This window comes from Medicago sativa, chromosome 3 (assembly GCF_051527215.1).
Source record: "Medicago sativa cultivar Bolivia chromosome 3, Bolivia_mono, whole genome shotgun sequence".
Classification (NCBI taxonomy): Eukaryota; Viridiplantae; Streptophyta; class Magnoliopsida; order Fabales; family Fabaceae; genus Medicago; species Medicago sativa.
In genome coordinates, this window is record NC_140751.1 from 29705328 (window position 1) to 29777416 (window position 72089).

General features: G+C 35.6%; 1 protein-coding gene and 2 pseudogenes across 5 annotated transcripts; 2 read left to right on the forward strand and 1 right to left on the reverse strand.

Moving 5' to 3' along the window:
• Window positions 1-30919: 30919 nt before the first annotated feature.
• On the forward strand, window positions 30920-36533 carry LOC146937005 (putative disease resistance RPP13-like protein 1; annotated as a pseudogene). Its single transcript, XR_015030821.1, has 3 exons — window positions 30920-31210; window positions 32188-35622; window positions 36125-36533. The product of XR_015030821.1 is annotated as a putative disease resistance RPP13-like protein 1 (transcript).
• Window positions 36534-40222: 3689 nt separating this feature from the next.
• LOC146937006 (putative disease resistance RPP13-like protein 1 pseudogene) lies at window positions 40223-46261 on the forward strand (annotated as a pseudogene). 3 transcript variants are annotated; one of them, XR_015030818.1, is made up of 5 exons: window positions 40223-44124; window positions 44578-44691; window positions 44773-44877; window positions 45401-45477; window positions 45894-46261. The product of XR_015030818.1 is annotated as a putative disease resistance RPP13-like protein 1 pseudogene, transcript variant X1 (transcript). The 3 variants fall into 3 exon arrangements; XR_015030819.1 differs by having other exon boundaries at window positions 44773-44867; XR_015030820.1 differs by lacking the exon at window positions 44773-44877.
• Window positions 46262-49634: 3373 nt separating this feature from the next.
• Window positions 49635-56989, reverse strand: LOC146937007 (uncharacterized). Its single transcript, XM_085751523.1, has 10 exons — window positions 56845-56989; window positions 54430-54602; window positions 53509-53629; window positions 52812-52864; window positions 52115-52244; window positions 51521-51666; window positions 51022-51210; window positions 50604-50830; window positions 50275-50411; window positions 49635-49973 (listed from the first exon to the last, which is right to left on the reverse strand). Exons 1-10 carry the CDS (start codon window positions 56983-56985, stop codon window positions 49911-49913), a joined length of 1380 nt encoding a protein of 459 aa, XP_085607649.1. The 5' UTR covers window positions 56986-56989; the 3' UTR covers window positions 49635-49910.
• Between the last annotated feature and the right edge of the window lie 15100 nt (window positions 56990-72089).

Genomic DNA, 72089 nt, shown 5'->3' on the forward strand with positions numbered 1-72089 from the left:
TTCTCGTGGAAGGGCTTTTTGGAGGATTCAGCCGCAGGCTCATCCTTTCGGTATTTATTGAGGTGGTCTGCCTACAGCTCCTCCTCATAGGCGATGTAGATCTTGGCGATCGCTAGGAACTCATTGAGAGTCCTTGGGCGATCCAAGCGGACAGCCTTCTTGACGTTGGTGTCCTCGCGCAGACCCTTGGCGATGAGGTACAATTTCATTGTCTCATTGGCACCTCGTACCTGGACAGCTTCTTTGTTGAACCTCTCGATGTAGTCTCGAAGGGGTTTGCTCCTTCCTTGAAGCTGTGAAGTGGGATGTGAACTCGTTGCAGAGGTTGCTCCATGAGTCGATGAAGTTTCTCCTTAAGTTCTTAAACCATGTGACCGCTCCTCGTCTTAGAGTGGTGACGAAGAGTTTACATTTGACGGCGCCTCGCACCGACCTGTAAGTGAGAACCGTTTCGATGTTCTCAATGTGCTCGTCTGGATCAGTCGTTCCATCGTATGAGTTCATTTGCGGAGGTTTCTCCAATCCGCGAGGGATAGGAGCTTCTTGGATGCGTCGTGTGAACGGACCGTAAGCGTTACGGTCGTAGCGAGCATCGCGAGTGTCCTCGGACTCAGAGGGAGACCAAGAGCGCCCGTTTTGTCTAGGCGGGGATCTTCTCGGAGGAGATCTCCTCGAGGGAGATCGTCTAGATGGAGATCGCCTGGGAGGAGATCGTCTTGGCAACCTCCTTGATGACCTTCTGGTGTAGCTCGGAGATCTGATGCTGGTGGAAAGCCGAGGGGATCTAGAACGGGGTCTGTGAGGGCTCGTTCCCCTTCTGCTATTGGGGAAGGAGTTCGCCTGGTGGGGACGACATGACGCGCTTGCTCTAGATCCATCAAGCGTCGGTTCTGTTCCTCGATTAACGACATCTGTCGTTGAACTGTGCGGATCAGGTTGCCGACGAGGACACTGGTTGGTGTGGCATCCTTGGGTGTCTCCGTAGGTCGTGGGGGACCTTGTAGAGGCCTTTGTTGGAGAGGAATAATGTGAGTTGGTTCCTCCCTGTTTGTTTCCACATGTGAAGGTGTAGATGTCATGCCATCTTGTTGAAGGACGTGCACCTCACTTTGTGACTGGGAATGAGCACCGTTTGTAGTCATGGTAGTTTTTTATGGAAAGCTTTGGTTTTTAGGAGTATAAAAACGGGGGAGCGTATGTATTTCTCACAGACGGCGCCACTGATCGTATCTGACCAGAAGGTGACTACCGGCGCTTTGAATGCGGTGGTTGAATGTACTGGAATGCTTCTCGAAACGGATGGGGGGTGTGTACCTGCAGGCACTCCGACACTCAAGTCAGTAGAGATTTAGAGAGTGAGGGTTTGAGAGGAAGAGAAGAATTCTACCTTGGGGACTGCACTGAGTCCCCTATTTATAGAGGTGGAGGGCTACAGAGCCGTTGTGGTGGCACACCTGGCCCTGGCGGTTACGAAATCGTGGGAAGTGTAACCGTCAGGGAGTTTATTGCGGGAACGTGCAGAATGTGCAAAGAGACGTTGAGTTCTTTTGAACCGGTCTCCTTTGCTTCCTGCACCCCCCCCCCCCCCCCCCCCCCCCCCCCCCCCGCAGGGAGGAGGTATGTTGCAAGCAATGTTGCCAAACGTGGGGTTTGGGCTTCAGAAGATGTTGGGCCTAAGTTAATGGGCCAAAGATCCTTTGGGTCGGTCCAGAACAACTGGCATATGATGCTAAAAGATAAAAAGATAAAGAAATAACAAATAATTGAAGCAATTTATAAAAATTAGGGTTTAAAAATAAAAATAACAAAAACCTTTAAAAGAAGGAAAAAGATATAATATATGCAATTTGTTGAGACAATTATGTTACATAAAAAATAATAAATAAAAGATACAAAAAATTTGAAAAATAATAAAAAATAATAAATTTATTGAAATAAACCATGATAAAGTAAAATAAAACAACATTCAAAAAATGGAAATAAAAGAAAAGGAAACTAGATTTATAGTTAAAGTATGAATTGGAATATGATGCAAAAAGATAATTAAAAACAAGTAACAGATAATTTAAACAATTATAAAAATTAGGTTTTAAAAGATAAGATATAACAATAACAAAACAAAAATATATAATATATTTCGTTTGTTGAGATATTTATGCTACATAAAAATAATGAATAAAATATTTAGAAAATTCAAAAGATAACAAATTTATTTAAATAAAAAACATAATATTATAAAAACATTAAAAAATGTACATTGGTATATTTATATCAAATTAAAATAAATATCATTCAAAACAAATGTGAAAGCGATAAAAATATTGAAAATGAAAAAAATGAAAAAATAAATTATAAACTATTGAAATAAATTATGATAAGTTTAAATTATACTTTTAATAATTGTACGAAAAAATTATTATTTAATCAGATAATGAAGTAACATATTTATTAGCAAAATATCAATGTATAGTATCTTCTTTTATTGATAAATAAAAAGACATGATATCACTATAACGAAGTTCCTATTATTTATACCATAACTTTTATTATACAACGATATTAAACTCTCTTTAGCTAAAATGCATTAAAAAATTGATAATTTGTCACTAATAAAGTTAAATTTCATACATAAGAAAAGTTTTTTTAGGCGCAAATACGCTAGACAAATTCAACATAAAATTGGCCAATGACTTATTTACCAAGTTACTAATCAAATAACATGGTGATAACCATACTTTTTGCAAATATTAATTACTTCAAAAATATAGAATTTTTTTACGCAAACCATTATTTAATACAAATTAGAATTGTTGATACACTCCCAAATTAAATATGAACATTGGCAAAAACACATGCGCCAACGGCGCAACCCATGCGAACACACGGGTACAGCACTAGTGTATATAGTTTGTTGAGACAGAGAGAAATATATGCTAAATATTAAATAGAAAGAAGAAGAAAATCTTTTTGATGAAAAGAAAGAATTTGTTGAGATATCTATGCAAAATTAAATCTTCACGTAAAAATAGAAGGTTAATAAAAAATTTGAGAATAAACGTGGAGTCGAAACATGAAATAAAATACCTTAATTTATTTATATAATATTGATTGATTGAAGTTATCAACAGAGTTAAATTTTGTAGCCATAATTTTTGGCAAAGAAAAATAAAAAACAGAATGATGAAATTTATGATTTGGTTAGTTGGGAATCAAAATTGTATCAATGTATTGTGTCTAAACATCAGTAGATGTGTTTAAGATGTTTGAAAAGTTGTATTCAAAAATCAAAAAAATCAAAATAACAAAAAGATGAAAACATGCTATATTAAAAAGTAGCATTGGAAAGTGGTTGAACTATATATATCAAAGTAAATGTAAGAGAAATAGTAGAATTTGTGTTTGGCAAACCTGGAGAAGGAAAAAGGTTAGATGAAAAGAAGGTTTAGGGTTTTCCTTTGTGCTCAAAATATGTGAATATGTGATTAACAAAAATTTCTTTATTTAGATAGTTAACATTTGCATTAGAGTATGCTACTAAAAAATAACATAATAACTAATCGAACTTGTCCAAAAAAAAAAACTAATCGAAGTCTTTTTTTCCTTAAAAAGAAAACTAATTGAATGATACGGTGCTAAAAGATTAATTAATAACTAATTGAAACTTCTTTTCCTAAAAAAAAAACCAATTAGAGTCTTTTAATCATAAAATAAGATCATATATGTAAAGTATTATACGTAGTTTGTTGAGATATTTCAGCTACATAAAATGTTTGCGGAGATATTTTTGTCAAATAAAATATCGATTTTAAAAAATAGAAAAAATAATAAAATATTGAGAATGAAAGTGGAAGTGACACGTGACATAAAAAAACCTTACTATTGTTATACCCTAATTTTGGACCTAAAAATACTTGTTCAATTCTTCTTTTCCTGCATTATAAGTCATCTGATATATCTCTGATCAATTGCATCTTTCTCTGCATTTTATTTCAATGTTATTTGCAATGCAAGGGCATTTTAGTCTTTTCCTATGTCAAATTTTTCTCAGTCTTCCAAAATTTTGTTTGAGTCCCTTCAAATAGTCTGAATAAGTCCTTGCTTCCATCCTATGTCAAAACCCATCTTAAAAATTGCCTTTGAAGTCATTTTGAGTCAGTTTTGCCCCTAGGGGCATTTTAGTCTTTTCAAGTGACAAAGCTCTGTTTAAACTCTTAAAATTGTCTCTGAGTCTTTCAAGTTGGTTTAAATAAACTGTTGTTTCATTTCTCTGTTAAAAATCCATTTTAAAATTTGCATCTGAGTCATTTTCAGTCGTTTTAGCCCTAGGGGCATTTTGGTCATTTCACACGAAATTTCGGCAGAGAGAGGTTACTTTAAAGTACCTCATTTAGGCCATTGGTTCGTTTTAGTCCGTTTTGTCAATTTTAATCGTTTCACTTTACGTTTATTTCAAATTTACCTTTTTTATTCAATTTTTATTATTTTTGCATTTTGGTCCTTTGTGTTCTTTTCCTTTTCATTTTTGTCCTTATTTTTTTGTTATTTTGCAATTTAGTCCTCTTTTGTCCAAGTCATCTATTCTGTACACGTGTCAGAGTCTTAATGGTCCACATAAGTTTGTTACAAAGGCATGCCACATGTCAAAATTTCATTGGTCCAGTCCATACATGTGTCAGCCTATAAAAGGCCAACTCATCACAGATCCATTCACACTTTTACACATCATCAACAACACAATCACATTTTCTCTCTCTCCCTTCCACGAATCAAACACCACAAAAATCCAGAAAAAGCTCAAGAACATGATGAACAAATTCATCATCTTCAAACCCTAACCGAATTCAGTTATCACCAAATTCATCAATCCTCATCAAATTCAAGCCATAACCGAATCAAAAACATCACACAACACAGAATTCCTCATCAATTTCACAAAAAACCAGACGAATTCGCAAGGAAGAGAAAGAAGCTTTCAGAGATTCCAAAGAATCGTCATCACCATGCTTACCTTCGCAATTCCAACGAAGACTCATCAATAACGACGAAATCTTCGTGATCACGAAGGATTTGAAGAAGAAGAGGGAAAAAGTTCGAATTCGAAGCCGTAGCGGTGAAGGAGAAAGGATACGAAGTTCACCAGAAGAAGGACAATCGAAGAATTCACAATCTTCTTCGTTCGTCACATCACCAGTCCAAAATACAGGTATCAAACTCTCTTTCCTTTCCTCTTCACGTTTTCTTTCGAAAATCCTGAACATTAGCTTCGTACATGTGCTGTGGCTACGAATCAAAGTAGATCGGAGCATTTTAAGAGTTTTCTTGCAAGAACCTTTCGAATAAGAGAAGAAGAAGAAGAGTTAACAAAAAGAAGCATCAGAACCGTGAAATAAAAGTCCGATCTACTTTGATTCGAGAGTTTCTTTGAGAAACGAGCCTCAAAGTCGAAGAGAGGAGGTCATGAGCGTCAAGAGTATGTGTTCAGGTCTCCGTTTAGGGTTCCGACGCGGCGGCGCCACCGCCGGCCACTGCGTCGGAAAGTTGGAGAAGATGACCGGCGCTAGGTCGGAGAAGAGAGAGTCTGCAGACTCTCTCTCTCTAAGAACTTTGTAGAGAGAGAAGCATGTGAGAGATGTGAGGTTTCCCTTCACATTTTTGTTTATATGTGCCATGCCTGATCCTGTGTGTGTGTATGCTACGTTTACCATGCTCCTTTTCTGTGTGAGCCGTTAGATCTTTGATCTGACGGCTACTGTGAACTCTCCTTTAGCCTAATGTATGGATCTGTGTGTTGGCGCATGATTGAGCGTTGGATTTTGGATCCAATCCAATTGGATCAATCCAACGGTCCTTGTGCCTTCATCAGATCCGTCTCCTTTGGGCCTGGGTCAGTTTGGCCTGTGGATTTCATTTCCTGGCATTTTTCTTGCTATTTCAACTCTACTCCTTGCTATTTACACACCTTCATGCTCAAAAATTTAGTTAAAAATTCCAATTAATTTTTCATGTGCTAATTTCTTGACTTTCTTGTGATGTTGTTATGTGTTGAATTTGGAAAAAAATAAGTAGCATTTTTTTATGGTTTATTACATTTGTTAAAACTTGTGAAAATTTTCCATGTTCTTGTGATCAAAGATGCTTTAAAAAAATCCCAAAAGATTCGTGAATGTTTCTTGATAATCTTGTGACCTCTTAGTGGCAATTTTACATGATTAAAAATGATAAAAATAATGTGGTAATTTTCCTACTATTTTGTGATATTTTGTGCTAAAAATAAATGGAAATTTGTTTGATTTTAATCCCAATTGCTTGGTGAATATTGGTGACCTATACTACTTGATTCCATAGAGTTTAGCCACTGTTTGTATTTGATATTAATGCATGAGTATGAGTCTTGATTAGTTACTTAGCTTACAAGTTAGTTGTGAAGTTAAATAATGCAAATATGTTTAAAGTTTGTTTTAAAATGCCAAGCAAATCATGTTGCCTTAATTCCCATTCCAAGATTTGATTCTAAAACCTTTAAAGATGTATTGGGATGTGAGAATTATAGGTCACTTGGTTCTTGCATTCTATGAACAAATTTTAGCCATGTTTGCACTCATTTTGCCTTTATTTTGGTTTGTTTTCCATCCTTCATGTTATAGTGTCTTTCTTGCTTTATTTCTTTTGATATTGCCTTATGCTACTAACTTTTCATTTCATGTTTCATATTCTCCATAAGCATTCCCATTTCATTCCATATCTCATCCCTTTCTCCACTTTAATTTCTTGCACTTTAAGTTTCAATTTCATGCAAAATTAGAATGTAATAATTAGGAGCTCTTGTAATACTTTACTTTTATGCCACTTTTAATTTCTTGGCAAAGAGGCCATAGAATGTATCTAGGGTATGATGTAAAGGACAATGGACTCTAATAATGTACACCGACACAAGCACCGACACTTGCACACACATCACTTTAGGTATAGTTAGAATATGCATGTTTAGATGTATGTCTAGGATTGTATGTTTAGATGAATGCCTAGGGTTCATACTTAGAAAAAATCAATTTTCCAAACAAATATGAACAACATCACTCAAATCATTTTCAAAATAAACCTTGGGATCAAAATCCCATTGAATTTTCCTTTTTCATTTTCTTAATCAAATTTCAATGAAAAATAATCATGTTTAGACCATATTTTGCAAATAACTAATTCCACCTCACAATTTCATAATCTCATGCCCTTGAGGCCTCTCTCTCTTATTCTTCAAAATCCCATTTTCAAACTTAAAATCAACCAACAAAAACAAAAACATTTTTTGGAAGAGAACTACGGTGGATTTGATCCCTTAAACGGGTACGTAGGCAAGGAACAAAATTCCTTCAATTCAACTAAAATAAAAATCCAAAAACATTCTTCTCCCTCCAATTCTTCATTTAGCAAACTTTAGGTGTAAATAACATTTCAAAATAGCATTTAAAAATAAAGCGCGCGCGTAGAAATTAAAGACGGTTCCTATAGGATACTATAGTCGTTATGGGTGCCTAACACCTTCCCGTAGCGAAAACAACTCCCGGACCTCGATTCTCAAGGGTTTTGCTTACTTTTTCCCTTCCCAAGAAAAAATAAGATATCACTGTTAGTTCAGATTGTAACCTAAGAGGGGGGGTGAATTAGGTTTCTAGGAATATTGGTCAATTTTTCAGAGATTAACGTTCTTGATAATTTTTCCGGAAACTAAATATGAAGGTATGAGTGCGGAAAAATAAAAGAGTAAGGGAAGAAGAAAAGACACAAGAGAGTTTATAGTGGTTCCCCTCTAAACCTTAGGGTCAGTCCACTCCCTTCACACCCCGCGAAGGAATTCACTATGTTAGAATCTTTGTTACAAGCAATCTTACCCCAAGACCCCCTAACAATCTTTCTAACATAAACACAAGAAAGAAATCCTCTCTCTTGATTACAACACACACCAAACACTTTTGGTGGACTTTGAATCTCCCCGAATCAAAGAACCTTTTACAACAATCACAAGATAGCACCCCACTATCTTTAACAATAATTCCCACCAACAATTGATGAGAATGTTACAAATGAATTGAAGAATAAAATTGTATGACTGTATATCTTGATCAATATCACTTTAACAATATGGACTTAGTGCTCAGAAAACTTTATAATAAATGTTAAAGTGTATGCAAAGTTTTCTAAACAATTTGAATGAAAGTTTAAAGACAAGTGATATTGAAACATGCCAATTGAGATAATGAAAGTTGTTGTGTATAAATTGTTTTGATTCTCAATTGAATTTATAGAGGCTAAAAAGATGTTTATGAAGCAATGCTATTTTTTCAAAAAGAGTTATCAATGAATAGAAACATATTTGAATGGCACCTATTCATAAAAATGAGTATGAAATGCTTTTTGAAAAAATTGCCGTTGTACAATTAAAATGATCCGTTAAAAATCAATTATGCCATATTTACACTCTTTGGTTCATGATCAATTAGCATGTTAATTATTTGTATGTGAAAAGATCAGTTAGCATGTAAAAAGAAAATAGGGACGTTGCAAAAAGTGCCGTTGGCATTTGAACTTAATTTTGCCAAAATACATGCCACTATGAAATCATGTCAATACAATTTAAAATGCAAGATTCATAATTGATTTTTCAAAGAGAACATGCTGAAACAAATTTAGTGCAATATAACCATTATTCCAAATGAATACATGCGTGTAAGAACATTTATTTGAGGCATAATTGATTATATGATTTTTCAAAGTCAAAAATAATATTTCTAATCAAAATATTTTCATGCAAAAATATTTTAATGTAAAATCACATTTATATGAAAATCATTGTGAGTGTGTGATTTATTTTAATGAGAGCTTTAGCATTGCTTCATATGAGGACTTAGAAAAATGTTTGTATTTATTTTCTGAGCATTCTAAGTCTTGTTAAATGTTAAGAATGATAGTGTCAAAGATAAGAACCATACTTACAAAAATATAACAATGAAGCCTAAGTCCCATTATCTTCATTCTTCAACTTGAGCCTCCATATAGTTTTTCTTCTTTTGTGATGTGAGTTTGTTATCATCAAAACCCAGCCAAGTCTAAGAAGGAAATCTTCTTCACAATCTCCCCCTTTTTGATGATGACAAACCATATCCTTTTGACAATGTTTGCTCATTGAAACTCCCCCTATCTTGTATATCTCCCCCTTTGTTATGCAATTGGATAACCTTTATCCATCATCATCATGTATGAATGTCCATCTTTCTATCAAAGTTGTAGCATTATTTAACCACAAATAACTCATAAATCGAACTGTATCGTATGATCTTGTATCTTATAGAACCCAACCAAAATATGACAGTTTTAGCACATGGTCTTCAAGTACCTACAAAACAATTAATAGTACTTTCTAGGTAACCATTGTGATTTGGGTCCTTGTGGGTTAATACCTTTCTTTACCCAAATAAATTCACCATAAGAAACACCAAAGTTTCTTATGTAACAAGTATTTGGAGTATGACCTTTTATGTTACAATAGAAACATGCTAATTTATGAACATAATGATATGAATTAGAATTATTTCCATTGGAAGAATTATTTCTAACATTATAATTATTTTTCTTATAAAAATTGCTACTATAATTTCTTCCTTTAGAATTATTTCTATGATTCATACTTTTGGAAGAATTTACCACATGCATTTTCTTTGTTTCTATATTGTTGGAAATTGTGCTTGCTTTAACAAAGACCGTTTTATTTGTGTTTAGTTTATTAAAATTTGAAAAACCAAGTCCGGTTTTGTTATTTGAATATCTTTGTTTACTAAGCACTTCTTCCAAACCATTGTGACCTTTTTCAAAATTTCTGATCACTTGGTTTAATTCAAAAAATTTTGTTTCATTTTCTTTACATTTATTACATGAAGAACTTTTAACCTTTTCTAATTCAACTTGTGCATCAAAAGCTTTTCTTTCAAGAGATACAATTTGTTTCTTTTGCTTTGCACAAGTTTTAGAGAGATTAATGCATTCTTCATACAATTCATTAAATGCATTTTGCAATTCTTCAAAAGAATATTTATAATTTAATTCAGAATCACTAACCTCATTTTCTTCATCATCAGAATGATGAGACGCCATTAGTGTCAAGTTTTCACATTCTTCATTTTCTTCATGTGTTGTTTCCAAAGTGTCCCATATTTCTTTGGCCGTTTTGCATTTAGAAATTCTGAAAAACTCATTCATCCCAAGAGAGGATTGAAGAATGTTCTTCGCCTTTTTGTCAAATAGCACCTTTTTGCGGTCATCATCATTCCATGATGTTTGTAGTTTGACACCAGTCACACCATTCAAAATTGTAGCGGGAACATAAGGACCATTCTTGACAGCATCCCAAATTTCTTCACCTTGGGCTTCTAGATACGTTGTCATCCTAATTTTCCAGAAATCATAATGTTCGCCGGTGAAACTTGGTGGACGGTTGACATCGGAACCTTCTCCTAAAAATGTTTTAGCGGAAGCCATTTTCTGGATCAAAGAAGCAAGTTATCTTTACTCTTGCTCTGATACCAATTGTTAGTTCAGATTGTAACCTAAGAGGGGGGGTGAATTAGGTTTCTAGGAATATTGGTCAATTTTTCAGAGATTAACGTTCTTGATAATTTTTCCGGAAACTAAATATGAAGGTATGAGTGCGGAAAAATAAAAGAGTAAGGGAAGAAGAAAAGACACAAGAGAGTTTATAGTGGTTCCCCTCTAAACCTTAGGGTCAGTCCACTCCCTTCACACCCCGCGAAGGAATTCACTATGTTAGAATCTTTGTTACAAGCAATCTTACCCCAAGACCCCCTAACAATCTTTCTAACATAAACACAAGAAAGAAATCCTCTCTCTTGATTACAACACACACCAAACACTTTTGGTGGACTTTGAATCTCCCCGAATCAAAGAACCTTTTACAACAATCACAAGATAGCACCCCACTATCTTTAACAATAATTCCCACCAACAATTGATGAGAATGTTACAAATGAATTGAAGAATAAAATTGTATGACTGTATATCTTGATCAATATCACTTTAACAATATGGACTTAGTGCTCAGAAAACTTTATAATAAATGTTAAAGTGTATGCAAAGTTTTCTAAACAATTTGAATGAAAGTTTAAAGACAAGTGATATTGAAACATGCCAATTGAGATAATGAAAGTTGTTGTGTATAAATTGTTTTGATTCTCAATTGAATTTATAGAGGCTAAAAAGATGTTTATGAAGCAATGCTATTTTTTCAAAAAGAGTTATCAATGAATAGAAACATATTTGAATGGCACCTATTCATAAAAATGAGTATGAAATGCTTTTTGAAAAAATTGCCGTTGTACAATTAAAATGATCCGTTAAAAATCAATTATGCCATATTTACACTCTTTGGTTCATGATCAATTAGCATGTTAATTATTTGTATGTGAAAAGATCAGTTAGCATGTAAAAAGAAAATAGGGACGTTGCAAAAAGTGCCGTTGGCATTTGAACTTAATTTTGCCAAAATACATGCCACTATGAAATCATGTCAATACAATTTAAAATGCAAGATTCATAATTGATTTTTCAAAGAGAACATGCTGAAACAAATTTAGTGCAATATAACCATTATTCCAAATGAATACATGCGTGTAAGAACATTTATTTGAGGCATAATTGATTATATGATTTTTCAAAGTCAAAAATAATATTTCTAATCAAAATATTTTCATGCAAAAATATTTTAATGTAAAATCACATTTATATGAAAATCATTGTGAGTGTGTGATTTATTTTAATGAGAGCTTTAGCATTGCTTCATATGAGGACTTAGAAAAATGTTTGTATTTATTTTCTGAGCATTCTAAGTCTTGTTAAATGTTAAGAATGATAGTGTCAAAGATAAGAACCATACTTACAAAAATATAACAATGAAGCCTAAGTCCCATTATCTTCATTCTTCAACTTGAGCCTCCATATAGTTTTTCTTCTTTTGTGATGTGAGTTTGTTATCATCAAAACCCAGCCAAGTCTAAGAAGGAAATCTTCTTCACAATCACCGGTTAAAAAGGTTCAAACGTAATCAATGTTTGACACCCGAAAACCAAGATAAAACAGATGGCGACTTCACTGGGGAGATTCGAGAGTTACGCCTAGTCTTTATTTCCACGCTTGCGCTCGTTTTTACTTGCTTCCTTTACATGCTTTCCTATGTGAATAAATGTTTAATTTCTTGCAAACGTGTGGGGTGAGAATATCAAAAGTCCTGCACCCGGGCTGAGTGAACTTAGGATTTAGGAGGGATATAATCGACAATTCATTCCGGGGGTTGCCTCGTGTTTTGGATTATGCGATCAATCCCACATAGCTGAGGCATTTTGGGGGTGATGTTGTCGGCGCGTGTTGTCGCGTTTAGGCACTTTACTTCTAATTGTTCTATGACGCTATGAACCGTAGATAACCAAACCCATCCATGGCCATTTTCTAGGATGTAGTGCGGAGGCTAAACCGAGTGTTGTCTCGAATTTTAGTCGTCACGCGATACTACACTCAAGTTAGACCTTCCACGGATAATCATGGAGCGAGTGTTGTCTCGTGACACCATGATATACGTCGGAGAGGTTGCAACTTGGGAACCTTTTTAGAACCCGGTTACTATTATCCTAAAGCCCTAGATTCACCGGACACCGTGTCCACCCATGACTCCTCGACTTTGAACTTTAACCCACCATGTTTTCTCCGAACTTGAACATAATCATGCATTCATGCATACATGCATACATGCATAAACTTTTTCCATGCATTGTTATCGAAGGGCTTAGACAAGTTGAATTTGTAAACATTGTAGGAATGAAGAGGACTAATTCCTACAAGTTCAAGGAAGTGGATTTGGCTAGTTTGAGAGATTTGGCACTCAAGGTTGAGGATCCGACTGGTTTCCGACGTCGTTACGGGGCTTTACTTCCCATTCTTCATACTAATGTGGATGAGAAGCTTGTGCACACTCTAGTACAATTCTATGATCCGAAGTATCGGTGCTTTACTTTCCCCGACTTTCAGTTGGTGCCTACTCTAGAGGCTTATTCCTCCTTGATGGATCTGTCTATTGCTAAGGGGGTACCTTTCTCAGGACTTGAAAATCCTCCTACTCCATTGATTATTGCTAAGGATCTCTATCTCAAGACCACCGATGTCTCCAAGAATCTTGTCACTAAGGCACGCATCCGAGGGTTCACTTCAGAGTATCTTCTTGGGAAAGCCAATCTCAAGACCACTTGTCAGGACACTCTCGAGGCTATTCTTGCACTTATCATCTATGGGCTTATTCTCTTTCCGAATCTTGATGGCTTCGTGGACATGAATGCTATTATGATATTCCACTCCAAGAATCCGGTTCCTACTTTGCTAGCTGACACGTATCATGCTATTCACGATCGTTCCGGCAAAGGTCGTGGGTATATTCTTTGTTGTGTGCCTCTCCTCTATAGGTGGTTTATTTCGCACCTTCCGAAGTCTTTCCATGACAATCCGGATAATTGGTCTATTTCACAGAGGATTATGGCTCTCACTCCTAAGGAAGTGGTCTGGCTCACTCCCGCTTCTAGGGTTAAGGAAATCATCTTTGGTGGTGGGAAGTTTCTTAATGTACCTCTTCTTGGTACCCGAGGTGGAATCAACTATAACCCAGAGCTTGCTTTGCGACAATTTGGTTTCCCGATGAAAGATAAGCCCATCAATCTTGCTACAGTTCCTTACTTCTTTCACTACTCCAATGCTCCCACGGGAATTAGAGAGGATTTCATGGAAGCTTGGACTAAGCTTCGGAAGAAAGAGGTGAAGCATATGGGTGTAAGGTTCGGTATTGCTCATGAGGCCTATACACAGTGGGTGATAAACCAAGCTGAGGAGATTGGTATGCCTTACCCCTCTATGAGATATGTGTCTGCATCTATTCCTACCATGCCTTTGCCTCTGCTCCCACCTACCCAGGAGATGTATCGGGAGCATCTAGCTATGGAGAGTAGAGAGAAGCATCAGTGGAGGGCTAGGTACTATGAGGCTGAGAACTTGATCATGACTTTGGATGGAAAGGACGAACAGCAGACTCATGAAGTCTTGACACTGAAGAAAGAGTTAGCTAAGGCTAAGAGAGAGATTGAAGAGAAGGATATGTTGCTTATGAGAGACTCCAAGAGGGCTAGGGGTGCCCGTGACTTCTATGCACGATACTGCAGCTATGAGTCTGAGTCCGAGGATGATGCTTCCACTTCCTATGCTTGAGGATTTCATTTTCCTGTTGCTATTCCCATTTGTTTATGTTAAAATTGTCTTGTAAAACTATATGTTGTTTGTTTATTTCCCGTTGTTTAGTAATGTTTACAAGTTTTTAATTTGTCTAAAACCCTCCGATGACATAAAAAGAGTCTTTTTTGCATATGCATTAACACATTTCATGCATCATATGCATTCATTGGTCACAAAAAACTTCTCTCGTGCTCATTGCCTCCTGGTTTTGTCCGCCGCAGTCTGAAAAGTGGCTCGTGCTCGCAAAGTCTACCAACCAGATAGAATTCATCAGACAAGATTTCACAAGAGAAGGATGATGGCTAACTTTGAAGAAGAAAATGCTCAGCTCCGTGCCGAATTGGCTGCTATGAAAGAAGACTTGGCTAAGGCCCATGACACTATGTCTGCTTTGCTGGCTGCACAAGAACAACCAGCCACATCTGTCCCAGTTTCTACTGAAGCAATTCCGTCTATCCCACTATCTACTGTGGCTACTGATGCTCGTTTTGTTATGCCCAATGGCCGTCCTTATGGTCTCTCAGCTTACTATTCTCCTAATACTGCTGCTGGTGTCTCTGGTTGTGCTGGTCAAGGACAGATTCCTGTGTCCACTGCTATGCCTCAGGTGACTACCGTTGTTACCGACCCTATTGTACACACTGTGCAACAGGTGATTGATGTTGATACTCCGTGTGGACAAGATCCCGCAATGGAAGCTATGAAGAGACAGTTAAGGGAGTTGGCTGGAGAGCTCCGTGAGGTCAAGGCTAGCCGGGGAAACAATGGTGCTCCTGCTAAAGCTCGTGATCTATGCTTGGTATCCCGATTCGAGGTTCCTAAGAAATTCAAAGAGCCAGAATTTGACAAATACAATGGAACTTCTTGTCCACACAACCATGTTATCCGGTATGTCCGAAAGATGGCTAACTACGCCGATAATGATGCACTGATGATCCACTGCTTCCAGAGCAGCTTGATAGATGATGCAGCAGATTGGTACACTAGTTTGAGCAAAGACGACATCCATACTTTTGAGGAACTCGCTGCCGCTTTTGAGAGTCAATATGAATTCAATACCCGTCTGAGGCCAAATAGGGACTCCCTTAAGGCCTTGTCTCAGAAATCAGATGAAACCTTCCGAGAATATGCTCAGAGGTGGAGAGGGGCAGCTGCCCGTGTTTCTCCTCGACTTGATGAGGAAGAGTTAACACAGACATTCCTGAAGACTCTGAAGAAGGAATATAAGGAAAGAATGATAGTCTCTGCTCCAAACAACTTCTCTGATATGGTTACAATGGGAACTCGTCTAGAGGAGGCTGTCCGAGATGGTATTATTGTCCTTGAGAAAGGTGAATCTTCAACCAGTGCACCAAAGAAGTATGGTAATGGTCATCATAAGAAGAAAGAATCTGATATAGGGATGGTATCTGGTAACCCATCTGCAGCTGCTACACAATTACCTCTGCCCTACCACTACATGCAGTACTCTCAGCATCCTTTCTTCCCACCATTCTACCAGCAATATCCTCTGCCACCGGGCCAACCACCAGTGCCCGTCAATGCCATCGCCCAGCAAGTGCAACAACAGCCTCCTGCTCAACAGCAGCAGCAACAACAGGGTTCCCGACCCAAACCTTCTTTTCCACCAATACCAATGCGGTATGGTGAGCTGCTCCCAACTCTACTGGCCAAGGGACACTATGTCACTAGACCAGGCAAGCCTCCGCCTAATCCATTGCCTCCCAGGTTCCGACAGGATCTAACATGTGAATTCCATCAGGGTGCTCAGGGCCATGATGTTGAGGGTTGCCTTGCTCTGAAATATATTGTGAAAGACTTAATAGAAAAGGGACGGTTGACTTTTGAGAATAGTGTTCCTCATGTTCTTGACAACCCGCTTCCAAACCATGCTGCTGTCAACATGATTGAGGCTTTTGAAAGAGTCCCCGTTCCTCAAGAGGATCCCATGTTGGATGTCCGCAATGTTGTTACTCCCTTGGTACCGCTACATGTCAAGCTCTACCAGGCTTCTTTGTTCAAACATGATCATGATTCTTGTTCAGAATGTCTCCAAAACCCTATGGGCTGTTGTGTGGTGAAAGGTGATATCCAGAGCTTGATGGATGACAAGCATTTGATTGCCAGTGATGTATGTGTGATTGGCTTGACTGTTGAGGGTGCAGAACCCCGGAGGGCTGGTGCTAGCATGGCTTCATTGAAGGATGCCCAGAAGGCTGTTCAAGAAGGGCAAGCTGCTGGCTGGGGAAAAGTGATTCAGATCTTGGAAAACAAGCGTAAAGAGGGCCTTGGATTCTCCCCGACATCTGCTGTTTCAAAGGGAACCTTCTACAGTGCTGGGTTCATCAATGCTATTGCTGAAGATGCTGCTGAAAGTAGTCACGTGCCTACATTTGTTATACCAGGAGGCACTGTGAGAAATTGGGAGGCCATTGATGTTCCTTTAGTCATGCATGCTTCCATGTAATGTGTCTTGTTGCTCATGCTTTCTTTGTTTTCAAAATAACAATCCTTCCGCTCTGCCCAAGGCGAAAGTGATATCATTGTAAGGGCTGTTTGTTTCGGCATTGCCGTTATCAATAAAAATTGTCGACTTTCTCACGACTCTTTGTTTTTTACTTTTTAGTGCCTTTTTCTTGGAAATAATGGTAATGCCAGAAAAAACCAAAACATCTGTATTTTTCTTATTAATTTCAAAAATCTGCATGAAAAACTTTTTCTAAAATCATCCCAATCATATTATGCAGATTGAACCATAATAAACCCGTTGAACACAGTGACCCTATGGTTCCTCCAAATTTTGATTTCCCTGTATATGAAGCTGAAGATGAGGATGATGATGATGAAGGGATACCGTATGAGATCACTCGACTGCTTGAGCAAGAAAGAAGAGCCATTCAGCCTCATCAGGAAGAGATTGAACTCGTCAACCTGGGTACTGAAGAGAACAAGCGAGAGATCAAGATCGGTGCTGCACTTGAGCCAGAAGTGAAAAGGAAGATTATTCAGCTTCTTCATGATTATCCAGATGTCTTTGCATGGTCTTACGAAGATATGCCGGGTCTAGATCCCCAGATTGTGGAACATCGGATACCGACAAGACCTGAATGTCCTCCTGTCAAACAGAAATTGAGAAGGTCTCGTCCAGACATGGCTCTTAAGATCAAGGCTGAAGTACAAAAGCAAATTGATGCGGGTTTCCTCATGACAGCTGAATACCCTGAGTGGATTGCCAACATCGTACCAGTACCAAAGAAAGATGGGAAAGTTCGAATGTGTGTTGATTACAGAGACCTGAATAAAGCCAGTCCAAAAGATAACTTCCCATTGCCTCATATTGATGTGCTTGTCGACAGTACTGCTCAATCCAAAGTGTTCTCCTTCATGGATGGTTTCTCTGGTTATAATCAGATACGAATGTCACCTGAAGATAGAGAAAAGACGTCCTTCATCACTCCGTGGGGAACGTTCTGTTATAAAGTGATGCCGTTTGGCTTGATAAATGCTGGTGCTACCTATCAAAGGGGTATGACCACTCTGTTTCATGATATGATTCACAAAGAGATTGAAGTATATGTTGATGATATGATTGTGAAGTCAAATGATGAAGAGCAGCATGTGGTGTATTTGAAAAAGATGTTTGAAAGATTGAGAAAGTACAAGCTGCGATTGAATCCTAACAAATGCACATTTGGTGTCAGATCTGGAAAGTTGCTAGGCTTCATTGTCAGTCAAAGAGGCATTGAAGTTGACCCCGACAAAGTCCGAGCCATCAGAGAGATGCCAGCCCCTCAAACTGAAAAGCAAGTCAGAGGTTTCCTCGGACGTCTGAACTATATTTCAAGATTCATATCTCATATGACTACTACTTGTGGTCCAATTTTCAAATTGCTCAGAAAGAATCAGCCTGTTGTATGGAATGATGAATGTCAGGAAGCTTTTGATAGCATTAAAGAATACCTGTTAGAACCACCTATCCTTGTCCCGCCAGTGGAAGGAAGGCCTTTGATTATGTATATGTCAGTGCTAGATGATTCAGTGGGTTGTGTTCTCGGTCAACAAGACGAGACTGGTAAGAAAGAACATGTTATCTACTATCTGAGCAAGAAGTTCACCGACTGTGAGACTCGGTATACAATGCTTGAAAAGACTTGTTGTGCTTTAGCTTGGGCTGCCAAACGCCTGCGTCATTATATGGTGAATCATACAACTTGGTTGATATCCCGAATGGATCCAATCAAGTACATCTTTGAAAAACCTGCTGTTACTAGAAAGATCGCACGTTGGCAAATGTTGTTGTCTGAATATGATATTGTGTACAAAGCTCAGAAAGCAATCAAAGGAAGTGTCCTTGCTGAGCATCTTGCTTGTCAACCTCTTGATGATTACCAGCCGATTAAGTTTGATTTCCCTGATGAAGAGATCATGTATTTGAAAGCGAAAGACTGTGAAGAACCACTGATCAATGAAGGGCCGGACCCCAATAGCAAGTGGGGATTGGTGTTTGATGGTGCTGTTAATGCTTATGGTAAAGGAATTGGAGCCATCATTGTAACTCCACAGGGGCACCACATTCCTTTCACTGCTCGAATAACTTTTGAATGCACAAACAACATAGCTGAATATGAAGCATGCATCTTGGGCATTGAAGAAGCCCTTGATCTGAGAATTAAGCACCTTGACATCTATGGAGATTCTGCACTTGTTATTAATCAGATAAAAGGTGAATGGGAGACTCATCATGAGAAGCTGATTCCTTACCGTGACTATGCAAGACGTCTGTTGACATACTTTACCAAGGTCGAGCTGCACCACATCCCTCGGGATGAAAACCAGATGGCTGATGCTCTTGCTACTTTGTCTTCCATGTTTCGTGTGAACCATTGGAATGACGTGCCCGTAATCAAGGTGCAGCGTCTTGATAGACCCGCACATGTGTTTACTATTGAAAATATGCCAGATCAGGCTGACGAAGATGTGAATGATAAAAAGCCTTGGTATTACAACATCAAACAATTCTTGCAGAATCGTGAATATCCATCTGGTGCTTCCAACAGGGATAAAAAGACTTTGAGAAGATGGGCTAGCAAATTCCTTCTGGACGGAGAAATCCTATACAAGAGGAACTATGACATGGTCTTGTTGAGATGTGTTGACAAACAAGAAGCTGAGAAGTTGATGCATGATGTACATGACGGTACCTTTGGGACCCATGCTTCGGGCCACACCATGTCTAGGAAATTGTTAAGAGCCGACTATTACTGGATAACTATGGAGCGTGACTGCCACAAACATGCTAAGAGATGCCACAAATGTCAAATTTATGCTGACAAGATTCATGTGCCTCCACACGCGCTCAATGTTATATCTTCTCCATGGCCTTTCTCTATGTGGGGCATTGACATGATCGGAAGGATTGAACCAAAAGCTTCCAACGGACATCGTTTCATTCTAGTGGCAATTGACTATTTCACCAAGTGGGTTGAAGCTGCTTCCTATGCAAACGTGACCAAGCAAGTGGTTGTCAAGTTTATCAAGAATAACATCATTTGTCGATATGGTGTTCCCAACAAAATCATCACTGACAATGGTTCCAATCTGAACAATAGTATGATGCAAGCTTTATGTGAAGAATTCAAGATTGAACATCACAACTCTGCTCCTTATAGACCTCAGATGAATGGTGCGGTTGAGGCCGCTAACAAGAACATCAAGAAGATTGTTCAGAAGATGGTCACTACTTACAAAGACTGGCACGAGATGCTACCATTTGCCTTGCATGGTTACCGTACTACAGTGCGCAGCTCAACCGGGGCAACTCCTTTCTCTCTTGTATATGGTATGGAAGCAGTTCTCCCTCTGGAAGTGGAGATTCCATCTCTTCGAGTAATCATGGAAGCAAAGTTAACTGAGGCTGAATGGTGTCAAAGTCGGTATGATCAATTGAATCTGATTGAAGAGAAACGTATGGATGCTATGACTCATGGACAGTTGTATCAAGTGCGGATGAAGAATGCTTTTGACAAGAAAGTCCGACCTCGAGAATTCAAGGAAGGCGAACTTGTATTGAAAAGAAGGATAAGCCAGCAACCCGACCCAAGGGGCAAGTGGACACCTAACTATGAAGGTCCTTATGTTGTCAAGAAGGCTTTCTCTGGTGGTGCTTTGATTCTTACACACATGGATGGTGTTGAGCTCCCAAATCCTGTTAATGCCGATATAGTCAAGAAATACTTTGTCTAAAAAGAAAAGAACAGCGTGGTAGGTCGAAAACCCGAAAGGGCGGCCTAGGCAAAAATGCGCTTCCCGGTGGATCGAAAACCCGAAAGGGCGATCCAGGAAAAAGTTAGGGACAAAAAAATGAATATGAAAGAGCTCGCTGAGATTGTACGCAACTCAGGCAAGAATGAGCGCCTCGATGAGCCGAAAACCCGAAAGGGCCGTTCATGCAAAAAGGAGGTTGACAATCAAAGACAAGTAACTATATCTGGCAAATCACCATCACCCCTTGGGGCATCTGCAACTGTCAATGATCTTCTTCATCAGAGGCTTCTGTACTTGTGGATTCAAAATTTCTATGAAATGTAGCGGTCATCGTGTTCAATGTATCACCAACCAATAAAATTACCATTTTCCAAGCTTTGTAAATCCGTGAAGTCATGCCTTTGGCTGACTCTCACTCTTTTACATCAATTTGAGCCTGTGCTATTGTTTGAAACTCTATTTTCTTTCTACTTTCAATGCTATATACAAAATATTTTCCTTCTATTTGATCATGTCAATGTCTGAAACAAACATCTTTTGAAAATTGAAAAATCTTTTCCTGTCTATTTTGAAGGCAAACCTGAGCAATAGGGTACATTTCAATGAAACATGCATGAATAAATGAGTTTCAATGTCTATTTCAATACATGTTACAAGCAGGTTACCCCCAAGATGATCTGTGGTCAATGGCAAGAATGAAAAAACAGAATGAAAAATGAAAAATTGAAAAAATGAAAATGAAAAGCTCGCTAAGTTGAAAACCCGCAAGGGCGGCTTAGGCAAGAATGAGCACCCCGCTGATTGACAATCTATGAAGGCAATTCAGGCAAAAATGGGGCAATGAAAAGAATCTTACTCCCCGGTGAATCGAAAACCCGAAAAGGCGGTTCAGGCAAAAATGGGGTTTGAAAATGAAAAATGAAAGAATATAAAAATTGAAAAGCATTGACCACAGATGCGAACATCCAATGTTTATCCAGCACTGACACGCCTAGCAACGGCGACCTGTATCCAAGAACCTTCCAAGGGTCCCTTCTTTACAAGTTTTACTGCCCTCAGTCATGGTTTCGATACGTCTCTCAACGACGGTCTCTCCAAAGAGGTTTTTCCCTGTGAATATGTTGCAGCACGAGCCACTACGTGCCCAATCTTCCAATGTCTTGTCTGCCTTTGTGAAACTTCTCTGCCAAATTGCCAACCAATCATGCATTTCAAGCATTCATACCTGCATAATCATGCATTTTATGTGCTCATACATCCAATGATCTTGCTATATCATGCATACATGTTACATGTCCAGCTCTCAACTGTCAAATTCAATGCCAATTTCACTTTCAATTTCAAATGTCAAATGTCAATATCCAATGTCAATGTCAATGTCAAATGTCAATATCCAATATTCAATGTCAATATCGATGTCAATGTCAGTGTCAACGTCAATATCCAATGTCAATGTTAATGTCAATTATCCAATGTCAATGTCAATGTCAATGTTAATGTCAAATGCCAATGTCAATGTCAATGTCAACGTCAATATCCAATGCCAATGTCAATGTCAATGTCAATGTCAATGTCAATATCCAATGTCAATGTCAATGTCAATGCCAATGTCAATGTCAATGCCAATGTCAATATCCAATGCCAATGTCAATGTCTATGTCAATATCCAATGTCAATGTCAATGTTAATGTCAATGTCAATGTCAATGTCAATTTCAATTTCCAAGCCAATGTCAATGTCAATGTCAATTTCAACTTTCAATTCAATTCAAATCAATGTCAATTTACTCTCAATTTACCCTTGGGCCAACAAAAATGGTCATGTCTACTTTCAAATCAAGTCAATGACAATTTACCCTCAATTGGTATCTTGTTAAACCAGACTTTCAATTTGTATCTTGTTACTGGTCAAGTGCAAGGTTCAATCCAAAAAGAACCACTTGTACCTGCTTATATGTCTATGTTTCCGGTCAAACGGCAAGTTCGATCCAAAGAACAGTTTGTACCCTCTGTTTATGTTTTGATTATCGGTCAAACGACAAGTTCGATCCAAAGAACAGTTTGCACCTACTTACATGTTGTGGTATTGATCAAGTGGCAAGTTCGATCCAAAGAACAGCTTGTATTCGTTTCCTGTTTGTATTTCCTTGGTCAAGTGGCAAGTTCGATCCAAAGAACAGCTTGTACCTATCTTTTGTTTGTATTCTCTAGGTCAAGTGGCAAGTTCGATCCAAAGAACAGCTTGTACCCATCTCTTGTTTGTATCTCTCGGTCAAGTGGCAAGTTCGATCCAAAGAACAGCTTGTACCTGTCTATTTGTTGCCCGTTCTTTCTACCTTGATGTCTATAAATCCCTTGGTGGTGTGACACAGCCCGTAGATTCCGGTTCGATTGTCTTGCATTCATAAATGAAATGTTGCATGGCATTCATGTCTTTGAAAATCTGAAAACGTATTTTTATGTCCAAAAGCAGTGCAAATGTTAATATTTAAGTATCTTCGTCCCGTCAATTCTAAGACTTCGTCTCTTGACTCCCCGGACAAAGAAACTTAAATAGGGGCAACTGTTATACCCTAATTTTGGACCTAAAAATACTTGTTCAATTATTCTTTTCCTGCATTATAAGTCATCTGATATGTCTCTGATCAATTGCATCTTTCTCTGCATTTTATTTCAATGTTATTTGCAATGCAAGGGCATTTTAGTCTTTTCCTATGTCAAATTTTTCTCAGTCTTCCAAAATTTTGTTTGAGTCCCTTCAAATAGTCTGAATAAGTCCTTGCTTCCATCCTATGTCAAAACCCATCTTAAAAATTGCCTTTGAAGTCATTTTGAGTCAGTTTTGCCCCTAGGGGCATTTTAGTCTTTTCAAGTGACAAAGCTCTGTTTAAACTCTTAAAATTGTCTCTGAGTCTTTCAAGTTGGTTTAAATAAACTGTTGTTTCATTTCTCTGTTAAAAATCCATTTTAAAATTTGCATCTGAGTCATTTTCAGTCGTTTTAGCCCTAGGGGTATTTTGGTCATTTCACACGAAATTTCGGCAGAGATAGGTTACTTTAAAGTACCTCATTTAGGCCATTGGTTCGTTTTAGTCCGTTTTGTCAATTTTAATCGTTTCACTTTACGTTTATTTCAAATTTACCTTTTTTATTCAATTTTTATTATTTTTGCATTTTGGTCCTTTGTGTTCTTTTCCTTTTCATTTTTGTCCTTATTTTTTTGTTATTTTGCAATTTAGTCCTCTTTTGTCCAAGTCATCTATTCTGTACACGTGTCAGAGTCTTAATGGTCCACAGAAGTTTGTTACAAAGGCATGCCACATGTCAAAATTTCATTGGTCCAGTCCATACATGTGTCAGCCTATAAAAGGCCAACTCATCACAGATCCATTCACACTTTTACACATCATCAACAACACAATCACATTTTCTCTCTCTCCCTTCCACGAATCAAACACCACAAAAATCCAGAAAAAGCTCAAGAACATGATGAACAAATTCATCATCTTCAAACCCTAACCGAATTCGATTATCACCAAATTCATCAATCCTCATCAAATTCAAGCCATAACCGAATCAAAAACATCACACAACACATAATTCCTCATCAATTTCACAAAAAACCAGACGAATTCGCAAGGAAGAGAAAGAAGCTTTCAGAGATTCCAAAGAATCGTCATCACCAAGCTTACCTTCGCAATTCCAACGAAGACTCATCAATAACGACGAAATCTTCGTGATCACGAAGGATTTGAAGAAGAAGAGGGAAAAAGTTCGAATTCGAAGCCGTAGCGGTGAAGGAGAAAGGATACGAAGTTCACCAGAAGAAGGACAATCGAAGAATTCACAATCTTCTTCGTTCGTCACATCACCAGTCCAAAATACAGGTATCAAACTCTCTTTCCTTTCCTCTTCACGTTTTCTTTCGAAAATCCTGAACATTAGCTTCGTACATGTGCTGTGGCTACGAATCAAAGTAGATCGGAGCATTTTAAGAGTTTTCTTGCAAGAACCTTTCGAATAAGAGAAGAAGAAGAAGAGTTAACAAAAAGAAGCATCAGAACCGTGAAATAAAAGTCCGATCTACTTTGATTCGAGAGTTTCTTTGAGAAACGAGCCTCAAAGTCGAAGAGAGGAGGTCATGAGCGTCAAGAGTATGTGTTCAGGTCTCCGTTTAGGGTTCCGACGCGGCGGCGCCACCGCCGGCCACCGCGTCGGAAAGTTGGAGAAGATGACCGGCGCTAGGTCGGAGAAGAGAGAGTCTGCAGACTCTCTCTCTCTAAGAACTTTGTAGAGAGAGAAGCATGTGAGAGATGTGAGGTTTCCCTTCACATTTTTGTTTATATGTGCCATGCCTGATCCTGTGTGTGTGTATGCTACGTTTACCATGCTCCTTTTCTGTGTGAGCCGTTAGATCTTTGATCTGACGGCTACTGTGAACTCTCCTTTAGCCTGATGTATGGATCTGTGTGTTGGCGCATGATTGAGCGTTGGATTTTGGATCCAATCCAATTGGATCAATCCAACGGTCCTTGTGCCTTCATCAGATCCGTCTCCTTTGGGCCTGGGTCAGTTTGGCCTGTGGATTTCATTTCCTGGCATTTTTCTTGCTATTTCAACTCTACTCCTTGCTATTTACACACCTTCATGCTCAAAAACTTAGTTAAAAATTCCAATTAATTTTTCATGTGTTTTTGACTAATTTCTTGACTTTCTTGTGATGTTGTTATGTGTTGAATTTGGAAAAAAATAAGTAGCATTTTTTTATGGTTTATTACATTTGTTAAAACTTGTGAAAATTTTCCATGTTCTTGTGATCAAAGATGCTTTAAAAAAATCCCAAAAGATTCGTGAATGTTTCTTGATAATCTTGTGACCTCTTAGTGGCAATTTTACATGATTAAAAATGATAAAAATAATGTGGTAATTTTCCTACTATTTTGTGATATTTTGTGCTAAAAATAAATGGAAATTTGTTTGATTTTAATCCCAATTGCTTGGTGAATATTGGTGACCTATACTACTTGATTCCATAGAGTTTAGCCACTGTTTGTATTTGATATTAATGCATGAGTATGAGTCTTGATTAGTTACTTAGCTTACAAGTTAGTTGTGAAGTTAAATAATGCAAATATGTTTAAAGTTTGTTTTAAAATGCCAAGCAAATCATGTTGCCTTAATTCCCATTCCAAGATTTGATTCTAAAACCTTTAAAGATGTATTGGGATGTGAGAATTATAGGTCACTTGGTTCTTGCATTCTATGAACAAATTTTAGCCATGTTTGCACTCATTTTGCCTTTATTTTGGTTTGTTTTCCATCCTTCATGTTATAGTGTCTTTCTTGCTTTATTTCTTTTGATATTGCCTTATGCTACTAACTTTTCATTTCATGTTTCATATTCTCCATAAGTGTAACACCCCGTTTTCCCAACATAAAAATTTCTTAAATAAAATCAGAGTTTAACATCTTTAACGGAATGTCACATACTTCTTGAAAATCATAAAATAGATAATAATAATTATCTCTCAAATTCAACATCAAAAGTCTAAAATCATGCAGCGGAAAATAGTTCAGCATACTAAAAGTCTTGGCACGCAGGCCTCTTCAAAATCTCATAAGGTTGGTTCAATACTTATTCATAAAAAGTTCATAAAATGACACGTAAGGAATAGAAGTAAAAGCAATCCCCATCCCGTTACGTATCAGAGCACCTAGACACAATGTGAGGAGTCCTCTCACGAACACTTCTAATCTTTGTTACCTGCACATTACCCACGGTCGAGGCAACATATACGCAGAAGGGGTGAGATTTCACAGTCAATAATACTAGGCTCATAAATCATAAATTACATTTAACAACATAAACATCTTATAATTTAACAACTATAATTAAACACATAAACATCATCATTTATCTTAACAAAATATCATCATATAGCAGTCACAGTCATCGTCACATATCATCATACTAAAAGACATCACAAAGTAATTCGTTAAAACATCACATCTTAACAACTTGACTTGACAATGCATCTAAACTCGACTATGCAACTCTTAACGTCTTAAACCATCTTGAATCATCATGAAATGCAAATGCATGTGGTACCATTTTAGGGCATAAGCCCTCATCGTCGTGGTTGAGCAAAAGCTCCATCGTCATGGTTGAGCAAAAGCTCCATCGTCGTAGTTGAGCAAAAGCTCCATCGTCGTGTTTGAGCAAAAGCTCCATCGTCGTGGTTGAGCAAGAGCTCCATCGTCGTGGTTGAGCAAAAGCTCCAGGGCATGAGCCCTCATCTTTAAATGAGTATGCATGGACTCAACATCTTACGTCTTAGAAACTTCATGAACATCTATGACATCTTAACATCTTGACAACATAACATCTTAACAACTTGATGACTTCATAACGACTCGACGACTTAACAAACTCTTTGACTTAGACCGACATTTACAACTGTATGACATTAATGGTCAACAACAGCAAACAGCAACAAGTGCAGCATATAACAACTCTTATATAACACATCGTCATTCAATAACATCACTATATAATCATCTTCAATTATCACATCAATTTTACAATCATTGCATAATTCATAAATTGCACATCTTTAAATCAAATATCTTCAAATAACACATCAATACACATCTAAAAATAGGAGGAATAATTTCATTATAACAATTATCTCTATAAAATCACTTTAAAAAAAATATATTATTTTAACTGATGTAATAGAAATTCTTCATTGCACATATATACACACATTTTATTAACCTCGACAGTACCTATAAAACCAATTTAAAATTAGGATATACTATTTCGGTCCAAGAACAACAACAAAGGGTAATAAGATCAAGGAAGCAAACAAAAGCATGTCTATCATACTTAAACCAATTTTAAATTCACGTGATACTATTATTAGAAGATAAGTTACCTATTGATTTTAAATCATAACAAAATATCCTAAATTTAACTTTACAAGGATTAGATTAGCCGTGAACTCAATGAGCAATATAGATGATAGCAGCTCGGCAACAGTGAAAATAGGCAACATGAATTAAATTTGGCTTGGCAACATGGAGAGTAAACAAGCAGCAGTCGTGAATGATAGAAACATGGTACCAGCAAGCAGCAAACAATTATTTAAGTGGATTTAAATTAGAGAGATGTAGCAACAAGGAAATCGATTTGAATTAAATAGTACGTAACAAAATCACATCCAAAATAATATAAAACTAGATGAATATTTAAGGGGTTTGCACAAACAAAGGGTTCTGAATCATCATGAATTTATCACATCTACATCATGAAATTAGAAATAATCACATATTTATAATCGCAACAACAAATTAGAGCACAAACTTAACATGAATTCATTAAAAGATCATGAAAAACAATGGAAAACGAAACCCTTCACTACCCATATGTTCATACAACCTTATGGTGAATAAAGACTCCCCCTTACATCAATTCAACGGTTTTTCATCACCTAATCATCAATTCTCACTCAAACCCTAATTTCTCATAATCTCACAAACTCACCCTAAACATGTTACATGCAATCTAATGATCTACAGACTTAATATTAGTGAAAGATAGTCTCACCCTTACCTTAGATTGTTTTCTTGAAATCAAAAGCAGCGTTCTTCGTTCCTAGGGTTCTCTCTCTGAGTTCTCCTCTTTCTCCAAAAAGCGGTTTAACGTAAAAACTCTTTCTAACCTAAGCTTCCTTATTTATAATACCAATCACTCTTCATAAATATATTTAGGCCCAATAACTTATTCTTCTTTCTATTCTAACCTCCAATTCTACTTACACTATTAATTCTCATATTCTAATAAATAATATAATAATGCCACATAATAAAATACTAACACCTCATATATATAAATAAATCACATAAATAAATTCTAACTTAATAAAAATAATTAAATAAAAGGAGGGTGTTACAATAAGCATTCCCATTTCATTCCATATCTCATCCCTTTCTCCACTTTAATTTCTTGCACTTTAAGTTTCAATTTCATGCAAAATTAGAATGTAATAATTAGGAGCTCTTGTAATACTTTACTTTTATGCCACTTTTAATTTCTTGGCAAAGAGGCCATAGAATGTATCTAGGGTATGATGTAAAGGACAATGGACTCTAATAATGTACACCGACACAAGCACCGACACTTGCACACACATCACTTTAGGTATAGTTAGAATATGCATGTTTAGATGTATGTCTAGGATTGTATGTTTAGATGAATGCCTAGGGTTCATACTTAGAAAAAATCAATTTTCCAAACAAATATGAACAACATCACTCAAATCATTTTCAAAATAAACCTTGGGATCAAAATCCCATTGAATTTTCCTTTTTCATTTTCTTAATCAAATTTCAATGAAAAATAATCATGTTTAGACCATATTTTGCAAATAACTAATTCCACCTCACAATTTCATAATCTCATGCCCTTGAGGCCTCTCTCTCTTATTCTTCAAAATCCCATTTTCAAACTTAAAATCAACCAACAAAAACAAAAACATTTTTTGGAAGAGAACTACGGTGGATTTGATCCCTTAAACGGGTACGTAGGCAAGGAACAAAATTCCTTCAATTCAACTAAAATAAAAATCCAAAAACATTCTTCTCCCTCCAATTCTTCATTTAGCAAACTTTAGGTGTAAATAACATTTCAAAATAGCATTTAAAAATAAAGCGCGCGCGTAGAAATTAAAGACGGTTCCTATAGGATACTATAGTCGTTATGGGTGCCTAACACCTTCCCGTAGCGAAAACAACTCCCGGACCTCGATTCTCAAGGGTTTTGCTTACTTTTTCCCTTCCCAAGAAAAAATAAGATATCACCGGTTAAAAAGGTTCAAACGTAATCAATGTTTGACACCCGAAAACCAAGATAAAACAACTATATATATATATATATATATATATATATATATATATATATATATATATATATATATATTATATATCTATAATAACTGATCGAACTTGTCAAAAAAAAAAACTAATCGAAGTCTTTTTTTCCTTAAAAAGAAAAGCTGATTGAATGATACGGTGCTAAAAGATTAATTAATAACTAACAGAAGCTTCTTTTCCTAAAAAAAAAAAACCAATTAGAGTATTTTAATCATAAAATAAGATCATATATGTAAAGTATTATAGGTAGTTTGTTGAGATATTTTTGTCAAATAAAATATTGATTTTAAAAAATAGAAAAAATAATAATATATTGAGAATGAATGTGGAAGTGACACGTGACATTAAAAAACCTTATATATATATATATATATATATATATATATATATATATATATTGATTGATATTGATAACACATATAACAAATAGATAAGAGTAAACTCAAATATTAAAAAAAGTGTAACAAATTCAATCTTTATTGATTGTCCACGATATATCATCTTGTTTTTCCTTATCCTTTATTTTTTAAAAAAGATAATTGATGGGAGTGAAGTTAAAATAAAAAAAATGTAACAAACACAATAAGAATATATGTCAAGTTTTTTTTATTCTTCCTTTATACTTTAAAAAGTGTAACAAACTAAATCGAGTATATATATAAAATTTTGGGCTGACTTTTTGATAATCTGAATTATACTCTAAAACAATTTTTTTCTATAATAATGATTGTTGTTGGTGTCATTAAAAAGATAAGAATTTAAACTCTATTTTTTTATATTATTGATGTCATTGAAATAGATAAACAATGTTAGTTTAATTTATTATAATTTTCAAGCAACAATCATTTATATTTATATTTTTAATCAAAATCAAAATTTCATAGAAAAACACCGTTCATAATTTTCAAACTTTAACTGAATAAAAAGAGCGGAAAGACGGACACGCGAGTACCTGTCTTTTCGCTAGATATATATAAGAAAATAGTCATTTTCTACTTTTTCGGACTGACTTTTTCTCTTTCCCAAATTATGCTTAACTTTAAAATATTAAAAAAAGTGTAACAAATTCAATCTTTACTGCCCATGATATATCGATTTTTTTTCTTTATGCTTTATTCGCTGACTTTTTCATTATCCCAATTATACTTTAAAATAATTGTTGTTGGTATCATTAAAAAGATAAAAATTTAAATTACATTTTTTTATTATATTAAAATAGATAAACAATATTAATTTGATTTGTTATAATTTAAAAGTAATAATGGTACATAATTTTCAAATTTTAGGACAATAAAAAGAGCGGACACAATTGATATTTTTCTTATTCTATAAAAAAATTGGTATATACACGGCCTTTCCCTGTCAAAGAAAAGCCCTAAACCCTCCTTCAAAGTTCAAAGAGCTATGGCCGAAACAACATTTCTCAGTGACGCTTTTCTCACCGCAACCGTTGAAGACTTATTACACAAACTCGCCTCATCAGATTTCATCGATTACGTCAAATACAGCAACTTAAATCTCTTGAAACTCACCGTTTTGGAGACAAATCTTCTCACTCTTCACCCCGTGCTTCGCGATTCCGAACAGAAACAGTTCTTCAATCCCAAAATCAAGCAATGGCGTGACGAATTGTACGATACAATCTCTTCTGCCGAAGATTTGTTCGATGAAATCGGTTACGATTCGCTTCTATGTAAGTAGGGCTGGAAATGAGTCGAGTCGAACCGAACCTGTCTGAGCTCGGCTCGACTCGATTAGAATTAGTTTGGCTCGAAACTCGACTCGAGTTCGAAACGAACCTTTTTTTTTAGCTCGAGTTCGGCTCGTTTTAAGTTTACGAGCAACTCGGCTCGACTCGTTAGGTCCAGTTCGTTAGATTCTGCTTAAATCTAAAGTGCAACCAAACTGTGCATCTGACCCAAAAATACGAAGAAAAAATTGCAGTAAAATACTTAGAAAAAATTGCACTAATATTCTTATGACAATTGCAATTGACATCCCTGCATTTTATAATTGCAAGTTGGGTTGAATCAACACAATCTATGACTTCAAGTAAGTTCACTCAATGCTCTTGTTTTATAGCAAAGCTTCCTCTTACTTTCTTATATACGCTCGATGTGGGACTATTTCTAATTGTTGGTTTTAAAGCTTAAACAAAGAGAATAAGAGTCTAGCTAGATAATACACTATCTCTTGTATTTGATTTGTTATTTGTATTCTTTCTTTTTCATTTCATAGTTGATAATACGTTTTCCTATTCGTATCTTATCAAAAATATCATTCATTGCTTATGAGTTATTCTTTTTGTTTATTTTTATATTTGTTATACAAAATAGTACTGCTAATTCCTTTAAAACAACTTAAATAATATATTAACTCTTTTACCACTTCCATCCTATATAAAAAAACTATTGATAGGGTACATATTATATTAAAAATGTATCATATATATATATATATATATATATATATATATATATATAATCGAGCCGACTCGTGAACCAAACGAGCCGAACTATATATAGTTCAAGTTCAGCTCATTTAATTAACGAACTTAATTTTTAGTTCAAGTTCAGCTCATTTGGTTCATGAACCAAGTTCAACGAGCTAATTGCCGAGTCGAGTTCCGAACTTTTTTCGAGTTGTCTCGGTTCATTGCCAGCCCTATATGTAAGGTAGAGAATACACAACCTGGTAAAGATTCTATGTTCAATTTTCAAATTAGTATGATTTGTCAAATGCTTCAAGGTTTTGTTCAACAAATCGATTTTCTTGGTTTGCGTTGTGTAAGTGATAGTTTTTCTCTGTCAAATTCAGTGGTGAATGAATCTGTTATAGTTGGTAGAAGGGATGATAAAGAGAAATTGATGAATATGTTAATGTGTGAGAGTGGTAATTTTTATAAGAAGTTAGGTGTGATTGTTGTTTTAGGTGATGGAGGTGTTGGTAAATCGACGCTTGTTAGACTTGTTTACGATGATAGGAAAGTTGATGAGTATTTTGATTTGAAAGTTTGGGTTCGTGTGTTAGAGGATTTTGATGTGCTTAGAGTAACCACAGCACTTTATAATTCCATCTCTACAGGAACTTATGTTGGGAAAGATCTGAATCATCTTCGAGGTCGATTAAAGGAAGAGTTGATGTGTAGAAGGTTTTTGTTTGTGTTGGATGACGTATGGAACGACAATTATCGTGATTGGAACAATTTAATTACTCCGTTGTTTAATGGAAATTGTGGAAGTAAGGTGATCATCACAACACGTAGTGAAAAAGTCGCAGAGGTTGCACATACGTTTCCTATTCATAAATTAGAACCTCTATCAGATGAAGATTGTTGGTCTTTACTCTCTAAGCATGCATTTGGAAGTGGTGGAGATAAATCCCCAAACTTAGAATCAATTGGCATGAAGATTGCAAGAAAGTGCGGCGGATTACCAATAGCTGCTAAAACAGTCGGGGGGCTTTTGAGTTCAAAGGTAGATGCGAATGTGTGGACTGCTATCTTGAATAGCGACATATGGAACATATCAAATGATAATATTATGCCTTCTTTGCTTCTGACATATCAACATCTTCCTTCTCATTTGAAAAGATGTTTTGCCTATTGCTCGATTTTTCCAAAGGGCTATGCCTTTAATAGGAAGAAATTGATTTTGTTGTGGATGGCAGAAGGCTTCCTCGAACATTCTATGGTTGGAAAAGCAGTAGAGGATGTTGGTGATGACTACTTCAATGAATTGTTGTCAAGATGCTTACTCTGAAGATGTTCACCATGTTTCATACAATCAAGAGGAGTATGACATTTTCATAAAGTTTGAGATATTTTTCGATTTCAAATGCTTGCGAAGCTTCCTACCCATTGGTTCTAGGTGGCAAGAATCTTACTTATCAAGTAAAGTGATTGATTATTTGATACCTTCAATTAAAAGGCTGCGTGTGTTATCCTTATCAAATTATAACATCACCGTGCTACCAAATTCAATTAATAAGTTGGTGCAACTGCGGTATCTGAATCTCTCCCGCACTGAAATCAAATGCTTGCCAGATACAACATGTGACCTTTACTATTTGCAAACTTTAATTTTATCAGGGTGCCGGAAACTCATTGAATTGCCGATGCATGTTGGAAAGTTAAAAAATTTGCGTTACCTAGATATTAGCTATACCAAGATAAAGCAGATGCCAATGCAAATTGTCAGACTAGAAAACCTTCAAACACTAATCGTTTTTCTAGTGGGCAAACAAGAAGTTGGGTTAAGTATCAGAGAGCTTGGGAAGTTTCCTAACCTACGGGGAAAACTTTGCATCAAGAACCTACATAATGCCATTGATGTGAGTGAGGCGTGTGATGCCAACTTAAAGCAGAAAGTACACCTTGAGGAGTTAGAAGTATACTGGGATCAACAAACTGAAGAATTGCCAGCAAATGAAGTTATTCTCAATGAGTTACAGCCATCAATAAACTTGAAGAAATTGAGCATTGACTTCTACGGTGGGTTAAGCTTTCCATGTTGGTTGGGTGATTGTTCGTTTTCTAACATGGTGTACCTTTCCATCAAATCTTGTGAGTATTGCATAACACTTCCTCCACTAGGACAACTACCTTTTCTCAAAGAGTTGAAGATCGATGGTATGAGTAGAGTTGAAACAATTGGCCCAGAGTTCTATGGCAAGACAGGGGGAAGTACTAATTCCGCGTTCCAACCATTTCCATCTCTTGAGAAGCTAGAATTTAATAGTATGCCTAGTTGGAAGGAATGGATTTCCTTCAGAGGCAGCGAGTTTCCTTTTCCTCGTCTTAAAACTCTGATACTTAGGGACTGTACTGAACTGAGGGGACATTTGCCTAGTCATCTTCCTTCCATAGAGAAAATTAAAATACTTTGGTGTAATCATTTGCCGGCTACACTATCTACTCTGCATTGGCTTTCCTCAGTTAAATCTTTAGATTTGATGTGTCGAGGTTCCCCTGAATTGTCGTTGCTTGGAAATGATTCTCCATGTCGTCTGCAGGTTGCAACAATATTTGGTTTTAACAAACTACTATCTCTTCCTAACATGTTTATGACCTCCACTTGTCTTCAACACTTGGATCTCATTTATATTTCGTCTCTCGCTGCATTTCCAGCAAATGGTCTTCCCACTTCGTTGCAGTCACTTCGTATAGATGAGTGTCAGAATTTAGCATTCTTGCCTCCTGACACATGGAGCAATTACACATCACTTGTGAATTTAGAGTTAAAAAATTGTTGTGATTCACTTACCTCCTTTCAACTGAATGGTTTTCCTTTGCTCCAAAGTCTTTCCATTGAAGGCTGTAGCAGTCTCAAGTCCATTTTTATTTCAGAAAATGGCTCCCTCTGCCTGTCAAATCTCCAATCACTCAAGGTCAGTAACTGTGAATCCCTTAGATCACTGCCACAACGGATGGACACTCTCATTTTTCTTTTAAGCTTGACTCTAGACAAGTTATCGTTGTGTTGCGAAGTAGCTTGTCTCCCTCCCAAATTACAATTTATGCATATTGAATCCCTGGGGTTAGCTACACCTGTGACTGAATGGGGTTTCCAAAGCCTTTATTACTTGTCTGATTTACATATTGGAGGTGATAATATTATTAACACCTTGCTGAAAAAGAAATTGCTGCCCCCTTTGCTTGTGTCTTTGACAATAACTAATCTTACTGAAATGATGCGGTTAAAAGGAAATGGGCTTCAACACATCTCCACTCTGAAAAATCTCTCATTTAAATGTTGTTCAAGGCTTGAAACCTGTAAAGACTTTTTTCCTTCTTTTCTGAAATCACTTGTCTTTGTAAATTGTCCAAAACTTATGTCCTTGCCGGATATGTTTCCTTCCTCTTTGGAAACACTGGAATTTGACGATTGTCCAAGACTTGGGTTACTGCCAAGGTCTGGGTTTCCTTCCTCTCTTAAGTTACTGAGCATTAGCCACTGTCCGCTGTTAAAATCAAGGTACGCCACTAAGAGAAATGATCATTTGTCCAAGATCTCTCACATCCCTGTCATAAAAATAAATGGTGAAGTGACAATATGAGCCATGGGAAAGGAAAGGAAGAATCACACTTCCATTTCAGGTATGTTTTTCTTTTACATAGGAGATATCTAATATAGTATAGTTTCATTGTTATTTATGAGGTAGACCAGGTTTACATATAATTTACACATTTAATAAAATAGGAGTGTTGGCCGTTACTTGTATCAACTAAGGTTTTAATTATGATTATTTGGGCTTGAATGCTGAATTAATCACTAATGCTGACTTAAAACTAAGTATAAGTTTGGCTTGCACGGATAGTAATCAGATATTGTATACATTTAAATGGATGAAGTAAATACAATTTCTGAAATTTGTCTGCATGGATAACACTAAAAGCAGTTAGGAATTACCACTTTATCTATGCCTGCACGAATGAAAATAATAAATCTTAGTTGATTTATTTTTTTTTTTTGAAGAATCCTAGTTGATTATTAAATGAGTTTCATTTTTTAAAATCATATTGTTGATCCTAGTAGAGATTAAACTTATAATATTGGTGAATGTTGCAGTGTTCATTTTCATTCTTTTGTTGTTAATAGGGTTGTCATTGGTAAGGCAAGGAAAGTGCATACACGGACATTTGGTTCATCTTTTCATTTCTTTAAAAGAAGCTGAAGTTAAGCTGGAAGCATTCAATAATAAATAGGAGACATGGTTTGCAAAGACAATATGGTTTCAGACTGCAAAATTCAGAATCAAGAAAATGTTCTTTTCTGCCGATCATTTTCCAGCAACTAGAAAAATCTATGTTCCTCTCCATAGACAAGGTATCTGTCTAATGGTAGAATGTTGTTTCCTTTTTATCGATCATTCAGAATCAATACATTTTTGAAGGAAGTTTAAATTGGACACTTGATCCACATTTTTCTGATGTCTACTGCTCAATACTGTAAAACCATTTTTCTGATGTCTTCATCTTATAATAAACAATCAAATACCTTTTCTATTATACAATTCTTCAAAGTTTATTTTACGCTGAATGCTTCTACCTTATGTTTGTCTTGTAATCTTATCTATATATTCTTATCTTGAACAAATACACACAACATTAGCACTGGTCTTCCTTGGCATCAGAATGTATTTGGTCAAAGTTTTAAACCATAGAACTTAATTGTCCTCGGTATCCGACCCAAGGACCCATTAATCCAGATGACCAATCCTACTGTCCACTAACGGGGGAGCTACAATTAAGTCAAAGAAAAACTTTGTATGGACTACCCCAACACATGAATTATTGGCACCTACTGAGGTATTAGACCTAGAGGATCACACTACTCGATCTAAAGGCTTCACCATCAGGCCAACCCCTGCAGGTTTAGTACTTAAAAGTTCGTAGTTTACACTTTACAGTAAAACAGGAAATGTAATTCAGTTTCCCAATCTGACATAAGCCTTTGCTGTTTTCATTACCTTTATTATAAATTTGATTTGATACAACAACTGAATTATAGAAAGGCAGTTTTTTCTTTATTGATAGACAAATGTTAGCATGTTACTAAATTAATGTATTACTCCCTCTGGTCCTTTTTATAGAAAATTGATGTATTTATAAAAAGGACCGGAGAGAATACGTTAGTTGTAAGAGGTTTGAACCTTGGAACTCATGATTTGTAGTGCTCTTTCGGTGTTCCTCACTTCACCACCTGAGCTAGCCTATTGGGATATACTCTACTGATTCTAATATACAAAATTCATCCATGCAATGCACGAGTTAATTCTTGGTTTACATGATTGATAGCTCTCATTAAAATGTAGGCTTAATTGCACTTTCCCCCCTATTTTTTGTTAATTATGTGATTTTGCACCCGCTCTTTTTTTTGAGCGATTTTGCACTCCATCTTTTGCCAATTGTGTTTTGTTCAAAATCATCATTAAAAGAGGGGAAAGGGGGCAAAAGATGAGGTGCAAAATCGCTCAAAAAAAAAAGAAGAGGGGGTGCAAAATCGCACAATTGGCAAAAAGATAGGGGGCAAAAGTGCAATTAAACACAAGAAGGTCCATCTAACCAGAAAGGGGGAAAAAAGATGGGGTGCAAAATCGCTAAAAAAAAAAAGAGGGGGTGCAAAATTGCACAATTAGCAAAAGATAAGGGGAAAAAGTGCAATTAAGCCAAAAATGTATAATATCATTGACAAAAAAGAAAAGAAAAGAATGTATAATATCAAACTGAGTTAGAGAAGTAAACAATCATTGAGTCACATGAATATGTTAGGCTTGTCACATATTCATAAACTAGTTCTTAATTATAAAACGAAGGGTCTTGTTAACGAGTAGTACTGCAGAGGCACTTTTAAACATGTCAAAATAAGTAATTATTTTTTTTAGTAAAGGTAATAGATAGATATACCTACAAACTCTTTGTTAACGAATAAAACAGTTGTGACTTCTTGAGAAACACTTATCCTGTTATGAACTATTTGTACTTTATATTATTAATGTTTTGTATAGACATACTGTATTGATTTAGCTTTGCAGAGATTATATTAGCCAGAAAATCCCTGTTAGAAACAATGATATGGTATTCAAAATCCAATAGTCATACAAGTTTGAGTGAGAATTTATTTAGTGGCAATTGTTCCACTATATATAATCAGATGTGACAGACTTGCTGAGAGGTATCAAATGCATTGCAAATTCTTCTATTGTCATTATAAACTTATTTTAATTATTTGGACCTGTGCTTCCACCCTCTTTGCAATAAAAAAAAAAAAAAAAACTTATTATAATAGTTATGTGAAGACAAACCATGATGTTTATATAATGAGAAGGGCTAATAACACTCTCTTTTAAACACTTATATTGGTTTAAATCATTGTGGATCTATACTTTAGAAATATAACCCACAAAATTGTGGGACATACATGATTTTATCCAATAAAAAAATGAATGTTAGAGATAGTATTCAAAAGTGAGTCCTCTTATATCATAGTACATGCTGTAATTGATTTATTTTATTAGGCAACATCAATGTTGCTAAAATAAAAGCTTTAATACAAAGACTTGGGTTCCGGTAGTAGGTAAATAATTCTATGAAATATCATATTTTATATAGCCTACCTAACCCTATCCCATCTTTATGCTCGAATTTTCAATTAGTTAGTGTTTACTCTTTTCAATTTTCTTTAATTTTTTTACTTTCTCCCATGTCCTGTTTTATTTTATTTTATTTTATTGATACATGTTGAAAGTGACTCAAAATTTATGGATGAAAAAGTGTCAAAAATCGTAGCGCGATTTGGCAAATTGTGGCACCATTTTGGCTCAGTTTAAAATGTTTGTACAAATTACATCCTTCGGTCACTATTATAAGTAAAAAAATTAAATTTTAGATTCATTCAATTAATGATGTATATGACTTTTATTATAAACCACATACATCATTTATTAAATGAATTCAAAATGTTGATTTTTACTTCTAATAGTGACCATATGGTGTAAATTCTAATAGAAATAGTATTAATACTATGAAATAAATAAATAAATAAATAAATGTGAGTTGTCACACACACTTCACACCATTAACGGGACACCTTTCCAACATCAATTATTGAATCACTTTCCCTGTACTTTTCTCACTCATACGGTAGTTTTAACTAAAGAGTAGTGATGTCCCGTAAATGTAGCTCAGTTGGTAGCTACCAGGGACAATGTTTGCAGGGGCCGGGGTTCGAACTCCGGATTCCCGACTTTTCCACACTTTAAAAAGTGTGTGATCTAGCCACTAGGCTGTTGAACCAAAAAAAAAAGATTTAAAAAAAAAACTAAAGAGTACTGATATTTGTACAACTTTTTTGAACAATTTTTATGACAACTTTGTTTTTCTTTCTTTTCATTGGTCAAAAATAATAGAGAGAGAAAAAGGAAGAGAGAACAAGAATATGATGTGAGTATGAGAGATAAAGTTGTCAAAAAGTTGTTGCAAAATAGTTGTTCAAATATCATGACTTTTAAACATCAACAAATAAATATCTAAGAACTATGGTGACGAGAATTCTTTCATGGATAGAACCCTAAATCAATATTATTTGGATATCCTATAATGAAATGAATAAAATTTAAGAAAAAGAATTTAGTCGTATCAATTGACATCAATTTTAATAATTTTTTCAAGTTTTCTGTGTGCCCATTTTTTTTTTGGGAGATTAGTCACTTTAGTCCCTGAATAGGAAAGGAGTCGTCACTTTAATCCCTGAATACAGATAAATTGCAAAATAATCCTTGAATGTAGACTCTGTTAGTCAATTTAGTCCATGAATGCAGACTTCGTTAGTCAATTTAGTCGCTGAATGTAGACTCCTTTAGTCACTTTAGTTCTTGAAATTGACCAACAGAGTCTACATTCAGGGACTGTTTTGCAATTTGTTTGCATTCAATGACTAAATTGACTACTCCTTTCCCATTTAGGGACTAAAGTGACTAATTCCCTTTTTTTTTTATTTGGGTTTGTGTCTAAAGAAGTATATGCTGAAAGGTTTTCCTAGGATCACTTTGGAATCCTCACATTTATTTGGGTTTTACCTTTCTTTATTCTTTTCTATTCTTTCTGTCAATTATTTTGCCAGATGTGTGTCCATTAACCATTGGTGTGCTTTTTTCTTCAATTCGTCTAGTTCTTTGCGTTCTATCAATTCTTTGCTATAACCGTGTATTTTTCTTCACCCTTATCTCTTTACTATACACACTGCCAACTTCCTTGTTGTGTTACTTTAACAACAGAAGATGGCTGCCACTTTGGTAGGAGGAGCTTTTCTCTCTGCTACTGTTCAGACTTTAGCTGAAAAACTTGCTTCACAAGAGTTTCGTGATTACATCAGAAACACCAAGCTGAATTCCTCACTGTTGGCAGAGTTGGAAACAACGCTACTCGCTCTTCAGGCGGTGCTTGATGATGCAGAACAGAAGCAAATCACCAACGCTGCTGTCAAACAATGGTTGGATCAACTGAAAGATGCAATCTTTGATGCTGAGGATTTGCTTAACCAAATCAATTACGACTCCCTGCGATGTAAGGTGGAGAAGAAACAAGCTGAAAACATGACTAATCAGGTTTGGAACCTCTTTTCATCTCCTTTTAAAAATTTCTATGGAGAGATCAATTCGCAAATGAAGATTATGTGTCAAAGGCTGCAACTTTTTGCACAACAGAGAGATATCCTTGGCTTGCAAACTGTGAGCGGGAGAGTTTCTCTTAGAACGCCTTCAAGTTCAATGGTAAATGAATCTGTTATGGTTGGTAGGAAGGATGATAAAGAGAGACTCGTTAGTATGTTGATATCTGACAGTGACACTACCAATATTGGTGTGGTTGCAATTTTGGGTATGGGCGGTGTTGGCAAAACCACTCTTGCGCAACTTCTTTATAATGATAAAGAAGTTCAAGACCATTTTGATCTGAAAGTCTGGGTTTGTGTATCGGAGGATTTCGATATTCTGAGAGTAACTAAAACCATTCATGAATCTGTCACTTCAAGAGGTGGTGAAAACAATAATCTTGATTCTCTTCGAGTTGAATTGAATCAAAACTTGAGGGATAAAAGATTTTTGTTAGTGCTAGATGACCTGTGGAACGACAATTATAATGATTGGGATGAGTTAGTAACCCCATTGATTAACGGCAAAACGGGAAGTAGGGTGATCATCACAACACGCCAACAAAAAGTTGCGGAGGTTGCACACACGTTTCCTATTCACAAAGTACATCCTCTATCAGATGATGACTGTTGGTCGTTACTTTCAAAGCATGCATTCAGAAGTGAAGACCGTCTAGGTAGTAAGTACCCAAATCTTGAAGAAATTGGTAGAAAGATTGCCAAAAAATGTGGTGGATTGCCCATAGCTGCTAAAACACTCGGAGGAATTTTGCGTTCAAAGGTAGATGCAAAAGAGTGGACTGCAATTCTACATAGTGACATATGGAACTTACCAAATGACACTATTTTACCTGCTTTGCGTCTAAGTTATCAATATCTTCCCTCACATTTGAAAAGATGTTTTGCCTATTGCTCAATTTTTCCGAAGGATTTTCCACTTAACAAGAAGGAATTGATTTTGTTATGGATGGCAGAAGGCTTCCTAGAGCATTCTCAACATAATAAAACAGCTGAGGAAGTAGGCCACGACTACTTTATTGAATTGTTATCCAGGTCCTTAATTCAACAATCAAATGATGATGGAAAAGAAAAATTTGTTATGCACGACCTTGTCAATGATTTAGCCTTAGTGGTGTCTGGAACAAGTTGCTTAAGGCTTGAATGTAGTGGTTACATGCCTAAAAATGTTCGTCATTTGTCATATAATCAAGGAATTTACGACTTTTTCAAGAAGTTTGAGGTTCTCTATAATTTCAAATGCTTGCGAAGCTTCTTACCCATTAACCTTGGCACGTTGGCAGGAGGATATTACTTATCTAGTAAGGTTGCTGAAGATTTAATACCCAAACTCAAACGGTTACGCGTGCTATCCTTAAAAAATAATCGAAACATCACCATACTACCAGAATCAGTTGGTAGTTTGGTGGAGTTGAGGTATTTAGATCTCTCATTCACTGGAATTAAAAGCTTGCCTAATGCAACATGCAATCTTTACAATCTTCAAACCTTGAATTTAACATGGTGTGAAAACCTCACTGAGTTGCCACTACATTTTGGAAAGTTAATTAACTTACGGCACCTTGATATTAGTGAGACAAATATAAAGGAGATGCCAATGCAAATTGTTGGACTCAATAACCTGCAAACATTAACTGATTTTTCAGTTGGCAAGCAAGACAGCGGGTTAAGTGTCAAAGAGGTTGGTAAGTTTCCTAACCTGCGGGGAAAACTTTGTATCAAGAACTTGCAGAATGTCATCGATGCCATTGAGGCGTATAATGTCAACATGAGAAAAAAAGAACATATTGAGGAGTTAGAGTTACAATGGAGCAAACAAACGGAAGATTCGCGAATAGAAAAAGGTGTGCTTGATATGTTGCAACCTTCATTTAACCTGAGGATAATGAGTATTAGGTCGTATGGTGGGACAAGCTTTCCGAGTTGGTTGGGTGATCCTTTGTTTTCTAACATGGTTTCCTTGTGCATCTCTAATTGTGAATATTGTGTAACACTTCCACCACTAGGTCAACTACCTTCTCTCAAGGACTTGACAATTGAGGATATGACAATAGAAACAATTGGGCTAGAGTTCTATGGGATGACAGTAGAACCTTCCATTTCTTCATTCCAACCATTTCAATCTCTCGAGCATTTAATAATCTCTGATATGCCGAATTGGAAGGAATGGATACACTATGAAAGTGGTGAATTTGGTTTTCCTCGCCTTAGAACTTTGTGCTTAACCCAATGTCCTAAACTAAGGGGGAATTTGCGTAGCCATCTTACTTCAATAGGTAATATTGATATAACTAGCTGTGAAAGTCTCTTAACTACACCATCTACTACTTTGCACTGGCTCTCGTCATTAAAAAAGATACGCATTCAGGGATATATAAAACGGTCTACAGAAATTTCCCAATCGTTGTTACTTGGGTGTGAAAGAACCCAATGGTTGTTACTTGAGATTGATTCTCCCTGTGTGCTTCAAAGCGTAACAATCATGTATTGTGATACCCTGTTTTCATTACCCAAAATTATTAGGAGCAGCACTTGTCTTCGATTCTTGGAACTTCATGATCTTCCATCTCTCGCTGCTTTTCCAACAGATGGTCTGCCCACTTCATTGCAGTCACTTGGAATTCATGATTGTCCGAATTTAGCATTCCTGCCTCTTGAAACATGGGGCAATTACACATCGCTTGTGACTTTGCGTTTATGGAATAGTTGTCATGCACTTACCTCGTTCCTATTGGATGGTTTCCCAGCACTCCAAGATCTTTCTATTAACGGCTGTAAAAATCTGGAATCCATTTTTATTTCAGAAAGTTCTTCCCATCTCCCGTCAACCCTCCAATCATTTGTGGTATATGAATGTGATGCACTTAGATCGTTGACTCTACCGATAGACACCTTGATCTCTCTTGAACGTTTGTCTCTCGGAGATCTTCCAGAGCTAACTTTACCATTTCGTAAAGGAGCTTGCCTACCTCCCAAATTACGAGGTATTTATATTGTATCAGTGAGAATAGCAACGCCTGTAGCTGAATGGGGCCTCCAAAGCCTTAATGTTCTTAAAGTATTGAGCATTGGAGGTGATGATATTGTTAAAACCTTTCTGAAGGAGCGGTTGCTGCCGATTTCCCTTGTGTATCTGGGAATCCATAATCTCTCTGATGTGAAATCTTTTGAAGGAAATGGACTCCGACACCTATCCTCTCTTGAAAGACTGCGCTTTTATAATTGTCCAAGGCTTGAGTCTCTGTCAACAGACACTTTTCCATCCTCTCTTAAGATACTGTTCATCAAGAAATGCCCTCTGTTAGAAGGAAACTATAAAAGTCAGCGGTGGGAACAGTTGTCCATCCCAGTCGTAAAAATAAATGAGGAAGTGATAATATGAGGGAAGGGACCAAAAGAGAAGGGAGGGAAAATTTGCAATCCTGTTTCAGGTATGATTCTCTTTTATGCATCTATCCATGAAGAATTGTTCAATTTTTTTAGTGGAACAATTCATAAAATAGTCAAGTTCATTTATAATAACTAACAAGCTGTGGTAAAACATCGTTTCTTCATATTTTCAAATTAATGTGTCTAAGACTTTGTTACGCAATTTTCTCAACAAGTAAATGAAAACTAAAAGGTCTGCTGCATAAGTACAAGTAGATTAAAATAAGAATCCAGATTGATTCTTGGTTCAATGTAATGGCAACTTGTTCCAGTAAAATATATCTATCCTATGCTAATAACTTCAATTTCTATTTTATGCAACATGCACCCTCAATGAGATTTGATGTTCCTTGAGACATATCTTTGTTGAAATAAAACTAAAGAATAGTTAACAGATAAATAAATACAATTATTTTTGAAGCCATCGTTAATTTTTATTCTTTTGTTGTTAATAGGTTTGTCATCTGTAAGGCGTGCAAAGTGCATACACAGAGATTTGGTTCATCTTTTCATTTCTCTTAAGGAAGCAGCAGACACTACAAGAATAAAGAGTTGCTGGAAACATAAATGTATGTCATAAAGCTTCAGTTTGTACTTACTTATCTATTTTGATTATTTTCTATATTCTGATTAGTTTTTTTTTAATGAAGAATCTAAACTAGCCTACCGAAATTGACACCTGGGAGAATCGAACCTTAGACCTTGAAGAGGAGCACACTCTAAGGTCCCAAGCTAACACCACCAGGTCAATCCAAGTGGGTTATATTTTGATTAGTTTACACGTATATTTTTGTTCAGTACTTTTTTTACTGATTTAATTCATGAGCACTAATTGTAACAATATTTACATTATTGATGATTAAACAAATTTTACTTTCATCTGAAGTGGATATGATTAGTTGAAATAAATCGTTGGTTGTTCATTTTATTTTGGTTTTGTGTTAGCCTTTTGTTGAAAGAATAGAACTTAAAAGTTATGAAGCACTGATACAAACACAGACACGTCAACACCGATAGTAACTTCAGAAAATGACATAATTAAATGTCATCACATGTATCGGTGTCATGTCGGTGCTACAGAGCTTAAAAGTCCTTAGTGTATAGTTTACAATAAAACAGTACATAGAAATTCAGTTTCACAATCTGACATAAGTTTTTGCTGTAAATAAATTTAATTATGAAGTGATGAATTGAAAGAACAAAAAGCCTTACATAAAGAATGCAATTAGTGCTACTAACAAAGAATTAGCAAGTTCTGATCTTCTTTTTTTTTTTCAGTTGCTTACTCAAACAAGGATTCTGATCTCATCTTGTTGGCTCCTGGGTAGTGTTGAAAGCAGCTGGATATAAAATTGGTAAGCCCTTATAAATTAAACGGTTAAACTCTATTTCTGGTCCTTGCAAATGTACGATTTTTTGTTTAGTGTTTAGTCCTCACAAATATACAATTTTTTGCTTTTTGTAATTGTTGTTTTGTTTTAGCCCTACAAAATTTGTTCGTATTCAAAATTGGCCATTGCGATATGCATGTAATATTCATTTTAGTCTTTGTAGATCATATTAGAGGGACTAAAGAGTTAGGCTTGTCACATTTACATTGTCTACTTGAAATATTTAGAAGTGTTATAAACTTGTTCTTAAATTGATTACTAGTCACAGAAAAATTAACATTTACCCAGGTTTTAATTTTTTCCTCTGTTTAGTTCATTATTATTTTAATACATACACTATTGAATTCAACCGGAGTGATAAACTTTCTTACTTCGCGCAGGTAATTCATGATGCCGGAGAATACTTCCTCGCTGAAACTGTCAAAATACTGTTTTCGTCAATTGAGAAACGTACGATGATAAGATGGCAACGAAGGAAAGTCTCAGGAAAGGGCTCATATATCTCTGCTTGAATCAAACAATTTTTAGGGAATTAGAATTTTTTTTATCCAGACTGTCACTTTGTTATAGGATTAGATCTAACATAAGTCTTTCTCCAAGTCCAGAAACTTGGCAGCAAAACCTGAAATTACAAGCCATCTACAAATGTAAATCAACATTGTCTATTTTTTCCTCTTCGTAGATTGTATTGAAGAAACCATGCAGAGTTGTTTTAGAATCAGAAGTCAATATTGTATATATCAATCATTTCTCTCCAAATTTAATAACTGTTACAAAGGAATTGTTGCCTACAAATATAGCCTAATTTTTTACCTCAGTAATAACATGAATGACAAATAAGCAACTCAAACTCATTCAGCTATATTCCTCGTGTAAAATGGGTAGAATTATACAATACAATTTGAATGTTGGCGGTAGGCATGGCAATGGGGCGTGGTGGGGACGGGTTTTGCCTTCCCCATCCCCATCCCCTACTCCCATATGCTTACTCGTTACCCTACCCATACCCAACGGGGATGAGAAATTGAATCTCATCCACATCCCCAATGGGTTTGGGTATTCCCGCCCCATCCCCGTCCCTGTAGTGAATCAATATTTTTTTAGTAGAAAAAGAGTTTTTTTAAGCTTCAATGGTAATGTTGTAATGCATTATCCAACAATTTGCGCTCATTTTAACATTTCCTTACCGAATAATTCAGTTGCTCCTTTAACTATCAATGAAATTCTTATATCATGACAATTATCGAACCAAATAGCATGGCATATCATTATCAACCCCCTCAACAAAAACAAAAATATGACCTATCTACATTCGGGTAGGGTTTGGGTATGGGTTCGAGGTAGATACATATATCCTCACTACCCTTCCCGTACCCGTATTTTGAAATCGGGGAAAACCCAAACTCGTACCCAAACCCAGTCAAACCAGGGAAAACCCGTCAAATCGGGGTTGGTTTGGGCGGGTACCCATGGGCACGAGTTTTATTGTCATTCCTAGTTGGCAGCAAGAATTATAGTTTCATACCTCTATTTGATAAAATATATATATATATATATATATATATATATATATATATACACACAATTTGCCTCTATCAAGGATCTGATAGTACAATTTGCCTTCTTCTGACCACGTGTAGAAACAAACAAAGAACTCAAAAGACAAAAAGAATGAACGAATAATTCCAGTTTCAACAAACAAATTTTAAATGTCTAATCAATTGCATTATCCATATCAGGAAATGACCCAATGTCCTTGATTTGAAACTTCTCAACGACTCTTAATGCGTTGACACTCTTCTCCAACGTCTCTCTAATCCTTGCATGTATAAGGAGCTGAAGACTTGAAGAACAAAAAATAATACTCTTCTATTTTTATTGTGTCTTACTCTGTACAAATCAAAAATCGCATAGAACACTTAAGAATTGTTTATCGAAGTTTGTATCTTATAAATTCTAAGTATTAGAGTTTGTTATGTTTTGTATTGTTTACATCTCTGATTGTATATCAAATGTAAGAACAAATCTATTTATTTGTAAACTCTTAGAAGTCTTTTTCAGTTGTGATTAAGCATTGAAAGCCTCTTGCTTTTGTGCTTGAGCATTGTGAAGTCTCTTGGTTATGTCCTTGAGCATTTGTAATCTTGTTTGATTATAGTGAAATTCTTTGGAAGTGCAAGGGGACTAGACTACTCTTGGATTGTATGAGGAACCAATATAATTGTTTGTGTCTGTTTTCCCTCTCTCTATATATTATCTTACTTCATTGCAAGCAATTTTTGAGTACTCCTAAGATTCTGAACCTGACTCAGACTGTGAACTCATTCAGACTCTGAGCAGTGCAAACACTTAGAAAAGTTGAAAAAGACAATACAATTCAACCTCCTCCTCTTATGTTTTTCTCACCTTCAGTTGGTATCAGAGTACGGTTTGTGCTCAACCACTTAACCGTGTGACAGTTAAAGATTCATAGAGAAAAACATGTCTACTAGTGAGAGTGGTTTTGGTCCTACTGTTTCAGGAAGAAATCACAACGTTACTATCAACTATAATTACAACACCACTAATGAAAAGCACAACTTTTCAGTAAAACTCCATCTTTCAGTGGATATATAACTCAATTTTTATGGTGGAAAAGCAAAATGTATGGTTACATCATTGGTGTTGATGATGAACTATGGGACATAATTGAAGACCGTGTTACACTTGTTGTTGATACAGAATGAAAAGTGACAGACAGGAAAAGCTTAACTGCTACTCAAAAGAAAAAATACTAAAAGCATCATAGAGTATGAGGGATTCTGGTGGATGCAATACCTCGTTCAGAGTATATCAAGAGCTTGGATAAATTTACTACAAAAGTTGTTTTTTAGTCAGTGTGTTCTATCTATGAGGGAAACTAACAGGTAAAAGAGGCTAAGGCTAACTAGTTAGTTCATCGGTATGAGCTTTTTAAAATGACGAAAAATGATATTAAAACCATGTATTCAAGGTTTCAAATTATTGTATCAGGCCTTTAGGTTTTGAGCAAAAAGTTATAACGTACCTGATCATGTCAAGAAGATTCTTGGGAGCTTCCTGCCAAGTTTAGACCAAAGGTTACAACCATTCAAGAAGCAAGGGATTTGAACACATTGAGCTTGGAGAATCTGATAAGCTCTCTCAAATATCATGAGAAGAAGTTCAACTCTATTTCTTTGACATCCAAGGAAAAATCTGCCAAAACTCTAAAGACTGCTAAGTTAGAAGAAGAAGTTCTTGATGGATATTCTGAAGATGATTCAAGTCTTGAAAAGATGGCTGATTTAACCAAAATATTGTATTACTTGACCAAGAAGATAAGGTTTCAAGGTAAAAGAAGTGGGTCAAAAGGGTCAAGTTACAAGAATAGGAAGGAAGAACATAAGGGTTGCTTCCACTGCAAGAAACTTGGTCATTTCATTGCTGACTGTCTAGAGTTACAGAAAGACAAGTCAAAGAAGGAGAGCTCCAGGAAAGAAATTTACAGGAAAAAACTTAAGAAGAGTCTTATGGCAATATGGGACAAATTTGATGAAGAATTAAAACGTGAAAAGAAAGAAGATGAAGAAGCTAATCTGGCCCTGATGGCCACTACAGCTTCTGATGCAGAATCTGGTTCAAACTCTGATGATGATGATGAGCTATTTTCTAAACTAACTCATGAACAATTTGTTGACACTGTCAAAGAAATTGTAGAACGTTGTCTAGACAAATCAAAAGCTTTAAAAATTTACAGAAAAATTTGATTTGTTGACAGAAGAATCCAAGCTCATGGAACATCAAGCCAAAAGTCTGTTAATCCAAAATGAAGATCTCAAAGTACAGAAATAAATTTTTGGAAGAAAGTCAATTTTCAAACGTCAAGAAAGTTAACACCCATGATAATGCTCTTGAAGATTTTATCATTGGTGGCATTGACAGAAGCAAATTAGCTTCCATGATTTATGGAGTAAGTAGGAACAAGGGAGAAGGAATTAGCTTCCATGATTTATTTGTCTTAATAATTATTGATTGTTATGCATTGTTGAAGAAAAAATAAACTTCTAAAAAATATAAACTGAAGAAAAAATAAACTTCTAAAAAATATAAACAAAAGAAAATTTTATGTGTCCTTGTTCTTCGAGTATTGATCAATTTCAGCCTAGCCTCACAATAAACAGAGTAGTTTGACATCAAAACAGTATTGCCTCGGAAATTACACACAACGATAGTTTACTTTCCAAATTACAAAATAAATAGAGATATTATAGTGAAAAGGGAAATTTTAAAAACAAATAACCATACATTTCTATTTGAAAAATTCATCAAAACAATCTTGCCCAGGAGAAAAAGAAAACCAGTAGTTTGACATCACAAGTCACATTAATTCTTCGAAATCAATAGCGGTGGATGAGTTGCTTGTATGCGTCCTTGTTCTTCGAGTATTGATCAATTTCAGCCTGGCATCACAAGTAACATATTAATTATGCATCAGAATTATTAGTTTGATTTTTCTGGAACTCAACTACTTTAGAGAAAATTGATTTAGTAAAAAAAGAAATACTTTAGAGACAAACTCTAGTTTTTTTTATTCAATGGATGAGAATTAGACGACTCATAATCAACCTTCGCTAAATAGACTTAAACATACAACTTAAAATATGAGTAGTCCGATTTTCATTACGATCAAGAAGTGCAATTATGTGATAGTGCCCAGAAATCTACCCAAGTGTTAAAAGCTTTTTTAGTCAAAATATTTACCTTTCCAATTGCTTTTATGGCAGTTAGCAACTTCTGATCAATAAATTCGTCAAATAAATCAGTCTTTTCGAGAGCTTCTAAAGATTCCGAAAGTGATTTTGGCAATCTCTGAAGGTTTTCTAGATTCGGATATGTGTCTGTTTAATACATAAAATAAGAAGTTCATTATTCAATTAAATATTTTATACAAATGCTGAAATTGTAAGAACAAAATAAATATTATGCAATCATAATACAAATCAGCAAAAGAATCATAAAAGAGCAGTGCGGAAAAAAAAAATGGTAGCAGATTAGAAAGGGAAAAAGACTTATAGTTTATATTATCTTACCAATAGGTTCAGGAAGAGAAAGATGTCGACGAAGGCCATCAATGCCAGCAGCAATTGTAGCAGCTAAGCCCAAGTATGGGTTTGCAGTACCATCAAATGGTTTAAACTCAAAATTACTCACTGAACCGTCGGGAGTTCCAGGTGAACAAGATCGCAATGGAGCATTCCTATTTTCCTTTCCCCACAATAAGTATGAACCCCATGTTGTCGGCTGCAACCTATCATAACTGCAATCAAATTGAGTAGTCACGTAAGAAGACATAGAAGCATAATTTGTTATCCGACCTCGAGGCATGGATTGAAAGAGTTAGTGTTTATAAATTATCCGTAACCTCGACTCTCAAAAAATGTCGAACTTTTTGGTGTATCAAGACAACAGTAATATTTAGAAGAATGAGTGGTCATAGAGAACATAAACCTGATAGGAAGTGGTGCTACAAATGGCAAAATAGAAGGAAGATGATGTAGAATTCCAGCCATGAATTCTTTCCCCAAAGTTGATATTCCATACTTTGATGATTCATCAGATGCCATAAATACATTTTGGCCATTCTGCCACAAGCTTAGATGCACATGGCATCCAGAACCCACATCATCTAATGTGTACCTTCAATATTACAACAAAACACTATTATTATGCAATATGCACTTCAAATTGTTTACTTATGTTCTATATAAACGATAAAATAAGAGTTTATCAACTCCGACAATGTGTTTGCGACTCGGTTTTTGAAGGGTTATGCAGGGAAATACTTTCACTGGCTAAGTCTATATTTTACTATATATTTTGATTTTTTTTCCATGGATCAATTTTTTTTTTCATAGATCAATTTTTGTGTGGGTGAGATTTAGAAGAATTTATTGTTTCGATTGATGATATAATAACAGATTGAAAAATAATTGAACATGGCACTTACTTTGGAATAAAAGTTGCAAGCAAACCATGTTTTCTAGCAATTGCCCTAACAGCTTCACGTGTGTATACTAAGTTGTCTACAGCTTTATTACAAATTGTATGACCCAAAACCAGCTCAAATTGACCTTTTCCGGTTTCGACATGCAACTGCAATTAAAATAATTCCGAGAATAGGCCACATGTGTTAGAAATAAGGCTCCAAATCATATTCACCAAAGAGATAGAAAGTATTGAATCTCATACACTCCTAAAAATGTAAAAGAATTTTTATAATAAAAGTATATTAACGACTCCTCATCATATCATGTATTTAGGCATTTTATCTAGTTGTTTAGTAACTTTGTTCTACGTTTTTAAAGGATTTCAGAATGCGATCCAACAATCCTATGGTGGTCCTTTTCAAGGCATTGATTAAGGTTTGATACAAATCTTAGCCCCTCCCCCATTTACTTTATTACTTATGCGATTTAGTTCGGTTATTAAATTACCATCATAAATCCAACAAAAATCAAACAGAATCAGACTTATTTACAAGTAATATAGTTAAATTTATTCAAAACAATGAATCAACTTGAAACATCCATAGTTTTCTTACCTGTTCTACTGGAATGCCCATAGAATGCAAAGCAGAAGTAACTTCACGAAGTATTGGGGAAGCAACATCAAATGCTGACGAGCAGCCGTAAGGACTCGAGTCAAATTGTATCCATCCTTCTTTTCCTTCCCTGAATTATTTTTTTCATGTTTGTAAAGAGAAATACTAGGGTCGCACATTTTAACACACATTATAAACTTATTTGACTTGTTTTACTGGAAATCGGCACTACAAGTTGCTAAACAATTCTCTTTCAAAAAAATAAGTTGCTAAACAATTTGTGTAGTTATGTTGTTATATAGCATTGGTAAATCAGATTTCAAAGAAGATGATGGAAGCAATTGAATTCAATATAGCAAATTCAACATAGGAGAAAATAGTTTTAGTCAATTGGGTTGGGTGGAAGTAACCAATGCCTTTTACAAGAGAGAGAGAGAGAGAGAGAGAGAGAGAGAGAGATTGTGTGTTTGTGGGAGGTTGACAAGAGAAGATTAAAAGTAAAAATAATAATAAAAAATAAAATAAATGGTAAAACAAAAAAGATGGAACCGGTTATCAACTAAAGTGAATTAAGAAAGTGGATGACATCAATAATTATAATTGACATGTGTTAAAAGAGTATGTTAATGGATGTGATATTAGAAATGACATAATAAATTTCACAAATCGATTGACAATATAATATTGTATGACATACCTCATTGTGCTTTTCAAGAGAAAAAACTCAATCTCAAATCCTGCATTCACCACCTAAAGGGAATGTAAATTAACAATTGTACTATTTGAATAACAAAAATTGGACAACCTATATACTAACAATCTATGTTAACAACGTTGCTCAACAATCAAATTTAATTGTTAACTTGTTTGAACTGCGTTAACCAATTAAAATTTTGACGTGAAAGTTTTCTAAAATACCAAAATTATTTTTGATAAGTTAAACAACATAGTCCATCCTTAATAAGACAAGCTCTACAACGTGCACACACTACATCGCATTTGTCGAAGCGTTATTATGTGTGTTTTACTATGGTTTACAATCACATTGCAATTGCAACTTGATGCGGCACCAGACACTATCACAGTCATATATTTGAAACCAAGAACATCAATTTTACTTCATTAACCACAATTTTCAGGTCTTAAAGTATATATTTAGATGAACACTGAAAAATATTGGGTAGTGACGTCCAAATTCGTGGTTAATGAAGTTACGCAGGGTAATGAGTTTCCACATAAGTATTACTATTAACAATCTACTAAATGTGATAAACCATATAACTGAAGTGCATTAACCACTTCAATAGTTCTCTTAATTTCATCGTTCAAACATCTTTAATAAATAAAACACCATAGTACAACATCCTTGATAAGAAAAAAACTATGCAGCATACCAAGTCAAATTCATCTTTGAGAATTTTGGTAACTCTTCTAAAGGCTTCTCTTGGGCAATATTCCCAAGCTTGACCAGGTTTAACATTCAAATCACCTAAAACCATTTCATCTTGTTTGTACCTACAGTGGATTAGATTATATAATTCAGTCTGTCTTTTCTAAGAAAGTCTACTTTAAAGATGATATCATTAAGAAAGAAACCAGAAAGACTATAAATATAGTCAAACTCAAAATTAGTACGATAATTAAAAATTATAACATTTCTTAATTTCATACATATTTTTTTTAGGGATTAATTTTATACATATTAAAATTGAAATTGAGATTTATTTAAAAGCAATTTGTTCTGGACCGATCAAAGATCTGGGATTAATTGCTTAGGCCCAATTACAAACCAAACCCAAATGCTGCATTTGGCAATTTACTCGCAACACACCCCATCTCCGCGAGGGGGGGGGGGGGGGGGGGGGGGGGGGGGTGCTCGGATTAACTGAGACCTGTTCAAACAAACAGTAACGTCTGTTTTCCCACGTTCCCGCGAATATCTCACCGGCGGTTACACTTCTGCTGATTTCGTAACCGCCGGATACACGTGTGCCATTACAACGGCTCTGCATTCACCCACCTCTATAAATAGGAGGCTCCTCGCAGCCTCTAAGGTAGAATCACTTTCAGTCTCAACCCCCTCATTCTGAACCACTACTGACTCGAGCGTCGGATTGTCCGCAAGTACACACCCCTATTCGGTTCAACGCTCACAGGAACACTTTCACCACCGTGAACCACTTCAATGAACCAAGCACCGACAACCACCTTCTGATCAGGTACGATCACAAATTATTTTTTATACATATGACACATTTTATGTAATGGAGGAGTAAAAAACATAAATATAATTATTTCAATAGAAAACTGTGTACCAAGGAATTGTCCTTATAGTAGACAAATCTGGTGTTACTCTTGCATCACCGACTAACCCTAGACCAGAGCCAGGTGCAGGTCTATCCAAAATGGAAGTCATTACAATACTTACAAATGCTAAACCAACCCCATTCTTCTTAACAATATCATAGAAATGTTTTCTAGGAATAGCCTGAAACAAAATATGACAAAACCTCAGAACATATTAATATAAATATTAAAAGATTATTCTTCAAAAAAAATATATAAAAAGATTTAATGTGTTTTTTTTCCTAATTCCTACAAAATTTTATTTTTCATCTCATTTCAAAAAAAAATAATTTCATCTCAATAGAAAAATTTCACCTTTTAATCCTTTCAAAATTATTGTGTAAGTAATTTTTGTCCAGGCTGCTAAATCGATATATATTTTGAAAAGAATATTTTGATGATATGTTTAAAACTTTATAAAAAGTTTCCCTAAAAAAAAAATTTTAATTTGATTTCTATTTCTAAATTTTGGTTACTTTTATCTTTTTGACGTTTAGAAAATTTATATATAATATACCGCTTGATAAAAAAGTTTAAATTTTTAAGGAAGAACTTTTTCAATGTTTTAAATGTGTCTCCAAAATTGTCCCCGTGAGGTTAGCTCAGCTGGTAGGAACAATGTATAAATATATGCACGATCTGGGGTTCAAACCGCGGCCACCCAAAAAAAAATGGGGTTCAAACCCCGGCCACCCAAAAAAAAATGGGTCTCCAAAACATCATTAAAAATAGTACAAAATTTTTTCAAATTTTTTTTAAAAATAGTACAAAAAATTTTCAAATTTTTTTATAGTGACGAAAAATAAATTTGAAACATTTATAAGAACTATATATATATTTAACATTATAAGAAATTTGTAAACTGCAATGTTACAATCTACTGGTTATTTGGCTGTGTTGATATTTTACGTAGAATTCATGTTTAAACCCTCACAATATATCCTTTTTAAAGGAATGCTAACAACACTCATTTTTGGCAAAATAAATGGAGTATGCAATTTAGAGAGAGATGAAAACATAAAATAAATAGTGGGTCTCGTTATCATTAATTATTTTTTACTTTTTCAATTTTTGTATTTTTATCTCTTCAAATGGAATAAATGAGATGATCACAAATGGAGAGGATTTTAACTGCACTTTTGAACACTCTCTTTAACATTTACTCTTTCATCAGATGGAATCAATGAATGTCCCACTATTTTGTGTGGTAACTATTTCCAAAGTGTAGATCCACGATGATTTAAACTAATAAAAAAGTAACTATTAGAAAGAGCATTCAAAATAGAGTGTTTTAAGCACTACTGTTCTTCTTGATCCATGTGTGTTTATTTAAGTACAGGTTAACCTATAGGCCAATAGAAAAAATAAGGCTTAATACATCATTTGGTCCCTTAACTTATTTTTGGTTTTTATTTTGGTATCTTTTGATGTTTACTATTTTGGTCATCTCCATTAGTTTTTTAATGTTTAATATTTTTGATATGATTTCAACCATTCAACTGCAGGTCCATTATATTTAACAGTGTACCACCAACACCTATATTTTTTCTTCCTTCCTTCATCTTCTTCCTTCCACCACTTCTTCATATTCATACCAAATTCATCAACATTCATACAATAACTAGAAAAAAAATCCATAAAATAATCAATATCTCAGATTCAAATCCATTCATTCCTCCAATATGATGAATTCATCCCTCCAATATTTTGATCAAATCAATTCATTGATGTGCAAGTGCTATGGAAGATAAAACATGAATTTATTGTGGTGAATGGTTTCAGTTTTTAAGAGAAGGAGAAGAATCCAAATTTGGGTAGTGGTTTTGTGAAATGGGTTGCTGTGCAAGTGTTATGGAAGATAAAAACCTCAATTTATTAGTGTTGTTGATGGTAGTGGTTTAGTGATGAGAAGAAGAAGAATATGATGATGATGATGAGTTTTGATGTTGAATTCATGTGTGTTTTGTTTTTCTGGTTTTTTTTTTATTTTATGAATGTTAGTTTGAAGATGATGAAAAGTGGGAGGAAGAAGATGAAGGAAAAAAGGAAAAATTAGTTGTAGGTCGGTTTACGGTAAGATGCAATAGACAAGCATGATCCAACGGCCTTCTTTTTAAATAAAAGATTAAAATGTTTAAATTAAAAAATTTAATAAGGTATATGGTGGATCACCTATAGAGTTGGTTTACCTTAGACATTTAAGGTTAAAAACTAACGAAGATGACCAAAATAGTAAACTGCAGAAGATTTATGGAACTAAATTGAGACACTTTATAGTTGCGGGACTAAAAATGTAAACCAAAAATAAGTTAAGGGATCAAATGATGTATTAAGTCAAAAAATAAAAGAATAATTAAGTGAAAGAAACAGTAAAGGAAACTCACACGACATCTGTGTTGTCCTGAAATATTAACCCATAATATTCGAACAAATGAAACATCACTCTCTAAGTCATCCACCAGTTCAACCTCCTCCACTGCTTTGCTCAACTCAATCAAATCCATTCTCTCAATGGGAGTGCTCATAGTCAAACTCCTCTTCTCAATATCTTGTAATCAGCTCCTTCACCTACTTATATAGAGCATCTCTCATGCTTTGAGGATTAGTGAGTAAATATTAAAAATAAAATAAAAACTTTAAAAGTAGTGCATTGGATGATACGTAAATTTATATATATTTGATCCAATTTCGGAAAGTGTGTGAAGATTTGGAGGGTGCGTGAAGATTTGGGATATGGACACGTAATATTATATACTATATACCAGTGGAGAGGCCGGGATCTGAACACCTAATATTATACTCCGTCCTACTCCATCTGGTCTCAAATATAAGAAAAAATTCTTTTTTTAGATTCATTGAATAATTAATGTATCTGCTTTACAATGTAGACTAGATACATTAACTACTCAATGAACCTAAAAAAGGAATATTTTCTTATATTTGAGACCGGAGGGAGTATAATATAAGCAAAAAACTCATTTTCTTTATCCCAAAATGTAACATCCCAGACTGCTTACAGGATTGCCGACTAACCCCACAAACCAACACGAGTCTTTTCAGCATGCTTTGTCCTCACTCACATGCTTACCAGGAAACTTCCCGGTAGGTCACCCATCCTAGTACTACTCCAAGCCAAGCACGCTTAACTGTGGAGTTCCTATGGATTGAGCTCCCGAAAAGAAGATGCATCTTGTTGATATGGGTAGTACCTAACAATTCTTATAAGCCTTCCTTCAACCATGTAGTCCCATACCTACACGGCCTCCGGATCCCTCTCATTCCGATGTGTTTCGGTTCCTACTATTGTCGTGGGGGTCCCTTGCGGCTTAAACCGTTCCCCTTAGGTCGGGAACCTTTCGTATCCACCTAGCGGGATATCGAAAGCCACGACGTGGGTGTTACATGCCCACCAGCTTCCGCCTGGTTCGTCCCCGAACCACACCGTACTGGGAGAGGTCTTGTAACACCCATACCAGACGCATCTAGAAAGTCTGGCATGTGCGTTAATATTAGTACTGGATACATTAAAATATACAACATAAAATTTTAAGAATGAATAATAATTACATCAAGTCACGTTCGTATAAATCATAATACAATACAACTCATCCATACATAAAAATACATCCTTGATGTCCATATTGTCCCGCAGCTTTACGAACGAACCCTTGACGTAATATCCATCCGGCTCCGAACATGCATAACATCCTGCTTATCTGAAACAAATAAGGATTGGGATGAGACATAATGTCTCAGTGAGTTCCCCTAAATCCTAGGCTATAGGCAACCTCAAGGGAAAACCTACGGTCACCACGTGTCTACATTACAACCTGACGGTTGATTATACGTGTGTGGGGACTTGCATACTAGACGGTCGTGCATACTAGAGCCGTCATAGTCTTATCTTAACTTGTTATAGGCTTCACTTCCTATACGTGTCATGGCGGTTGAGGGGAACCTAGAACCGCGTTGCCAAGAATACACTCTATGTATCGAGGCCTAAACATAACATAATCATGACATGACTCTAAACCGGACGATTAGGGGAAACCTAAGATCGTCGTCGGTATCATGCTCTTTACTTGCTCTATTCCATGCCTTGTACTTGTCATGTAGCATCTAATGCTCTTATTCTTAAACATAAACTTGCATGGATTCACTCTTGCATATTCATGAACATAACATAATCATAATCATATCATACATAAACGTATCTAAGTTCATTCATTGGGTTAGCGTTGAACAACAATTATTATCTTGGTTCATTTTACGGATAGTCCCGGGTGGAGTAACCCCGAGATCAATCCCATACATGACCGATGTACGTACATCGGACTCCCTCGGTGTCGTGCGGGTCCCTTGCGGCTTAAACCGTTCCCCTTAGGTCGAGAACCTCCCGTATCCCCCTGGCGTGGATAACAAGAGACACGAGCACCTACGTCTTGCTTATTTCAGTGACATGCGGGTCCCTTACGGCTTGAATCGTTCCCCTTAGATCGAGAACCTCTTGTATCCCCCTGATGTGGATAGCAAGAGACATGCCACCTACTTATTAGTCATAGTCTTGTCGTACGTATACATAAACATATTCATACTTGCTTGCTTATTACCTCGGACCCTTAAGTCGATCCGATTATCGGTAAATACATACTTGTTCATGCTTGAAAGTTCTTAATCATGGTGGAGTGATTAACTAATCAAACTACTACTTAACATGCTTACTATCTTAATCTTAATCATGTGCGAAGATAGCATACTTCGCGTCTTAACATTCTAGAGATCTTGCTAACTAGCTAGTTCTCGACAACTATGTCGAGGCTCTAGTTTTCCCTTGCTTAGTGAATATTTTGCTACCCGATTCATGACTTGTTTCTCTCGTATGCCATGCCTTACCAACATGCTTAATACTTGCCTCATATCATAAAAATCATGCTTTCATTGATCATCATTTAGGACCTTGGTTTGAGGGGTTTACATTCGTTAAAAGACATCATAGAGAAAACTGCGTCGCGAATCCCCACGCCTGCCTGAAGCGAGCAAAACAATGGGATTTCTCCCTGTCTTACTCGCCTAGGCGAGTGGATTTGCTGGGGAGGCGAGTGGTAACTCGCCGTGACGAGTTGGGGGCGAGTAAGACCCCCTTTCGGAGTTCTAGCTCGCCGTGGCGAGTAATAGCTCGCCGTGGCGAGTTAGGACAGTCCAGAACACTTAAAAATGGTATTTTTGACCCAAAAACCTCAAACCAAGTGACTCTATGTGTTTTGGAACATATTTGATCATTGGAAACTTATAAAACATGCATATGGCAAGTACTAACATGTATAGCATGCATGACATAAAAATGGGCAACTAGACTAATACATAAACCCTAGAATTTCATGTTATTCATACTAAACATACATGGCATAATCATAATCCCAAAGGGTAGGAAAACTAGCTATGGAACTCACCTAATCAAGTTCTTGAAGCTTCACAAAGTTCCAAGCCCAAACAAGCTAAAACCCTAGTTTTGCTTCACATGCTTCCTTTGTCCAAACCATAACCATCTTGATATTTTCTTGCAAATCTAAGGCATCTTAATCCTTGCTAGCCCATCTCTAATCCCAAAACAAAGCTTTCCTTCAACAAACCCTACTTTTCATGAACTTCTCTTAAGGAGGAAAAGTGGTGAAATCAACCCATTCCAAACTTCATGTCTCTTCCTTGATCAAGATGTAACCATAACATACACAAGCCCCAAGCTTCCTCTTTACTAACAACAAACCCTTGATTCATTAAGAAGAGGAGAAATAGAGAAATTAAACATGATCCATACTTCCTTAAGCTTAAATGATCATAAGGGAACAAGTTTGGAAGTTTACCATGAGAGGATGAAGTTTTGAGAAAGATTGGTGGAGAGGAGAAGAGAAAATGGCGTGGGAGAAGAGAAGAGAGAAGGGAGAGAAATGTTTTCCCCAACTTAGAGAGAGAAAGGATAAGGGAAAATGAGATATTTTCCACCCAAAAACATATAAATATCCTTTTCCGTGAAATTACCATTATGCCCTTGCCTTGAACGTGTTTAAATCCGACACTGATACTTAATCCGTATTATGCTGACATGTCATAAAATATTTTCCATTAACTTACTTTTCCATAAATTTAATTCCTCTGGCACGATTGACTGATAATATACCGATGCTGACAGGCGGGATATTACATTCTACCCCCCTTAAAAAAAATTTCGTCCTCGAAATTTAGAGACTGACTACCAATCATCATGACAAAAACTTACCATCTATGGTCTGGGCCATACATTTCTTATTCATACATATCCAAGAAGTTCATCTTTGTTTGTTTTTCGTCCTGTTTCTCAATTCACATACATAAGCATATAGCTTTCTTGTTATTAATACCACTCTTACATAGGGTTATCTTAGTACATCGTGATTTAGAACTTACCTTGCTACACATAGATGTATTATTAAATCGAACTCGTATCTTACCCGATTAGCATGAACCATTCATAAAGATATCTTATCATAAACATGAACACTCAGGATTTGCCTTTTAACTGGAATCCTACCGAAAACCAGGTTTGCCCTGCAGTGCTTACTTGTAACTTTAAAACATCTTTTCATGCATACATAATCTTTCTTACCGCATTTTGCGACTTATGCCTCTTACATTCCTTACTCGTATAGACGATTCCACGAATCTCTTATCTTTTTCCAGAGCCTTGAGAAATCTTCCAATTCCATTGCAATCTCATTGCATTCTTATCGCATCCAAACTAATAGGTAACTCATATTGCCTGACCTGAAAAAGTGAAATCAACTAGCCACTTCATCTGACAATCTAATAACCAACGTTGCGGTCCACCTGCTATTGAAACTTTCTAACATATCCACTTGCACATACATCGTATACTCTTAATACACTTCCGTGTATCCTACATGATATTGACTTCATACGAACATTGTCGTTCCAATAGCATGTGCATACTTCCAAGTGACGTCTCTTGTTAAATGATAACGATACATGTTCTAAAATCTTTCTTAAGGAAACTTTTTCTTAAACTTTGGTATTCGGGTTCTTGGAACGAATATACACATGACTAAAAAGATTTTATCATTTCCAAAACTGATTGTGTAATGGTACTACAGAACCACTAGACGAGTTTCAATATTTTTTTTTGAGAAAAGATTTTACAACTCGGCCAAAGCTTGTCCATGACAAGTTGGTCCTGAAGTTTGTACGTCTTAAGTATGTTTACTTACGACGTATCTTATCAGTTTTGAAAATGTAAAATTTCATGAGTTAAAAATAAGTATCGTTCCCAAGTTCCTAAATACCAATCTTAGCTTTAAAAGTTATAAAATCATGACTTGAAATGTCTTAACAAGTATCGTTTTCACTCGACAAGTACTTCATACAAGAGTATGAATCTCATTGCACATCACTTAAAAGTTGCTTCTCTCTCATGATAAATTGCTTACATATCCGTAGGAGATCCTTGAACCTCTTGACATTAACATTGTTCCTCTTCTTCGGAACACTAAACTTGATTCTTTACTTGAGTCGCAACTTAAGTCTTCTGAATCTTACAAGTTTTCCATATTTCATGATTACCGATTAACTTTCATGGCGCTACTCTGATTCCCTCCGGTTGGCTTAAACAAATACTATAATCCATTAAAGCAATTGAGACTCCAATTCATGCTTATCACTTGATTACTTACTTCTTGAGAACTTCCATGTTGCAACCAACATCACCACCTTACACTTGCCTTGTAAATTCAAAACTTGTGATAACTTATCTTATGCTCATAATTCTTGACTTGGGGTAGACCTTACGTTCTTGCTGGTTACATTTACCATACATATCATAATTGAACCTGTTTCCAAGCAACTCGAATTCCTTTGACAAACTCATATAACACTTGAACAAATCCTTCTTGAACATCTAAACCTTGTACCTTCGTATCCTCGCATACTATATTTTGCTTAATCATAACAATGCTTGCTGGTTGATTTTTCTTTTAAAAGAAAACTTCGCAAGCTAGCGCACAGGTCATTGACGTTGATGATTTTCTACTGTATACAAATACTGAGTTTAGGCCCCGGTCGTTACTCTAAAATCATAGAACGAGTTGATAACACATACGTGCCACCAATCCTAGACTCTAATAAGTCTAGCCCGCTCTACGAATGTCGTAGCAAACCGGTTCCTAGAAATCTCTTGTGAATTTCCAAAATGTCAACTTCAATCACCCATACGCGTAATTCTTTTTAAAATCCTTTAAACCTGATAGTTCAATTTCATAATGAGCCTTAGCAAGTTAATTAAGCAAAACATAGGTTTGAGCGATACGTCATAATTCCACATAATCCGCGAACCTTGTATTTCTCATAACCTTGCACCGCTTTAACTTCTTACTTCATACCTCATGCATAAACTTCTGCGACTTTCCTTTTATATGCCGGAACTTTCATACTCTTGATCTTGGCTCGTTCTTGACTCTTAAAACATTAACTTCCAAAGTTACCTTAAACTGTATCGATTCCGTTGATTGTTGCCCATGCCTTATCCCTTGAAATTCTTAGGATATGATATGCATTCATCACTTGAATGTCACAAAAGATTTTTCATCACATAAAATACTATTGTGAAGACATCTCCCCAATAGTCATTGCAAACCTTTGGAACGAACGGTTAAATTTCATAAAAACAGAAAATTTCGTTCCAAGTTCGCTATTGGTGAGTTTCTCCAACTATCTATTTTTTTTTTTTCAAGTAACCAATGCACATCATTCATTCCTAGCATCATAAAACATTCTATAACGTATGCATGGCAACTTCAACCTTTTCGATACAATTCTTGGCACGTCGGAAATCAATGCCTTAATCCTGATAACATATAACTTTCTCCACTACGAATTGCTTACCTCATTACGTCCCACTTAACGCAACTTGATAACTTACATGTCCTGAACTTCATTTTCGGGTACATGAAGGATCACTAACATCTTACCCGACATTGTGGGAACGTCCCTTCTTAATATGCCTTACATTCCCGGAGGATTCACACTTGTACCTGATTAGTTCACCGGCCACCTTTTGGCACGATAAAACTTCTTCATCACATACTTCGTTCCTCCTGGGTCCTATTCAGCTCTCAGGCATCCGTTCTAACTGTTGAATGCTAAATTGAGTTGATCAGGCTCAACTAACAATAACAACTAGAACACTTACCCGGAACCCAATGGTCCCACTTCCTTTGTTGTAAATTAATGACCCAAGGCACGGTCTGAATCGACCTGCTCTGATACCAATTGTAACACCCATACCAGACGTATTTAGAAAGTCTGGCATGTGCGTTAATATTAGTACTGGATACATTAAAATATACAACATAAAATTTTAAGAATGAATAATAATTACATCAAGTCACGTTCGTATAAATCATAATACAATACAACTCATCCATACATAAAAATACATCCTTGATGTCCATATTGTCCCGCAGCTTTACGAACGAACCCTTGACGTAATATCCATCCGGCTCCGAACATGCATAACATCCTGCTTATCTGAAACAAATAAGGATTGGGATGAGACATAATGTCTCAGTGAGTTCCCCTAAATCCTAGGCTATAGGCAACCTCAAGGGAAAACCTACGGTCACCACGTGTCTACATTACAACCTGACGGTTGATTATACGTGTGTGGGGACTTGCATACTAGACGGTCGTGCATACTAGAGCCGTCATAGTCTTATCTTAACTTGTTATAGGCTTCACTTCCTATATGTGTCATGGCGGTTGAGGGGAACCTAAAACCGCGTTGCCAAGAATACACTCTATGTATCGAGGCCTAAACATAACATAATCATGACACGACTCTAAACCGGACGATTAGGGGAAACCTAAGATCGTCGTCGGTATCATGCTCTTTACTTGCTCTATTCCATGCCTTGTACTTGTCATGTAGCATCTAATGCTCTTATTCTTAAACATAAACTTGCATGGATTCACTCTTGCATATTCATGAACATAACATAATCATAATCATATCATACATAAACGTATCTAAGTTCATTCATTGGGTTAGCGTTGAACAACAATTATTATCTTGGTTCATTTTACGGATAGTCCCGGGTGGAGTAACCCCGAGATCAATCCCATACATGACCGATGTACGTACATCGGACTCCCTCGGTGTCGTGCGGGTCCCTTGCGGCTTAAACCGTTCCCCTTAGGTCGAGAACCTCCCGTATCCCCCTGGCGTGGATAACAAGAGACACGAGCACCTACGTCTTGCTTATTTCAGTGACATGCGGGTCCCTTACGGCTTGAATCGTTCCCCTTAGATCGAGAACCTCTTGTATCCCCCTGATGTGGATAGAAAGAGACATGCCACCTACTTATTAGTCATAGTCTTGTCGTACGTATACATAAACATATTCATACTTGCTTGCTTATTACCTCGGACCCTTAAGTCGATCCGATTATCGGTAAATACATACTTGTTCATGCTTGAAAGTTCTTAATCATGGTGGAGTGATTAACTAATCAAACCACTACTTAACATGCTTACTATCTTAATCTTAATCATGTGCGAAGATAGCATACTTCGCGTCTTAACATTCTAGAGATCTTGCTAACTAGCTAGTTCTCGACAACTATGTCGAGGCTCTAGTTTTCCCTTGCTTAGTGAATATTTTGCTACCTGATTCATGACTTGTTTCTCTCGTATGCCATGCATTACCAACATGCTTAATACTTGCCTCATATCATAAAAATCATGCTTTCATTGATCATCATTTAGGACCTTGGTTTGAGGGGTTTACATTCGTTAAAAGACATCATAGAGAAAACTGCGTCGCGAATCCCCACGCCTGCCTGAAGCGAGCAAAACAATGGGATTTCTCCCTGTCTTACTCGCCTAGGCGAGTAGATTTGCTGGGGAGGCGAGTGGTAACTCGCCGTGACGAGTTGGGGGCGAGTAAGACCCCCTTTCGGAGTTCTAGCTCGCCGTGGCGAGTAATAGCTCGCCGTGGCGAGTTAGGACAGTCCAGAACACTTAAAAATGGTATTTTTGACCCAAAAACCTCAAACCAAGTGTCTCTATGTGTTTTGGAACATATTTGATCATTGGAAACTTATAAAACATGCATATGGCAAGTACTAACATGTATAGCATGCATGACATAAAAATGGGCAACTAGACTAATACATAAACCCTAGAATTTCATGTTATTCATACTAAACATACATGGCATAATCATAATCCCAAAGGGTAGGAAAACTAGCTATGGAACTCACCTAATCAAGTTCTTGAAGCTTCACAAAGTTCCAAGCCCAAACAAGCTAAAACCCTAGTTTTGCTTCACATGCTTCCTTTGTCCAAACCATAACCATCTTGATATTTTCTTGCAAATCTAAGGCATCTTAATCCTTGCTAGCCCATCTCTAATCCCAAAACAAAGCTTTCCTTCAACAAACCCTACTTTTCATGAACTTCTCTTAAGGAGGAAAAGTGGTGAAATTAACCCATTCCAAACTTCATGTCTCTTCCTTGATCAAGATGTAACCATAACATACACAAGCCCCAAGCTTCCTCTTTACTAACAACAAACCCTTGATTCATTAAGAAGAGGAGAAATAGAGAAATTAAACATGATCCATACTTCCTTAAGCTTAAATGATCATAAGGGAACAAGTTTGGAAGTTTACCATGAGAGGATGAAGTTTTGAGAAAGATTGGTGGAGAGGAGAAGAGAAAATGGCGTGGGAGAAGAGAAGAGAGAAGGGAGAGAAATGTTTTCCCCAACTTAGAGAGAGAAAGGATAAGGGAAAATGAGATATTTTCCACCCAAAAACATATAAATATCCTTTTCCGTGAAATTACCATTATGCCCTTGCCTTGAACGTGTTTAAATCCGACACTGATACTTAATCCGTATTATGCTGACATGTCATAAAATATTTTCCATTAACTTACTTTTCCATAAATTTAATTCCTCTGGCACGATTGACTGATAATATACCGATGCTGACAGGCGGGATATTACACAAAATATAAGTAAAAAAGACAAACTTTTATCCTATTTAATCTTGTTTTTTTAAAAAATCACTTTTCCAAAAAAAAACTTTTGTTTATTCTCATAAAATTAAATGCAACTTTTCCAATTAAAATTGTTTTTTCATCTTCCTATAAAACTTTTTCCAAAGAAAACACAAAAAACTATACTCCAAATTCTTATGTTTTAGTTTTCTTAATAAATGTGATTTTTTTTCCTTATAATTTGGGACGGGGGGAGTATTATATATCAGCGGAGAGACCAACACTCATGTATAGGTCTTTCTGCTTTTTTATTGTGTCAATGCTTGTAAATTATGAACGATTTTTTTTTTTTATGAAATAATTTTGATTTTGATTAGAGGTATAGACATAGATTTTTTTTTTTTTGAAGGAAGGTATAGACATAGATGTTTCTGGCATTTAAATTATAACAAACTCAAAAAGTCTTGTTTATTTTTTTCAATGACACGAACAATATATCAAATATAATATAAATTTTTGTTTTTTAAAAATAATATAAAATTATCATAAAAAAATTGTTTAAAGATATAATTAAAATAATAAAAAATCAACTTAAAATTTCAAATTTCCTTTATATAGTATATACTATAATATAAATAAAACCATTAATTTACCCCACCTAAAATTACTAAGCAGTAAATTAGCATCAACACCAATCTAAAATCATATCAGAAAAAACACCAATCTAAGATTATTGAGCACGGACTCTTGTATTTTTTTTTTCTGTGCTACCTAATCTCATTTAACGAAAATAAAAAATGTCCACAAAATGAGAAGAACACAAAAAAAAAAAAAAATACTTAAGCACTCAAGCAATTTGAGAATAGAATATATTGTTTTTCAGTTGAGCATTCAATTAACCTCAAGGTTAATCACTTGTTTTTTAATTGTAGTTTCTTCAACATTATTTGGCAGCATATTCGGCATTGAGTTGATTTCTTTTCGGTAGATCCTTCAAGTATTTCAAATCATTTTATGCAGTTCGCTGTTTTAACGGGCGAATCAAAAGTACGACGATCTTTTATGTATGTTATTTGGTTTTCATGTGTTTAGGTAATTTGGAAAGAGAAGAATAATATAGTATTTAGCCAAAAGGAAATATCTATTCATCTAGGGCTGGACAACGGTCGGCCTCGGTCGGAATTCGGGCTCGAAATCCCAAACCGAGTAGGCCGACGGGTGAGAAAACACAGCCCATCTCCGTCCATTTCGTGCTTACGGTTATGTCGGTTTCGGTTTATACGGTTAGTCGGATTATCGGACGAGTTGAATCGGTTAGCTGACTGTTAAGTTCAAAAAATTACAGAGAATAACATGTAAGAAGAAGGATTGATGAAAATCCAAGCCAACCCATGGTCCTTCCAGATCAAAAACAAAGAACCCACAAATTTACAAGCCATGAACTTTTAGATCAAAATCCCTAATACAAATGGAACAAAGAAAGAAAAGAAAGAAAACAGATTGAGACAACAGACAACTTGAGATCAAAACCCCAATACAAACCATTTTTCAAGAATTTTGTAAATCTACACCAGATCTGCTATTTTGAAACATGATGATGAATGAGAGGAGAAGGGAACATCAAGAATTTTGTAAATTTTGAAGAGATGGCTGCTGATTTGGTACTAGAGAAGAGAGGAACACGTGATTTGGGTTGATATGTGAGAGAGGAACGGCTGTTGTTCTTCAGTGACGGCTAGTTTTGTTTTTAGGGTAAAAAAATAAATATAAATACTCCCTTTCTCGGGCGGGTATGGGTACCGTTGGTTTGGTTTCACCCACCCGAAACCGACTGTGACAACCCATCAAAATCCGGTTATTTCCAACCCGCCAACCCGCATACCCGTACGAACCGAACCGAAGGCTTGCGGACAGAATGGGCCGGACGGTTTGGGTCGGTTACCAATTTCTTGTCCAGCCCTATATTCATCATCTTTTAGATAAAATTAAGTTACTTTTCTATTGATGGTTGAAGGCAAAATATGTTAATTTAGCTTTCGGTTATCATGGTTGATGGCTTAATCATTTCTCTTATTTGTGCATTGGCTAATAAAACATTTTCTTTTATGGGTCGTTTGTGCTCTATTTTTAAGATTATGGTGGAAATTGGTTTTTTTGGTCAATGTGAAGTGGACGTAGGTTGCTAACTTATTCCTTATGTTTTTAGATGGGTGTAATAAGCAGCCTGTAATATAATTTTTTATCTTTTTTAAAATAATATAACATTATTCTAAAAAAAATTGTTTAAGGCTATAAATTGAAATAATAAACAAGTCAAACCAATGTCTGTTATTTTCTTTATATATAGTATAGTAATATAAATTTAATCCAATTTTGAAAAGTGCGTTAAGATTTTTAGGGTGCGTAAAGATTTTCTCGAGTCCCATTGTAAATGACAATTCTTGTATTCCCTCCGTTTCAAAATGAGTGTGTTTTAGGTGTTTACACACATATTAAGAAATGCAATAATTAAAAGAAAGAGAATGATTATTTTACCAAATTATCCTTATTAACTATTGGTTAGTTTTAAAAGTAATACTTTGAAAGTAGTGTGCAAAGTATTAATTGGAGGGTACAATTGAAAAGAAAAATTTATTATTGCATTGGAAACTGAAAGTGACATTCATTTTGAAACAATTTTTTTTGGCTAAAGCGACACTCATTTTGAAACGGAGGGAGTATATCGTAACATGTATAGATTATTTAAGCACAGACGTAAAAATAAACAATGATAATTCTTTTTCCCCTCAAAAAACAAATGATCATTCTTTTTAACTAGAACGTCGACCCGTGCGCCGCACGGGTCTTATGAGTCGGAATAATATGCTACACAATAAAAGGAAATTGTATATATTCATTAAAAATAATACGTCTCATTTTTTTTTTTACTATCCGAAATGAATTAACTTGAAAATGGATCATTTTTAGAAGGCTTAAATATGCAAACCGTCCCTGTAATTTGGGCGAGTTTTGATTTTCGTCCCTGGTAAAAAAAATTAACAACATCCCGGTAAAAAAAAAGTTGTTTTAAAAAGGTCCCTGGCCCCACTTTTTTGCTGACATGGGATGGTTTTGACCACGAGGCAGTTGCTGATTGTGCAACTTTTACCACGTGGCACTGACGTGGCAGTCCACGTCATTAAAAAATTTAATTTTTTTAAATTTTTGAAAATTATTTTTAAAAAATTAAAAAAACTGAAAATAAATTTTAAAAAATTCCAATTTTTTTTTAAAAATGAAGAAAAAAATTGGAAAATACTTTTTCGAAAAAATGTAATATATAATTTTCAAATTAAAAAATTAATTTTTGAATATTTAATTTTCACTTTTTTTTCAAAATTTTTAATTTTTACAGTTTTTTTCGAAAAAATTTTCCAGATTTTTTTTCGAATTTTTATATGATTTTTAAATTTATTTTCAAATTTTTTTAATTTAAAAAAGAATTTTCGAAATTTTGGAAAAAATAATTTTAATTTATACATCCAGATTTTTTAAACGCATTATGATTTGTTATGAAAATATATAATCAGATTTTTTTGAAATCAATATTATGATTTTTAAAAAAAATCAGTTTTTTTAATAATTTTCGAAATTATATATTCTGATTTTAAATAATTATATAATTTTCCATTTTTTTCATATTTCAAAAAATTATATTTTTTAAAATTATATAAACGGAAATTTTTTTAAAATATTTTTAGGATTTTTTTACTTTTCAAAAAATCAGAATTTTTAAAATATTTTTTAAATTTTAATATTATGTGGCAAGCAACGTTAGCGCCACGTGGCAAAAGTTGCACAGTCAGCAACTGCCACGTGGCCAAAACCATGCCACTTCAACGTTTGGGTGGGGCCAGGGACCTTTTTAAAACAAAAAAAAATTTACAGGGATGTTTTTAAAAAAAAAAATTTTACAGGAACGAAAATCAAAACTCGTCCAAATTACAGGGACGGTTTGCATATTTAAGCCTTTTTAGAATTGAGTTTTTCGGTGACTTTGGGCAACCTTTTAACAGCCACCACTACCAAATTGTGTAACTTCCCTTCTATCTCTTCCTTGTTAAAGATGTATTTAGCTTTTTCTTGTTTGCTTACAAAATTATTTGGGTATGGAGATGACCCTGATAAATCAGAATAAAAATAAAATGAACTAGATGACTAAAAACGTTTGTGCACCAATAATGAGTATCAACATAAACAATTTTTTTAACTGAAAATGAGAGTACAAAATTGTTCCAACTTTCATTTCTACATTGCTTTCATTAGTTCCAACTTTCATCTCTATTGAGCATGATGACATATATTCTAGGAACAAATTCTGAGTGAAATTGAAATTCAGAGAAGAGAATATATAAAACGAAAGAATCCAAAAGAATAACTTATCAACTTACCCTTTCACACACGCTCTTCGATTGATCGACATCACCGTTTATTTAAAATTTGTTACCAGTTTATCTACTGTCTAAGCTGATTGTGTCTAACATTTAAAATTTTCCCTTCATTTTTTGCATATTAAATTTCTCTGCAAAATTATGAACAAAAAAAAATTTATGCAAACAATTTTTCCGCCGACTTCCTTAATTTACTTCGATGAAGAGCACCGGGAACCTGTAAGTAGTCTTCTTTATAAATATCGCCACCATGAATTTTAATTTCATTTGAACTCAAATACAATACGAATTGCTTTCTAGCATTAATTAATTACAGAAATTATGAAACCAGTAAATGTTACGTACCCAATTGAGATCTTAAAACTACCAAACAACACGATTTAGGGGGAATTAGTCACTTTAGTCCCTGAATGGGAGAGGATTCGTCACTTTAGTCCCTGAATGAAGAAAAATTGCAAAACAGTCCCTGCATGGTCAATTTCAGGGACTAAAGTGACTAACGGAATCTACATTCAGGGACTAAATTGACTAACGAAGTTTGCATTCAGGGACTAAATTGACTAACAAAGTCTACATTCGGGACTATTTTGCAATTTATCTGCATTCAGGGACTAAAGTGACGAATCTCTTCCAATTCAGGGACTAAAGTGACTAATTCCCCCACCATTTAGCTGTCCAACCAGCACCTCACCTCTTCCTTACTTTTATAACCATCACTGTACGAACAAAATAATAGGGGAAGGAGAACCAAGCCATGGGGACGGACCCTCTGCACTTTGCACAGATTAATATGAGTGCGATGGGGGAGGCAATTGTGAATTTGTGGAACGACACCTATTTGTGGGAGAAAGGATAACATTTTAAAATATAGGTAAATTGTAATGTTGAAGAAACATTGTTGGGTTGCTCTGTGTAGTTGGTTTAAGGTGATAGAACCCTCCACGATATTAAAAAAATAAGGCAAATGTTAACTTTTGCCCTCAAGGGCACATGTTAAGGAACTTATTAAAGAAATATACACATAAAGAGTTGTGCATTCAACTTCTTAAAACTTAATAATATTATGTTTTACAATGCAAAGTTGTCATTTTTAGGTTGCTTAACATGTGCCCTTAGGGCACAAGTTAACATGACCCAAAAAATAAAAAGA

Bases quoted from the DNA above. Each gene is read 5' to 3' on its own strand.
- LOC146937007 (XM_085751523.1), bottom strand. From the start codon at position 56,985: ATGAGCACTCCCATTGAGAGAATGGATTTGATTGAGTTGAGCAAAGCA. The intron at 54,603-56,844 runs GTGAGTTTCCTT...ATTTTGTTTCAG, and splicing joins CAGGACAACACAGATGTCGT to GCTATTCCTAGAAAACATTT. The intron at 49,974-50,274 runs GTAAATATTTTG...TTGTGATGCCAG, and splicing joins CCATAAAAGCAATTGGAAAG to GCTGAAATTGATCAATACTC.